This window comes from Pinus tabuliformis, chromosome 1_2 (genome assembly GCF_031772625.1).
Source record: "Pinus tabuliformis cultivar Carrire ecotype Pingquan chromosome 1_2, CPIR1, whole genome shotgun sequence".
NCBI lineage: Eukaryota > Viridiplantae > Streptophyta > Pinopsida > Pinales > Pinaceae > Pinus > Pinus tabuliformis.
In genome coordinates, this window is record NC_142298.1 from 61,792,406 (window position 1) to 61,864,494 (window position 72,089).

Here is a 72,089-nt window from a genome sequence, read left to right on the forward strand (position 1 = left end):
GATATTTATTATCACATGTCAAACAAAGATCTTTTTAGATTGCATATCACATAGAATACCTGGGTTTATATTAGATTAAGTGAGCTAGAGATTTGCATGATAGAATAGGTCATTTAGTTAGTATTATTCTTGTTGCTCTCACAGATGTTATCTTCGTAGGACAATTCTGAACGTAGTTTTGGGCACCTCCTCAAGTAAAACCGATGTTAGATATATGCGATCTAAAGGAGAGGCTGGAAGATAGTAAGTCATCTTTATAACCTCTACTCATCAAATCATTTTTATTTTTAGAGTTAGTTTCTAATTAAGAGGAAGGTTGTTTGAAACATCCTCAAATATTTTGTATAATCTATTTTTGAACTTGAGTTAGATAATATTTATACCCTTCTCATGCATTTGGAGAAGGGTCTAGAATTTTATCAAAAACATTTGCAAAGAATGCACTTTTGTAAGTTTTTGAATGCCTAGATGAAATTATGGAACATGGTCATTTCTTTTGAATATTAGACTACATTCCTTTGTTGATGCACTATTGTATACTTGGAGAATAATTTGATCTGAAGAAAGGAGTTGATCTATGTCATTAGTCAAATGAGCAAAACCTCACACATATGGTACTTTTATCTTGTATGATTAGTTATGTTTTTGTTTAATTAGTGATAACATTTCATTTTCATGAATTGTATATGGAATATGTTCTTTCTGTTATGCATTAATTGCACTACTGTATGATGCCTAGCTGAAAGTGTTTATTTTCATATATAATCATCAGATATATGCGATATAGTTTATACATTTCTTTGACTAACTATTTATTCAAATAATTTATCTTTACATGTTATCATCTCTCTTTAATGCATGAATGATATTTATTATCACATGTCAAACAAATATCTTTTTAGATCGCATATCACATAGAATACCTGGGTTTATATTAGATTAAGTTAGCTAGAGATTTGCATGATAGAATAGGTCATTTAGTTATCATTATTATTATTGCAATCACTTCAAAACCACCCATTCTAATTTTAAAACCCACATTGGGAAATTGGTCCCATTATCCCCAGTTAAAGCCACCACTTCGAATGGAAAAGGAGTTGTCTTTAAGGTCCAGACCAGGTGGTTATCCCCCATCTTGGAGTAGCATATTTCTGAGGCTTCAACATTTTGGTGCTAGAAGGAGGGCATCTGACTATGAATGGCATATAAATCTAATGATAAATTAAAAAATGTTCATAAGAGTCAAAATCCCTCCACAACTTTTACTTCTTCTAGATCTTGTTCAAAATATTCGGATCAGAAATCTCCCAAAGTTCACTCATTAAGTTCACTCATTGATACAGAAATTGGAACAGATATCCATTTCTTCCAAGAAACCCAAGAGATCTGAAGCCTCTGAAGAATGTGTCACTTCCTTATTACGAGAAACTGGCTTATTAACTCGATTACAAAGTGAAAGGCACAGAGTAACTCCTTTTGAGTTTCCAATTCATTCACGACGTAAGAAGGTTGCCACATCAAGATATGAATCAGAGACCAGTGATATCACCTCACCTTTTCCTGCATTTACTTCCCCATTCACTTCTACTCAATCCACCTCTTCTCAAATATCAATTTCTTCAACTAGTACTTCTACTAGTAGGACTATTCCAGTAGTAAGTTCTTCACCATCCATACCTACTTCTAGATTGACCTTCCCATTTTCCCAGTCTCCAACTCAAGTTATGGCCAATCAACCTGCTCAACCTTGGAAAAATATTGGTGCTGTACTGGTTGCTAATCCAAATGTTCTCCTAGAAAACCCAAAAAAATGGTTACCTAAGTATAATCTTGATGATGTCTTCCTTCTAAACAACATCTAACTAAATTTATGTTAGCCATCAATATTAATGGAGTTGCACATGAAGATGTTATAATCATACTGTTTCCTTATACATTCTAGGGATCTACAAGATCTTGGTATTTTTCTCTTCCAGCAAGCTCAATAATAAATTGGGATACTTTTCAAGAAATGTTTCTTTCCAAATTTGGTGATGACAGGACTATAGCATCTTTAATCGATTATCTTTCCAACCTAAAAGTAGGTTCAAATGAAAGGATCAAATACTTCAACTCCATATTTAACAAATTACTGAACAAAATCCCAAGTGCCTCTAAACCTACAATAGATGTATAAACATAATGGTACATGTCCTCCCTTCCTTCTAATATCACAATTTTTGTAGATAGATCCAATAAGGCTACCCTTGTATAAAACATGAAAGAAGCTCTATCTGTAGAAAGAAGAATTATTTCCTTAGAAAAGAGATCATAGATAGAAGAAAGGAAATCAAAGAAAGTAACATTCAAGGATGATTTAAAAAAAATGCCCCAAAGGACCCTTTTGACCTTGAAGGCCTTGAGAAGGTGTTAAAAACCATGTCAAATGAAATGGTCAAAATCAAGAAACAAGTTGCAGAATCATCTGCTCCCAAGAAACCTTTTCTCTCATTTAAAAGAAATCCTTCTTCCACATCTGAGCCACCAAATACTAGTTCAAATGCTGAATCTGATCAAGAACTAGAAGAGGACTCACCAATCGAAGAGGAAGCTGAAAACTAAAAAAGAAGTTGAGTTAAATGGAATGTGGGACTTCATTCTTCCAACTGTTAGTGTCAGTCTTTGCAGCCTTCCTCTAGTGATCAAACATACTCTTACAAAGTGATTTTAAGGTGTCAAAGTCAAATTTTGTCATCTCAGTGAATCTTCAAGAAAAATTTGGTCATTAGGCATTAGGTCTAGGGTTTACTTTTACTCCTTTAAAAATTGTCCAAATGTCAGTCCATGTCACCATTTAGCTGAGTGTACCATCATTCAAAGGGTTTTCATCATCATGCTAGGTTCCAATGGGTCATTTTATACCTTGTTCATGCTTCAGTTGCGCCTAGGTAAGGTCATTTCCCTCTCCTAGGGTTTTGAAGGCAATTTCTCTTCGACGGTCAAATCATCAGCAAAACTTGTATCCTGATGTTCATACACCTTCCCCTATCCTTAATGTACCTTATTAAACACTTCCCATCACTGAGATCCCCCAAATTCCTCATTTTCGCACAAACCCTAGTTTCTTGCTACAACCCGTATTTTCTAGGCTAGGCCTGTAATTTTCCCTTTTGGACCCCTTCCCCTCACTCAATTTCTGAGATTACACTTTCCCATACTTCTTAACATCTCTCCCTACTTCCCAAAATTTCCTCAAGAATTTAGAAGCTCCCTATCCCGTTCATTTCGCTTCATTTCGACAAATCTCTTGTTCGACACATCAGGGTAGGTTTTACTCAAATGATGTTTCTGAGCAAGGAAAAATGAATTTGGAAAAACCGAGAGATGTTTTTGTCCAAAATAGGCCAAGGAAGAAAAAACCCCTTCATTTCTTACACAAGTGTCATGGTTTTACAGGAATGTCAAAAATACAATTGCCTCGGGAGAATTGATGCACTTCTGAAGTGAACTTGGGAAAATCAAGTTTTCTCCTAGCTTGATTAGCCAAATTACTTTCTTGATGATTAAAATGATAACTATACACAAATATATTTCCAATGAGCTATCATGAGATCAATTTGGAGTTGAGGAACACCTTCAAACGTTGATTGCAACAGCACTCTGCCTTGAGGCAGCCTCATTTGGCACATTTTGACCAAGCTTGCGAGATTTAATCTTTGATAGAGAAAATAAACTCCAAATTAAAAAAATCTAGTTGGGTTGGAAAGTAGACTCAAATACCTTTCCAGAGAGCTATCCTACGTCCAATTTGGACATAGGGAAGGCCTCCAAAAGTCTCCTGCAAAAAGCACTAAAAAACAGGGTTTGGTGGCGCGACGCATTGGGTTTGTGTGCGGCGCACATGGCGTGCGCAGCGCATTGGGAATTTTTTCACAGTGTAAAAATACACTGGCGTGGCACACATGGCATGCACGGTGCGTTGGGCTAGTGCACGGTGCATAGAGCCAACAGCCAGTTTTATCTTTTGTCTTCGCACTGATTTGCCTCGAGTAAGTCCGATTGACCCTGCAATTGCTCTTGAATATTGTTTGGTGTGGTTTTGGAATTTGACTTGGAGAATTTGAATGTTGAAATTCAAATCCTACTTCTTATGAAAATGGCCTTGAAGTTAAGTTTTGAAATGTGATTTTGGTGCCAAAATCATTTATCCCCTGTTTCCCTATAATCATACTATCATTTCCAACCCCTATTCCCTTATGATCCCAAACTACCCATATCCCTATTTCCCATTTTCCCTATCTTTAAACCTACTATTCCCTAATCATTCTCCCTCTCCCATATCATTTGTAGCAAATTCCCAAACCCCACATCCCTAAACATAGTCAAGTGTTGGTTATTTCACTTTAATCTCACTTGACAGCCCACTTTCCTACTGTCCCATATTCCTCACAATCCCTCATTTCCCTTTGGTAGAGGAAACAAAGCACCTATTTCTCATTTTCAAAACATACACCTGTTATACATATTGCAGCACCATGGAGGCGGCGGACATAGACACATCATATGAACGAGATAGTTATTCCGCCACTGAACTGCATGCACCAGGAGGTTACTAAGGAGGTGCAAAATGCAAGATAGAATCTGAATCTTGGCCGAAGCCTCTTTGGCTGAGCATGGTACTTGATTGGGGACCTACAGCCCAAATTGGCACGTGCTTATAATTGGGAGATCTTCTAGAGGAAAACCTTAAATTTTTGGATTTATTATCAAAAGTTATGTATGCTCATGGATTACCTAAGGATTTCATCAAGTTCTGGGTTGCCTAAACGGTCAAAAACACCCTAAAAATGACCTTTCTGACACCTTTTGCACCCACAGGAAGAAGTCTTGGGAGATTGAAGTTTTGCAGGGGAAAATGACATCCAAATTCAGAAATTCCACTTGGGCTGGAAAGTGGACAGGCAGGGTTTTCCAACGAGCTATCTTGGGCTCAATTTTGGACTTCATGAAGTGCCTCAAAATCAGCTCCAAAGTTGTGCTACGCATACAGATTTTGGCGTGGCGCATAGAGAATTTTGGCCTGTTTTTCACTCAGTAGCTCAGAAATTCACCCAGTTTTGACTAGTTTTACTTTTTTATGTAATTATTGATCTATCTTGATGTAACTTGATGAATATGATGTAATTTTGGCACATATTTACTTGTTCTAGAAGATTCATTCACTAAAAAGTGAAAATTAAATGAATGAATCAGTTTCCTCGCATATAGGGGTAAGTTGTTTGACTACCTAGATTCAGTTCCTTGTTTAGAATTGGTTCAAACAGCTCCTAGAATGATGATTTCAACCCCTAGAGGCATGGGAAGGAGTTAGGCATGCCTATATATTGTGATATTTCAATCATTAGCATGGTTAGATACTTGGGATTGCTGGGCACTCTATTGTACATTTCATTTCTACAATTTTGGCAAAGGAAAGACCAGGGTTTTGCAGAATTTGTTGGGATCCATGTGGCTCTATGTTTTGATGGTGTGTTTCTCTATGTATTTGTAAGTTCATTGATGTTTATGTGTATCATTTTCCCTTCTCCTGTATTCTACAATTAAACAAATGAGTGATTAAGGTAGAATTCATTAAACTAGTATGCTCTGCCTTGATATTTTGTTTAATTCTTCATGTTATCATCTGTTTGAGGAGGAATCTTGAGACATTCTTGGCCTCCTTAGCCTCTCATCGGTCTGATCCATTTATTCATTCAATCCAAAGCATCAAAATGATTGCCTTCCCTGCCCCAATCAGAACTCTGTAAAAACTAGGCCTCATCCCCAGACCCAAAATTTGCCTGTCCCTTTTTTCCAACAAGAACTCCCAAAACTCAAATCAAAACTTTGCACTTCATACCTAGCCCAATATCAGTTGTTAAATCAGTCATATCAAGCCCCATCGATTATCCTTTGCTGAGATTGACCCAGAGAGAGCCCTCTGCTGTCCTCGTAGAGCTAGCTACGAGGCTGAGTATCGTTTGATGTGGACCTAGAACCTTGTCTTTTCAGCCTGAGGCAAATCTAGGCTTTAACACCAACTGAAGAGGAAGCACAATCTATACCAGTAACTACAAGAAGTAAAAAATCTCTTGATACGTCTACAATAATTCAGAAATAGAAAGATGCTACACCTGTAAAGGAGAAGACAGTAAATAAGAAATCTAAGACTACTCAAACTGATTCTATTCCAATAGATCCTCCAACTGCTTCCAAAACGCTAGTAATCTTAGATACAGTAGAATATAACATAGTCAAAGATATGAAAAAGACGAGAGCAAATATTTCATTCAATGAACTAACTAAACTCAAACAACAACATAAAATATTACTTATAGAGTTAAAAGTAGTTCCTGTAACTCCTTTACCATCAGCTATAGTCACTCAAGTTTCTTATGATATGGGAAACCCTCCTTCATCTTCAAAAAAATTAAATCCCACAAATCTAGTTCTGATAGGTGATAGATCTATTTCTCATACACCTCCATTTCTTTTTATGATATTTTCAACAGAAACATCCATAATTTCCTTGTTGATCCAGGAGCCTCTTCAAACATCACGCCAAGGACTGTGTGCACCAAATTGAATATTACACTTTAAAAATTTGTTGTACACATAGTCCAACTGGGCAGAACAGTGTAAAGGTACTTGGAGAAATGATATCAGTTTCAATCAGGCTTTCCTCCAACCCAAATGTTTCATAGATAATCGATAATCTAGTGGTTGATATCCCTAAATTATATGATCTAATTCTAAGTATGGATTGGTCTGAAAAGCTACACGGATACCTTGCAACTGATTGGTCTCACATGTGGTTTCCAGACAATGGTACACCTAACCAAATCAGAGTAGACCATGAGAAATTCATGAAGTACACAGTCACTAATCTCGAGGGAAGTAATGAGTAGTATTTTTCACCAATAATATCATGGGAAACTACTCAGCCGAATCATTCTTGGGATCCTTCAATGCGCAAAGATCTCCCTTCCCAAATAATGTTTTAGTATCTCTGTTTTGGATGAAAGAAACCTAGGGCTTTGGGTTAGAACCCCAACTGAGCATAAGCAAAATACAACAAGAAATACTCAAACAGCTCAGGTAAGATGCTTATATTATCAAACTAAATAAGAGTGACTATACTCACATTTCCTTCGTTCGAGTAGGTCCCACAGGGTTGAGACCCTATGCAACTCCAGATGTTCTTCAAACCTAAAAATCATTCAATTCGAACATACATAGTAGTATATAAGTAAAGACTATTAACGAAATTAACTTTATATCATATAATCAAATGATTGATCATACATCAAAATGACATTCATATATGAATTAAAACATAATTTGATTCATAGACATAGTTAATTTTGGAAACAAGACACCATTTCTTTTATTGCAGTAAGCTATAAATAACATGGAGAGAATTCACTTGAGTCTTTCTCTAGCTCCGAGTGGAACCATCCTCCAGATTCGTCCTATCCCAGCCTTCAACAATCTTCTTCCATCACCAACACCATGATATCTCAAGCAAAAGGAAGGATATCTATAATCAAGGAAACAAGGGTTTCCTGAAGCTTGGGGAAGTGCATGAGGCACAGGGATTCATTAGACTGAGTCAGGCATAATCTGAGTATAATAACTCTATCTCTTCTCCTCCTCCTTAACGTCTTCCCATAAAGGTCTATTTATACCTCTCCCAATTAGTTTTTTAGTTGGGAAACAGTTGGGCCACGGGCAATAGGAGGTAATCAATAGGTAAAACTCGTGAACTCCAGCCAAAATTAAGGAATTTAAATTTTTTAAGTGTTTTAATACATATATGCGGGTTGGGTATTGACTAACCCGCGTGTACACGCTTTTAGCTCAGGGAAAAGTAGTGTACAGGGAATAAAACACTGTTTTATATATATTTGGAACAAGTCTGGAAGGAGGGGTTTCCCTAGGCCATAAACAAAGCATCATATATACCAAGAGTGGTAAATGGTGCTATAACAATCTCAGATAGAAAATTTTTCACAAACTGATGCTTCTAAGTGTATAGATGTAGTTGATAAACTTGTAGATAATAGATGGATGGATCACATCAAGGCACGTGTCGACAAAAGGGTGGAAAATGTGTAGAATGATGGAGCGGTCTTCGTAGGTGGTAAGCAGTATCTTACACCCCCTCAAAGCGATAAACTGTATTCTATAATTTCATGCGATTAGCCTAAGTCGATGACACGTAGCACACCATGGAAAGGGAAAAACATTTTTCTCGCGTGCTCTCGACCTAATATCGATTGTGCAAGAATCTCTACGAGATTACATGATAGTCATTCAATTGGATGGGTCACATCGACGGTGGAGATTTTCTGGGCTAGTTGGCAAGTGGATGATTCCATAGTCATTGGATCGGATGAGATAAATCAACAGTGGAGATTTAATGCACTGGAGAAAGAATCGATATACGTGAAAAGGTTTGTGGAATGGCAGAAAGGTAAGGTTTTAAGTATGGGTTATGAAATATTTCTATTATATGGGAATTATAATAGAAATAAGCAAGATTTATGTTTTATGGTAAAGTTTGATAGCTTCCTCTTAGATATTCATTTAAAACACTTAAACTTTGGTTTAAGAGGGTTTCACCATTAATATTGGTGTTCATCTTGGGACATGACAGAGACATAGTGTGACATGCAATTTTATTTGCATACTGTGGGTATGTGTGGCTTAGGTAGCATCATTCGATATTAAAGCAGAACAAGAAAATTCTGTGTGTAAGAATTCTTTAAACAGAGTAATGTTTTGAAGGTGTGTATGTAGGCAAGAGGAGATCAGATTTTAAATCTGACAAACAGTAGACACACATAGATAAAGTGTAGCAGAAGCTGCAAATGCAAAGGAAACAAAGAACAATCCATTCAAAGTGCAGGTGAATGGTAGAACAAGATCATGCAAAGGTCTTGAAGGTAGCGACATAATAAGGTGAGAATATTGCAGCAATCTAGGGCAAGGAGTGCTCAATTGGTTCCGGAGGAGAGAACCAGAGAGATGTCAAAAGACTGAGCTCAGAGGAGAGAATCTTAGTGAGGTATCATGTAGCAAGGGAGAATTGTTATTGCAGAGGTTTTGTTGCAGCTCACGGAAAGATCATAAAGGCAATTCCAAAGAGGATGTGGGTAGAATTGCTAAGGGATGAAGAAAGCTGGTAAGAATTTCTGAGTGAAAGAAGAGGTGGCCAGAACCTAGTATTTCATTTGTGATTGAAATACAAGAGGACAATTGTGTTCTTAAAAGGTGCAGATGAGATGAAGCCTAGAATGAGCAGAGAGAACTGCTCAAAGAGGTTCGAGAGAATAAAGAACCAAGTACTTGCCAAAAGACCAAGTACAAAGGAGAGCTTGGTGAGGTACATGGCAGTAGGGAGGACTTGCTGTTGTAGAGGCTTTAATGCAGCTCATAGTAAGTGAGTGAGGAGCTCATGACGATAGAGAAGGAGATGACTATTGATAGTCATAACAAAGATAACAAAGGTTTTGAGGAAGACCACAACAGAAGAGAAGTGAAGAAGGAGGAAGGCAAATGGCAAGACAATGAGTCAAGAGGAGCTTGACAAGGAGATTGCGGAGTTAAAAGAACAACTCAGTGTATTAAGGATTCTACTAGAGGAAAACCAAAGACAAGGTTGGGCCTTGAGGAAAAAGGCAGTGAAGTGGTCTAAGTTACAGAGAAGGCTACAACAAAGGAAAGTGAAGTGGTTGGCGGAAGAACTCAGAGAAGCTGAGTTGAGAATGGAAGTTTCCATTTGTGAAGCAGAACAGGGTGAAGTTCTGGGTGAAGATGAAGATTGGAGATCTATGGAAGATCTTATGAATTATTGTGAGAATTCAAGACAACAAGGAGATATGATGACTGAAGCATCAAGTGAGACCACAAGGTCTTATGTTTTTAAAACTGATAATTTGTGTATGATTGCAGGTATTACAGGAGAAAAGAAACTTTGTGAAGATGTCTTCAGGATGGATGAAGATCTTGAAGTAAAAGGTGACAAAGAAAATTTCTCAGAAGAGGAAGAATTTGACTGGTTATAGTAGAAAGAGTCTATGGATGAGTTACTTAGTGAGAGAAGACAATCATTTAAAGCTGTCATAGAGATGGAAGATCAGGATCTTATTCTGATGAAGAATGAAGGAATATTGTCTCAGAGAGGTAATCTAATGAATTTGATTAATGTTATTGATGAAGAACAAATGCAAGAGAATATTAATGCAGATGATGGGGCAAGGATAGCTCTTGAAGAAGGTTTACAGAGAGACAGCAAGGCAAAGTGTATTGAAGAAGAAGGGGAGGTAGATTTGTCTCAAGACAAAGAAAAGACAATCACAAAATTGAAGAAAGAAGAAGACTATGCAAAAGATTTAGCAAAGGGAGAAAGGACATCTGATGATTTGTCAATAACAAAGGAAGGTATGGAAAATTGTGTAAAATTTCCAAATTCTACTCCAATTGAAATTATTGAGTTATATAGAAAATTAGACTTTCAAAGAAGAAAGTTGGAAAAGCAGAGGATGTATACTCAAGATAAATTGCTGAAAAAGGAAGACAAAGAAATTGTCATGAATGACAATCATAAGGAAAAGAGAATGGTAATGAAAGTTCAGCAAATTGACATTACAGAAGGAGGAGTTCATTATTGTGAACCAGAGCAGGGAGATATCACTGAAACATATGATATGGAGGAGATTTTAAATCAACATATTGATGTGTTAACAAAGGAATTGGAGGAAAATGCAGAGCAACGTACTGAGATGTTTCCAGAAATGGAAAAGGTAATGTGGCCTTATATTTTTAATTCTAATAATTATTTTATGATTACAGGATTTGATGAAAATGAGATAGACATGTTTCAAGTTGAAGAGTCAATTTTATAACTGAAGAAGACTGGAAGTTGCCAGGACAAACATACTGATGAGGAAGATGAAAAGCATGAAGATACCATGCTTGAAGAAGTTAAACTGATTATCAGAATCAGTAAAGGAAGTGAAGGATAATTATTGAGGGTTGTTAAGGAAGAGAATGGAAAATATGTTGGAATTAATGAACAACATAGTGATGTATTTGAGAGGAATAAAGTACAAGGGAAATTGGAAGACAATTTATTTTTTGAAAGTAAATTTACAAATATTGAACAGAGGTTGTTTGGAAAGTCACAAGAGGGTAAGGATGAAAGGGAGGTAGTAGGAATCCAACAACTTCAAAGAGAAGACAATAAAAAGCAATTTGAACATGAGTGGACAGAGTACAACAACAAAGGGCAAAGCAATTATCAGTCAAAAGATAAATTGGACATAGAGATTGAAAGAATAATAAGATTGATGATGAAGGTGCCTCAGAAGAAAGCAGTAGTAAGAAGGCCAAGCAACAGCAAGAGAAAGACAATAGCAGACTGTGAAAGCATAGTTAGTGGGGCAAAGCAACATAAGGTGTGGAAACCTGCAGAACAACAACAAAAAACAGTAGCAACCAAAGACAAATTACAGAACAAAGTATGGGATCTAGGAGGACAAAGGTCGGAAGCACATGATCAAGAGATCATGATTATTTTGACCTTGGGAGTCTGATGCAGGAGCATCCAGCTCAGCAATTTCATTATATTGTAGTTAACTTAGGGGGTCTTATGTTTTCAAGGAAGTTGGATTCCTATGTATCAAATTAATGTAATTATTAATGTTTTGAGTGATTGGAATAGGAATTATTTAGATACTGTGAGGATATTTGTAAATTCTTTGGAATGTAGGGGAACATGAGTGATGATGAGTGATTAATGAGGATTGAGAGATTTCGAAATCAATTGTAAATCTTAGATTAGAAATTGGCTTCATTGTTTGTGGAACTAGAGAGGATTCTTAGGGATTAGTGGAGTCAAAAGTGCACTTAGAGGATATTCAGTATTTAGTTCAGCAGATTACGGATGTGAACCAGAATTGGTTAATAGAACCTTTTGTATAAATGTAAGCCTAAAAGGTATATAGAGAGTCAATCAGTTAGTTAGAGTGAGAATTAGAGTTCAGAGATTAGATAGGGTTTGACTGTAAGCCTACAGGGAGGAAAGGAAAGGCCACTGATATAGAAGATCAAGCCAAGAAGGAATTCATTGTATAAATGTTTATTTATTAATAGGGAAGTGCGATTTCTGAGTTTGTGTAGTGTGTATTGACTAATTGAATTATAAACTATGTGGATTAGAGTAATTCTACATAAAATAAGTGTGCATGGAATTCAAAAAGAACCAGAGAGAGAGGACAGTGCTCAAAGGAGTATTGCAATGATCAGACAGTGTTGGAGTCTAATTGAATAACTAAATCAAAGTTTAGGAGTGGTAGCGTTTAAATCATACATACTACAAAATTCAATAAGGAGTCAAGCAAAAAGCAATCAAAGATCGAAATCAGTGAAAGGAAGAAGAAATGAAACAACAGTGCATAGGAACCGTTGGATCAGTCGGATCAACGAACATGATTAATGGAAGATGAGCGGCAAAGATCTTACCATAGGAGGTTAATTTAATAGATGGATGGATCACATTGAGACACATGTCGACAGAAGGGTGGGAAATGTGTAGAATGATGGAGTGGTCTTTGTAGGTGGTACGCAGTATCTCGCATGCCCTCAAAGCGGTAAAGGGTATTCTATAATTTCACGTGATTTACCTAAGTGGGTGACATGTAGCGCACGATGGAAAAGGAGAACTATTTTTCTCGCGAGCTCTCGGCCTGATATCCGTCGTGCAAGAATCTACGCAAGATTGCGCGATAGCCGTTTGATTGGATGGGTCACATCGATGGTGGAGATTGTCTGGGCTAGTTGGCAAGCGGACAATGCGATAGTCGTTGGATCAGACGAGACAAATCAACGGTGGAGATTTAATGCACTAGAGAAAGCATCGATATACGTGCAAAGGTTTGTGGAATGGCGGAAAGGTAAGGTTTTAAGTATGGGTTATGAAATATTTCTATTATATGGGAATTATAATAAAAATAAGCGGGATTAATGTTTTATGTTAAATCAAAATAGCTTCCGCTTAGATATTCAATTAAAAGACTTAAACTTTGGTTTAATAGGGTTTCACCATTGATATTGGTGTTCATCTTGGGACATGACAAAGACATAGTGTGACATGCAATTTTATTTGCATACTGTGGGTATGTGCGGCTTAGGCAGCATCACTTAGCCTACTCTAGCCCTATGCTAGACTAGCATATTCTATTCTAGCCTAGCCTAGCCTACTTTAGCCTACTCTACTCTACTCTACTCTAGCCTAGCCTACTCTACTCTACTCTAGTCTACTCTACTCTAGCCTACTTTAGCTATACTCTACTCTAGCCTACTCTAGTTGTACTCTAATCTAGCCTCTCCTACTCTAACATAGCATAGCCTACTCTAGCCTATCCTAGCCTACTCTCGCCTAACCTACTATGGCCTAGCTTACTCTACTCTACCTTAGCCTACTCTACTCTAGCCTAGCCTACTCTAGCCTATTGTAGCCTTAATCTAGCCTAGCCTAGCCTAGCCTACTCTAGCCTAGCCTAGTGTACTCTAGTCAACTCTACTCTACTTTATTGTAGCCTAGCCTAATCTACTCTAGCTTAGCCTACTCTAGGATACTCTCTAGTCTACTCTAGCCAAATATACTCTACTCTATTCTAGCCTAGCTTAGCCTAATCTACACTAGCTTAGCCTACTCTAAGATACTCTAGCATATCCTAGCCTAGTCTACTCTAGCGTAGCCTAGCCTACTCTAGCCTTAATCTAGCCTTGCATAGCCTAGCCTACTCTAGCCTAGCCTAGTCTACTCTAGCAAAATCTAGTCTACTCTACTTTACTCTACTCTATTCTAGCCTAGCCTAATATACTCTAGCTTAACGTACTGTAGGATACTCTAGCCTAGCCTAGTCTACTCTGGCGTAGCCTTTCCTAGCCTACTCTACTCTAACCTAGCCTAGCTTACTCTACTCTAGCCTAGCCTAGCTTACTCTACTCTAGTCTAGCCTACTCTAGCCTAGCCTAGCCTACTGTACCCTAGCTTAGCTAAGCTTACTTAAGCCTGACGTACTGTAGCCTAGCCTATTCTAGTGTAACCCACTCTAGCCTAGCCTAGCTTAGGCTACCTTAGCCCACCCTAACCTAGCCTAGCCTAGCATACCCTAACATGTCCTACTCTAGGATAGGCTACTCTAACCTAGCTTACTCTACTCTACTCTAGCCTAACCTATCATATTCTATCCTAGCCTACTCTAACCTACTCCACTCCAACCTAGCATACTCTACTCTACTCTACCCTACTCTAGCCTAGCCTAACCTAGCCTACTCTACCCTAGCCTAGCCTACTCTAGCTTAGCTTAGCTGAGCTTACTCAATCCTAACATACTATAGCCTAGCCTATTCTAGTGTAACCTAGTCTAGTCTAGCCTATCTTAGCTTATTTTAGCCCACCCTAGCCTATCCTACTCTAGCCTAGCATACCCTAACCTGTCCTACTCTAGGATAGGCTACTCTAGCCTAGCCTACTCTACTCTACTCTAGCCTACCCTAGCCTATCCTATCCTATCCTAGCCTAGCCTACTCTAACCTACTCTACTCTAACCTAGCCTACTCTACTTTACTCTAGCCTACTCTAGCCTAGCCTAACCTAGCCTACTCTAGCCTACTCTAGCCTAGCCTAACCAAGCCTACTCTAGCCTAGCCTAGCTTACTCTACTCTAGCCTAGCCTTTCCTACTCTACCCTACCCTACCCTAGTCTACTCTACTCTAGCCTAGCCTAGCCTACTCTATCCTATTCTAGCCTAGCTTAGCTTGCCCTACCCTATTCTACCCTACCCTACTCTAGCTTAGCATGCTCTAAAATACTCTACTCTACTCTACTCTAGCCTAACCTACTCTAGCCTCGCCTACTCTATCCTTACTCTATACTAGCCTACCCTGCCCTACCCTATCCTACCCTACCCTACTCTAGCTTAGCATGCTCTAAAATACTCTACTCTACTCTACTCTACTCTAGCCTAACCTACTCTAGCCTCACCTACTCTATCCTTACTCTATACTAGCCTACCCTACTCTAGCCTAGCCTCCCTTATCCTTACTCTACTCTAGCCTACCCTACTCAAGGCTAGCCTAGCCTACTCCAGCCTAGCGTAGCCTACTCTAGCCTAGCCTATTCTATCCTTACTCTAGCCTAGCCTACTCTATCCTTACTCTCCTCTAGCCTAACATACTCTAGCCTGGCCTACTCTAGCCTTACTCTACTTTACCCTACCCTACTCTATCCTATCCTACTCTATCCTTACTGTACTCTAGCATACCCTACTCTAGCCTACCTAGCCTAACCTAGCCTACTCTACTCTAACCTACCCTAGCTTATTCTACTCTAGCCTAGCCTAGCCTACTCTAGGCTAGCCTAGCCTACTCTACCCTAGCTTAGCTTAGCTTAGCCTACTCTAACCTTCTATCCTACTCTAGCCTAATATACACTAGCGTAGCCTAGCCCACTCTAGCATAGCCTAGCATATCCTAGCCCACTCTACTCTAGCCTAGCCTAGCATATCCTAGCCTACTCTACTCTAGCCTAGCCTAGCCTACTTTATCCTATCCTAGCCTATCCTATCCTATCCTTTCCTAGCCTACTCTACTCTAACCTAACCTACTCTACTCTAGCCTAGCCTTTCTTACTCCAGCCTACCCTACTCTACCCTACTCTAGCTTAGCCTAGCCTAGCCTACTCTATCCTACTCTAGCCTAGCCTAGCCTACTCTACTCTAGCCTAGCATACTATAACATACTCTACTCTACTCTACTCCAGCTTAACCTACTCTAGCCTAGCATACTCTATCCTTACTCTACTCTAGCCTACCCTACTCTAGCCTAGCCTCTTCTACTCTACTCTAACCTTTCCTAGGCTAGCTTACTTTACTCTAGCCTCGCCTAGCCTACTCTACCCTAGCCTAGCCTACTCTACCCTAGCTTAGCCTACTCTAACCTACTATCCTATTCTAACCTAATCTACTCTAGCCTAGCCTAGCCTACTCTAGCCTATCCTAGCCTAGCCTACACTAAACTGGCCTGGCCTACTCTACCCTAGCATAGCCTGGGCTATCCTTGCTTAATCTAACGTAGGCCTTGCTTACTCTACTCTAACCTATCCTAGCCTAACTTATTCTAGTCTAACCTAGGCTAGCCTACCCTACCCTAACTTAGCTTAGCCTACTCTAACCTACTATCCTACTCTAGCCTAATCTACTCTAGCCTAACCTAGCCTCCTTTACCCTAGCCTAGCTTAGCCTACTCTAGACTAGCCTAACCTACTCTACCATAGCCTACTCTAGCATAGCCTAGCCAAGCCTACTCTATCCTAACCTAATCTAACCTAGTCTACTCTAGGCTAGCCTAGCCTACTCTAGCTTAACCAAGTCCACTTTACTCTAGCCTAGCCTACTCTAGCTTAACCTAGCCCACTCTACTCTAGCCTAGCCTACTCTACTCTAGCCTATTTTGTTCTACTATAGCCTATCTTATTCTAGTCTAGTCTAGCCTAGCCTAGTCTAGCCTAACCTAGTCTATCCTAGCCTACTCTACCCTAGTCTACTCTAGCCTAGCCTAGCCTACTCTACTCTATCCTACCCTAGCCTAGCCTACTCTACTCTATTCTACTTTAGCCTTGCCTATTCTAGTGTAACCTACTCTACCATAGGCTAGCCTACTATAGTGTGCTAAATTTATAAGAGTTTATCTATATACATATTGTAGTTAAGACAATTAATCAGTGTTAAAAAACATTTACTTACAATTTTATTTTATAGTGTGTATTTGAATATAAAAGCATTATCATTTTATATTATATAATTCAATAATTTTTTCATTATACATCATCTTATTTTAATTTCCTATATAAGTTTATAGAATTTTGTGTATATAGATGTTGTAGTTGATATTTACATTAGAATTTAATTTTATAATGTAGATTTACATATAAAACTAGTATAACTTTATATTAGATAAATTTAAACATTTTTTTTATATTACTTAAGTTAAACAAATACACCATATTACATCACTAAAATAATATAATATAGAATTTAATAATATATTAATTATCTTAATTTTAAAATCATTTTAAAAATAAATTAAACTAAATAATATTAATAAAAAAATCATTTAAAAATTAAAATATATAATATTAACCAAAAAAAATTAAACCTAACAAAATTATTTAATATATATTTATATAAACCAAAATTTAGCATACAAATTTATAAGACATTAATGAACAACACATCTAGAAGATGTAAAAGCTTAACAATCGTTTAATATAAAACCTAAACCACATTGTTTCCTAAACTAAGGATTCCATAAATTAGATTTAATTATAAGAGGGCAGCCGTGAAAAACACAAGTTACACTAACGAATTTTTATCACTCACACCAAACTACATCGCAGAGAAGCTCATTTAAATAAATCTAAACTACAAAAGAATTACACGGAAACCAGAGAAAGTGTATAAACTTAAATGCACATGAAACTACAACAATTAATGAAGAAACTACGATGCTTAAAGAAGAGCCGCATGTATGGAAGGAAGGAAGTATGTGATCAATAGTGATTAGATGAGTAGGAATTACATGAGTAGGACCTACATTAATGAACAGAGAAACTAAGTAATGAACGGAGAAACTAAGCAAAGAAATTTACAGTAATGAACAGAGAAACTAAGTAATAAACGGAGAAACTAAGCAAAGAATGGATAACTATCCGATGGATTGATAATTAATAGAAAATACTTTAAAAAAATTAACAAAAAAAAAGTCACAGGAAGGCTGGAGAAATTAACAGAAAAAAGAGGGAAAGGAAAAGAAATTAACCAAAGAAGATTCGAAAGAAAGAAAATTAACAGAAAGAAAATTGAAAAGAAAACTAAAATGAAAAAACTAGAGTTTGCTTTGCAAGCAAAGATCAGAGGAAATGTACCTGAACATTAAATAAAGCATAACAACAACAAAACAAAAAAATCTAACTTACCCATTCAATTAATATTAATAAAAAAATTAAACAATACAAAAAACTATTTAAAATAAATTATATATATTAATAATTATAATTATAAAATAGTTAAAACAAAAAACTATTTAAAATAAATTATATATATTAATAATTATAATTATAAAATAGTTAAAACAAAAGCTAGTATATAAATTTATAAGATATTAATAAACAACATATTTAGAAGCTGTGAAAGCGCAACTCAAAGTCCTTAAAGCCATTTAATATAAAACCACATCGTTTGAGAAAATTATAGAAGGGCAGCAGTGAAAAATGGATTTCCGGGGCCAAGGTTACGGCAACTGATTTTTATAACTCATATCAAACTGCACCGAATTTAATAAAACTAAACTACGCTACGCCACAAAATAATTTAATTAAAGCTACGCCACAAAATAGTTGAATTGGTGGAGAAACAAAACATTGAACACATTGGAAGGTTTAAACTTACGTGCAATCGAAAATACAACAATTTCAATTAATGGGAAACTACAATCATTTAATAAGCGCGACATGCGTGGATGGAATCATCTGAATAGAATGGAATAGTTATTGGATGAGCAGGAACTACAATTATGAGAGGAGAAACTAAGCGATGAAGGGATGAAGGGAACGAGGGGATTATTTAATAACCAATAGAAAATACTTTTAGAAAAGAAAATCAATTATTGGCTGGACGGATAACTAATAGAAAATAATCTCAGAATATTAAAAGAAAATTAAGAGAAAGAAAAATCAGAGAAGTCTTGGATTCCGTGATTACAGGGCTGAAAAAACTGAAAAAATTAACATAAAAAACTGAAATCGAAGGACTAGGGTTTCAGAGATTAGAGGAAATGTACCTGTAATTCAAGCCCTGCGAATTATTGAGGAAGAGCAGTGAGTAAACCATAGCCGGCTCTTCAATTAGCCATCATAAAAATACAACAGAAAATAATTGAGCCGATCCCTTCACTAATTTTCGAGGAAATAAAATAAATTCTCTGCGCAAGATTTGATATACGCAGATACAAGAAATTAAACGAAACTAAACAACAAAGGAATTACATGAAACTAGTACACGAGTGGATGGAATGATGACGTGGGTAAAGAAAGCAACAGAAAATACACTCAAAACTTAAAAGAATATACCCTGTTCCTTGTGTAGTTTGAGTTGAGGAAATCCCGATTTCGGCGCACAAGAAATTAACAAAAACAAAATGGAAATGAATGGGATGGCTGAATTTGCCAGTAGATATTAGAGGAATTGAGGAGGAGCTTAACAGACTCTTCAATGGGAGGTTCCTATCCATCGCAACAATACAACATAAAATAATCGAACCGATCCCTTCAATAATTTTCAGGGAAATAAAAGGAATTCCCTACAGGTGTTTTGATATACATAAATACATTGCAATGGATGAAATGAATTAAAAAAACTATTGCGTCTATCAAAGTAGAGAGAAACAGAGCAGAAATGTACCTGAAATTAAAAGACGCAGAGAAGATGGCCGCCTTTCCTTTGAAGCTAGGGAGTTGTTTGCGCAGTAGTGGATGATCCAATTGCCTCCTTATACAACATGACTGAGTTTGCACATACTCCCTTATATGACAGACATGGAACAGGCACACGCGCAAGCACACAGATTGAGATGCCCAGGCACATATACCAGACCCACAAGACATGCATAAACATACCAGATCAGACAACACATAGACACATCTGACGAGAGCAGAGGTTCATGACAAGGAAGAAGTAAATGGGAAATTTCTGCAACCTTCGATACATATATGTAGCGTTTCTCTCAACGGATATATTGGCCTCCTTTTTTGAATAACGGTTTCAGCGACAAATCTTTGTCTCTTCCACCAATCGGAGAGAATTTAAAATTGGTCTACCCCACCGTCCTTTAAAAAAGCAGGCATAAAACGTTCATGTTTTTCTTTCCTTTAATTTCTATTCTTGATTTCCGTTTTTCAGTTTGTTTTAATCATTGCATTTTATGATATTTGATTTAACCGTTACTTTTTTAAATTTATAATAGTTTTCATATTAGCTAGGCAAAATCTAATGATGGACCAACGGAACCTAAAATTTTTATAGAAATTAGAAATGGAATTGCCATACTGATACTGATACCGGTTATTAACGGATATATCGACCTCTTTTCTTGAATAACCGTTTCACCAGAAATCTCCTCTTTCTTCCGCAGATGAATGAAAATTTTAAAAATTAATGTTACTATCTATTCACTATGCTTTGTTCATTATTGTTAACTATTTTTTGTTACATGCTTTTGAATAATAAAAACATTATACCACATCCTCGTAAATTTTGCAACAACATATAGGGTTTCTTTTAACTCATATATTGGCTTGGAGTTGTCTATAATGCGACTTTTTGGAGATTCCGGTGACGGAATCCGGTGGAAAAAATTGAGATTAAATCATGATTTGTTGCAGTTAAAATGGTTTTTTAACTGCATATTTGGATTCAGCACCCTGAAAAACCCTTGGGACGCTTTGATTGTGCAGAAACTAGCTATCAAACTTGCGATTCCTATAAATTGCTACCGGATTTTCACCGGAAAAACCCGCCGGAAAGACTTTCAAAAAGTCGCATTATAGACAACTGCTATTGGCTTCCTTAATTGAACGACCGTTTCTTTTATTTAATTGAACATCCGTTTCATATATATATATATATATACTCATTCAACGGATATATGGGCCTCCTTTACTGATCAACCATTTCTGAAATTTTAAAATTTGTCTACCCCACCGTCCATAAAAAGAAGGCAAAAAAAAAGTTCTGAGGCTTTACTTTTCTTTTAATTTCAATTCATGCTTTTTGTTTTCCTATTTATTTTAATTCCTACATTTTACTAAGATGTCTCTATTAACTCTCATTTACTATTACTTTTTCAAATTTAGAACAATAAACACAATATGTATGACAATACTTTAAAACATCAGAGAGTGACTTCACTAAAGGACAAATACCAATTCCCTAATATGTTGCTGACCATTCTTTCTTTGTTGAATTAAAGAACTCACTCAATGAATCCATTGATTGGGATTTGAGGGCATGACGTATAGAGTTGAAACTGTTTTATGAAAGTACGATAAAGTGGATGATAGTGTAAGCATAATTATGCATAGTGAAAATCATTTATCTTTCTCTTTTTTATCATAGACCTTGCAACTAAATTAGCATCAATGAACCAAGTTTGTTACATGATTAATAATCTAATATAAAGGGACTCTATTTTTAAATCTCACAATGTGATGCCAAATAATAATCTTGGCATCATAAATGTACTACTCATCTAAAGTAAGGCTATAGTATATATGAATAGATAGAATAGACCATTTTATGGGTATCTTTGAAAATGGATATTGTATGAGGAATCATTTAAATGTGATGATTTTCTTAAGTGCTATAGAAAAAATTCCATGCAATTTTCTTTCATATGGATATGAATCAAGAAGAGGTAAAGGATTCATGGAATTTAAGTACTGATCATTTCGAATTTTCATTTAATGAGCATAACAAGGTTGTGAAGGAACCCTTGAAACCTAAGGGCATAATAAATATACCATAAATTTCTCAATCAAGGGATGTAATAATTTTTTGAACTACCGATCCTAAATATTAATATGAAGTTGTATCCATGGAAGAAACACCTCAATCTATAAGGAAAGTCAAGTGTATAAAAATCAAGGAAATATTATTCATGCCTCCGGAAATAAATCAACCATGTGCATAATATGAGTATTGATGGAAGTCATCTAGAATGTTTTTCTTCAAATCCATGAAGAATACATTAGATAATTTTATAGTATAGAGGAGTTAGTACACAAGGAAGATTTAAAGATTTTAATGATATATAAGTTGATAGTGAAGAGAAAAAATATAAGGAAGGGTATGTCATTTATTTCTGTAGTGTTGTTATGTGATTTGATGTTGCATATAATATAAAATATTATAGTGATATGGGTATTGAGAAAGTATACTATTACTTATTAACTACTTTCAACAATGAATAATGTTTCTTAATGTTATAGGATGATTTATTATATTTAGAAAGCTATTTACTTATTATAAAATCAAAAAGAAATTTTGTCCTTCTGTCTTGAGAAGGTGTATATCCAAAAGGAGTCAAGTGACGTGTCTCTCTCACTAATGATAATAGGTTTGCATCAATAGTAATCAATATTGATTTCTTGGTTAAATATCTTAATTTATAAATAATGCACATTCTCTCTTATTATCAAGATTTAATTCCAGTTTTAAGATTTGTATAACCATGGGAATAGGTTTAACCAATTGAATTATGCACAAAATATTTTTTCATAATGTTAGATCATAATATTTTGTATTGTATTCATATTTATGGATAAATAAGATATATGATTATTGATTCTATTTCTGTTCACAACCAATATTAATATTAATTTTGTCTTGTCAATGTGGAGAAACTGCCCACCCAACCAAGAAGCTCCATAATTGATTACATTTTCAATTTGAATTCCCTTAATATAGTATTCATTATACAATTTAGGTTAGCTATCTAGTTATTATAGCAATAAGCTCCATTCAATTTCCAAATGAAAAGCAATCCTATCTTTTAAAATAGTTATGTTTCTTTCATTGTTAGGTTATGCATAAACATGTAATAGAGCTAGAATATCTTACATTATTCATGGCTTGAATTCTTGGTAAAACCAATAACTTATGGTTTTGGCATACATATGATTTGATTTTGAGTAAAAAATTGAATCCTACTTGCATGAATTGAAATTACAAGATTTTTCCCATTAGTGCAACAAGTTGAAGATTATGGTTCTCTCAACAATCCCACAAAGGAATTTTGTCCCCAAGCCAAAATTGTTGTTAGAACATGATATGGCGCAGCCATTAAAGAGAATCACTTTGAATTCTTCTCATTCAAAAACATGTATGTAAAATTGGAAAGTTCGTTGAAACCTTGGCATCATTATGTGTTTATTGAATTGGAAAGTCTTATGAGCCTTGTTTGAAGTTTACTTGTGTTATAGATGAGAGCTACAATCTTCTTCTTAACATAAAAATATCATGTGATCTTACATCTGACAAATATTACAATGATAAATGGTCCACATGTACAATGTCATTAGTAATCTCATAGTTAAATTAAGAGAAAGGGCACAATGCAAAATACATTGAATATAGAAAGAAAATTTATGTCCAATGGTGAAAAACTTATCCATTTATATTCTTATAAAATAAACTACCTTCTTTTACACTCTTAGCATCAAACAAATTAAATGATGGTGAAATCATTGTGCAGTTGAGAAACATAGAGAGAGAAGAAAGAGTGCACATAAAAAGAAGGTATTCAATAAAACTCCTATGATGTAAGTCCTATCATCTCCATTCACTTGTTTTAATAGCATTTATTCACGTTTTTGAAATATATTCTCATTAAGAAAAGTCAAAAATACCCCATCATAATCCCAGGTGTTGGATCAAGGATTGATCTAAATCACAAAGCTTTCCAATGGGACATATTTTCTTTTTAGGTAGGTGGGACTACACATGCATTTTTAACTAATGTCCTTAACATCAAGGAGTGCCTTAAAAGTACACCCAATCGATATTTATTCAAAATCTGTATGGGAGGGGGGAGAAAATATAATCATAAAAGAAAGTATGTAATTTCATTTTGAAAACTTTGTATGTTAATGTGGTGTACATGTGGAACAATCACAAAGCCTTATTTAATAGAGGGACTAATATCCTCCCATGATGTATATTGTTTCCAATCACTCTAGATCAATGATGTAGTATCATCTCACTTATAACTCTCTCATGTCATGGAAAATGCTCGTAATTAATTACATGAAACTTATCAACCACAATTAACAAGTTGGTTAGGAACTTTGCATGTGCACTCAAGTACTACGATGGAAACATGTCAACCATAACAATAACTTTAACACCATTTTGGTGTGCACAAACTATATGGTTATTCAATATCAACTGTGTGGTTTTTTTCTTTAACACCTTCATGAAACATGATATAAAAAGCATGGACAATGGCATTTTGACTCCTTGCTTCAATTGGTGGAAAATTAAAATAAGAAGGAATGAGGAATTGGGAATAGAATAAATGGTATTCATAGTGGTTGGCCCTTCACTTTTTCAATTTGTTTTCCTATCCTACAAAAACCTTTGATACATTTTTCTCTAAAACTTAACTCTCATATAGAAAATTTATGTTTTTAATTGTTTATTAAGGTTACTTTCATATTGCTTTTTTGTTTGCACATTATTTTCTTATATTATTAAAATGGAGGATTTGAATTGCATAGGGAGGTTGGGATCCCAAAAAACAATGCAGTATTAGGGATAACACTGATTAATCAAATAAGTGATTAGGATTTTAGTTAGATTTTCCCTCCAAGCATAAATAGGAGCATAGGATGATAGACTAGAAAATTTATATTATTTTCAATGTTATTATTTATCTAGTACCACCAACAACTCATGTTGAAGTAGAATAAATCCTACTACCCTATCATTATGATAGGTTTTCAATAAGATAATAAGAAAATTTGTTGCATTCTTAGTGTTTCTTATCTAAGAAAGGGTTCCAATAGCATCCTTGAGTATGTCCCACTCAACAAGAGATCCGAGAACACATTTATGCATGTCTTTTTTATATTTCAATTCTATTTTATTGTTGATTATATAATTTTGTGGTAAGATTATTGATTCCTATAGTAGACTAAGATAACTAGTTAATCCATGTTATTTATAAAAAATTTATATTTTTCTTCATGTCTTTGAATAAATATTCTGTGATTTATACTTCATGCATTTAGTTGCTATGATTTAGTTTACAATCCTTAGTACTTGAATCATGTTTGATAATAAATATAATATTTCTAAGAGCTATAATGATTGACTATCTAATATCATCCCATAGTATCCTAGTCGCAACAATGCATTAACCTATTTATTTATTCCTTCACAAATGAATTGATATCTTTATCCACCGTTGTACATTGTGAAGGGAGTTACAATGAATATCATGAGATTGATGGTATGAACCTTAGAGGACTGACTTGTTAAAATGTCCAATATTCCACCTATGCAATCATTTAGAATTCTATTTAATTTAAAATTAAGTTATTTGTAGTTGCATATATAGTGCATCACACCTCATAAGTTTCTACAAAACATAGGTTGATATTTAAAGTGATGTAAGATTCAATATCCATTGTTGCATTAATATTCATTTGAAGATCTATTAAAAAACAAAATATCATTTCATAATTAGTTTGCATGGATCAACCTAGAGACAAATATGGTATATCTTTACCAAAAACATCATTTTATGGGGTAGCTTAAGTACATAAAAGTGATCAAGTATAATAGAAACATGACTATGAAGAAACAATCCAAAATATTCTTGAATAAGTTTCAAGTGGACCTGAAAGTGGAGCTAGAAATTTTATCAATCCTTTATTTAATCTTTTGAATCTTCTTGATAATAGAAGAAGTTAAGCATATTGAATGATCACAATATCAAATCAACATGGAAAAGCAAGAAGAATAAGAATTTGAAATATTCTAGTTCCCCATTTCGAAAATCAATAAAGAATGGAGGATGAAGAATATCAATCCTACTATTCTTCATTTCCATAGCCTTACTATATAGTACCCTAACATCTTTCTCTTCAAATTTGATGTTATCTATAGGACATATGTCCATGATTTAGAAGCTAGAAGACTCAAAACTTCCCCTTCTACCTTAAAACATTTATATTTTAGGTGGTTCATGAGTTTGGAAGGAAATAACATTACTAGTTTGGAGCAAGTGATGTTGGATTTTAAGCACAACAAGAAGATATAGTTGTGTAAAAAATAACTACATTAGAAATTACAAGAAAAGTATGGAATAGATAATTAAATAGAAGTCAAATAGACTAAGGGATGAGAATAATAATTTTAATTATTTATCAAGATACTAAATAATTTCTTGAATTGGTTACAACTGAATAACACTAGTAGAAAATCAACTCTCCTTCTACATGTACAACTAGTAGAAAGCAAACTCTACCTTAATTATAATCAACTAGCCCAAAAATGGAGTTATATGGCCTAACATTAAGTCAGGGTCAATAGTTAGGATCAATAAGAGTTGGATAATGATAGGATGAGTGGTAAGTAAGTGAGAATTTCAGTAATAACTCACAATTACAACTCTTATCGTAAGAACTTAAGAAAGACTCCAAGGATAGGACTAAAAGTCAAAGGATAAGGTTTCCTAGGATAAAGTGTTTTGAGGATAATTTTTTGGATAAGGATTTTCCCCATGAATAGGAAGGAAATGTTCACTTTTGGATAAATATTCCAGGGATAATTAAATACGCATTAATGGATAAAATATATCCATGTTATCACCTAGTCACTCCCATATATCATCCTAAATGGCATCCCTTGCTAAAAATAAACATATTATAAATAGTAAATGTAGAACCTAATAGGACCACATAAAGGGTAAGAAATGTAGGGTGGGTAAGGTAGGTAATTTTCATCTACACCAACAACTACGGGGCTTTGGATTGACGGTGAATGGGTTCATTGTTAAGGCACTCCTTGCGATAGGTCACCGGTTCAAATCCTCGTGGGTGTTTAGGTAGTATTATATAGAAAAAAAAAATCATCTACACCAACACCCCTGTGAACCACAAATATTATGTGCCCAATAAATGAGTCTCAATAATTTATAACAATGTTAGGTACTTAAGTACAAAACAAGTATATTAGACTTAACAATCTATAGCCATCTTTGGTTCTCATGCAAGAAAAAACTTATGCAAAAAACTACTTTTTAAAAGGTGAGGTAAAGTGAGGGAAATAATGGCAATAAAACTTCCTTCCCCAAAAAAATAGAAGAAGCATACTATGTCTACCATGTGGTTGCTATGAAGAAGGATGGTGCTTCTGATAAAAAATAACATCATGAATATTTCGTTGAATATATATTTTACCATCATTTTAGAAGCTCCAAGATGATATTTGAGTCATATACTCTCTTATAAAGTAGTGAGTGCTCATTTAGTACAAACAAATTGAGATATAATTCTCTATATCTTGGCAATGTCACCCACTAGCTTGCTAGTTACTTGTAAAGTATGATGCACCCTCCATGGGTTTTGTTCTAAATCTTCAATAGGTTACTCATGGAATTTTAAATAATATTCTAAAATATGATCATAAAACATATTTGAAGAATGTGTAAAACAATGTCAAAGATATTTGTTAGAGAGAGGTGAAAATCGCGCAACTAATTCCTAATGAAGTGGATGCAAGGGACCTTCCTCAAATTTGTAATCTAAGCTTTCTTTATTTCCTTCATTTGCATGGGTTGGAAGAGAAACATAATCTAATTTATAAATGAAATGAGAGAAGTTATACAAATAAAAATAATGATCCATGTGAGTAATTGCAACTCTAGAACCATCTACTATCTCAAAAATTATCATTGATTCCAGCGAACTCAACTCACTCACCTTTAACTAAGTGTGTAATTTGGTAGATAGAGAGGAGATTCACAAAGAGATAATATCATGTAACACATTCTTAAATATTCTATAATCAATGTTCTCTTAACCTTCTTTGAATACTAGCATAGGAGTTTAGTCTCCCAACAACATAGGAGGTCTACAAGAAGGTATAAAGGAAGAAAAATAATGAACATATGATTATAAACACCTAAGTCTAAGATCCATATATCAAATAATGAAGTGATAGTCAAAACATCATGCTTATCTTGATATTTTGTTGTCTTGTCTTTAATCATCTTCTTGACACTATTCAATATGCAATCTAAAAGTTGTGTTATTGAAGTACTTGATCCATAAGATCATGAAATTTGACGTATAGGAACTCTTTGGATGAAAAACCCTTTTATAATTGTTTCACTTTTTCCTCTCCTTCTTAGATCTTCCTCCCTTAGTGATCAAAATCTCCTTAGTGGATTCAATGCTTTCTCCATCTATGTGATCAATATCCCTTTATTTATACTTGTTATTCTTGGAATCATCATGCATTATAAGTACATGGGCCTTGAGTATATTGATATCCCCCATGTTAATAATATTATCTTGCTCGTGAATCATTGAATCTATGAAGTCATATTTATAATGCATATCCTAGGTTTTTCCCATATAAAGTCTAGTAGCATGCATAGAACAAACAAACATGGAATACATAGGCCTTGAATTTGAAATATAGAGAGGATATGGTTATTATATTTTCTATCAATGCCAAATGCCTTAACTTGTTGAATTATAATATTAAACCTAGAGAAGTATTATATGTTTTTGAAGTTTCTTGGGCTCAAATATGTGAACACATTTTCCAATTGATGTGCTTTCAATGGATTGGTATTTCCAAATAACCCCTCCAACCTAGTCAATTCTTCATTGGGAGTTGTACAAGCATCAATATGAAAGAGAAAATCAATAGAAATGGACAGCCATAAGATCACATAATCCATATCCATTTTGTTAACGTACCTTTCCTTGACTAGAGATAAATTGATATTTCATTTAGTATGCATAATGACTCAATAAATTTCATTACTTCATATTAGAAGAAAGGTCCCAAGCTTCCCCTCAAATTGTTGAATGGAGTATGAATCACACTGATAATGAGTTGATCCATACAGTTTGTGTTGTTCAATCCTATAGGAAATCCAATAATGTGAGTATATTTTTCACAAAATCCTTAGGTTATTGAATACCATGTTGGATTTTAAGAAGAAAAAGATCTAGTTGTGTAAAAAACAACTACATTAACAATAGCATGAAAAAGAGTAAATAGAGAATAAAATAACACTCAAATAGACTAAGATACTAAAATACTAATTTGACTTTCCTCTCAAGGGACTAAATAATTGCTTGACTTGAGTATAATTAAATAGAAAAATCCTAGAGAGAAGTAATGTGCAGTAGGTATGCTTCCTTGTGCATGCAAAACTAATAGAAAAAGAACTCTTAGATCCAATTAACTAGCCCAAAAATGGATTTTTATCGTCTAAAATAGAGATAGGGTCAATAATAAGGTTGGATAAGGATAGGATGAGCCATAAAGAAGTGATAATTATAGTAATAACTCACACATGCAACTCTTAACTAGAGAACTCATTAAATACTCCAAGAATAGGACTAAATGTCAAAGGATAATGATTCCTATGATAAAGGCATAACAATATAAGATTTTGGATAAGGAATCTCCCTAGAAATAGGAAGCAATTATGAACTTGTGAATAACTAGGCTATGCATGAGAAAGCTTGTAGTAATGGATAATATATATTCATGTCAATAACTAGCCAATTCCTAATCACTACCACATGTCATCATACATGGAAAATCCTACTAAAAATAGGCATACCTATAACTTGTAACTTCTAAAAATAGTAAGAGGTAATGAGCATGTACACCAACAAGTGAAGCAAACCTTCACAAAGGAATTCATGGATTGTTAAAATTCTAGAGACACTAGAGATCACATCTTTAGAATCATACAAAGGGAGAGTGAATCCCTAGAATATTATGAAGAAATATATCAACTTAGTTAGATTAGGGCATAGAGTTGCATGATAGATCAGGATATACCCAAAACTTGTGCTTCTTAGAGGTGTGAGTGAAGAGTTAATTAAGGCTTTGAACTTCCTTTCCAATGGAGAAATTTTCTAGTTAGATTATGATGACATAAACAAAGTGTTCAAAAAATACTCTTTGTCTATAAGTTTAAAGAACAAGGGTAATAGAAATTATTCCCCACAATATTCAAAATCTATCACTACAAATATCGCAAAAAATGAAATACAAAGGTTGTTAGAATAATTGAAAAAAATGTTTTACATTTATTGGATATGTAGATGAACACCATGAAGATAAATATGAAGTAAGAGGATGTTATTATAGTCTTGTTTATTTTCTTCCTCAAATGAAGAAAGAAACATGCCAATAAGGAGTTTCCAAATATCATAGTGGATTTCTATGGAATTTTTGAATATCATAATCTAATGAGAAAATTACCTTCATTACATAGGCTGAAGGAAGCATACCAAGGCACATAACATAGCATGAAGTGGCTATGATTCATTAATAAAAGGTGTAAAGGACCAACAATACATTCCTAACAAGATATTTGAAAAATATAAAATGAGGTAGTTAGGCCTCTTAGTAAGATCTCCATTATTATGAAAGGCTAGAGAAAGAGAAGACATACACAAAATAAAAGAATTATATTTTAGGAGAATTGAAAATTATGTTAGAATATACCACCCCTTCAATCCATTAAATATGCACTATTATACAATAAATAAATTAGGGAAATATGCATTAAGAAACCTAAGAGAAAGAAAAAACACCCCTTGTAGTTAATGTTATGGGGAAGCTTGCTAACCTAGTTTTACGAAAAGTCTTCACCCCCATGCATTTTGATCTAGGGAGTCCCATAGTTTATGTGCATGTTAGAAATTTTTTGATATAGACTAGTTTAGTGGACTTGTGAGCTACAATTACTGTAATTAACAAGGATACCTAGCTAATATTGAACTTAAGAGAATAGTTACGACATACAAATACTATCCTTCAACTTGAAAATAGATAAATTGTTACTCTAGAAGGAATTTTATAGGACATCATTATACCAATTAATTCTTGGGAGTAACCAAGACACTTCATTATTTTAAAAACTGAATGTAGACTCAATGGGTATCCACTTATCCTAGGTAAACCCTGGATGGTAACAACCAATGCATTGATAAACTATAGTTCAACATATATGACCTACTAATCCCCATATAAACCCCATGTTAACCCTAAAGCCCCCTATTAATTAAGATATATTGGGTAATTACATTTCTATTTCTATATTATTATGTAGGCTAGTACCTTTAATGGTCCCATTTTATTGTAATTATATCCATTGTCTCCTATATACGTACGAAGGAGACCTAGTAATAGTATCATCAAATATTGCCTTGTACATTGTATTCATTGTAAAAGGAGGTTACCCCCTTGAAGTGTACTACAATTATTGGTTTCTTATTAATTTTAAGATATAAGGTTCATAACATTTGGTATTAGAGCACAAGAACCTAGGGTTTTGTCACTTCAAATAGGTCATCATTGAATTTTTACTATAACTTATTTTCTCAGACATTTTAGATGGTGAAAATTTCAGGATATTGAGAGGAAATATCGATGAAAATATAGTTAAAATTAAATATTTTAGTTCTCTATATTAGATGGGATATACTCTACGGAATTTAGGCATTGCGATTAGTTTTGGAATTTGTTTGAAATGAGTCATCTTGGTATTTTCACTATAATTTTTTTCTAGGATGTTTGAAATAGTGAAACTTGACGAAAATTGAGAAGACATGTCAAGCTACATTAGGTAAAAATTTCAAAAATTATTTTTAAATAATTGGACATGTGGTAAACTATAATTTTTCTCTTAGGAAGAGGCCAAAAATCATTAGCTTTTGGGAAAGTTACAATAACTTTCACTTGGCACATAAAATTATGGTTTGACCTATGGAATTGTAGAGAAAACATATTTGTGTATTGTTGGGTGTGTGTTATATTCTTGCCACAACTTGTCACACACATTGGGTGCAGTAGGGGCATAGTAGCCCCCTTGCATGGGGTCTGGGGAAGCAGCCTGAGATTTTTTTTTTGTACCCTATATTAGGTGGGCGGACCTACCTATGGTTTTGTGCATGGGTTTCGCACATGTTTTTGAGCATGATGGTTTTTTTCCCATGGTATTTTGTAGATCCAGTCAAGGTAACTATAGTTATGTTCTAATCTAGGGTTACTGGATTGGGGTTTATGAATTCTTCATCATGTATATATATGTATTGTAACACTGGAAGTAATATAATGAAAAATCAATCTCGTAGTCCCAATGTTGGGATTCTTGGGAAATCTATGTGTATATTTATTTTATGTTCTCGCCATTGTATAATTTCTATTTTAAGAATTCGTTTGCAGGTAATTTTTGTATAGACTTAAATCATACATCCTTTATCACAGTTGTTTTGGCTTCAACGGATGCTTTTGCTACTAAGGGGTTTTTCTTGAGCCTGAGGTAGACCCTCTTTAGTGGGAGATCTACATGAGTGATTTTCATGGGGAAAGAAGATGACTCAAAAGATAGAGATCGATAATTTTAATGGCTAGAGTTTTGGGTTGTGGAAGCTCAAGATAAAGGATCTGATGGTGAATAGAGATCAGTGGATCATATTAAATCTAGGTACTAAACCAACAACAATGTTAGCAGAAGACTGGGCAAATTTGGATCAGAAGGAAAAGAAAACAATATGATTGTGTATTTCAGATTCAGTATTGTTGAATGTATCAAGGGAAGATACAACGAAGAATTTGTGGGTCAAGTTAGGGGCTTTGTACCAATATAAGCCTTTGGTGAACAAATAGTTCATGTAGAAAAAAATGTATAACCTGACGATGAAGGATGGAGACTCAGTGACAGAGCATCTAAATGCCTTTTGTACTATGGTAAGCCCATTGTTATTTTCTGATATAAAAATTTCATACCAAGATAAGTGCATGAGTTTGTTGTGTTCTCTACTAGAGTTGTGGGATAGTCTGTTGTTGCAATAGGTAGCAAAACAACTACCTTGAAGTTTGATGGAATAGTCTCATCCTTGCCATTAGAGGAGATGAGATGGAAAAATATGCAGAGCCATAATGGCGATGCCTTGTCTATACGAGGATGGTCCTACAACAGAAATAAAAATAAGTCCTCAAGTGGGAGATCTAAAGCTAGAGGGAGATCTAAATCTCCAGGAAAACCTGTTAGGGTGTTCTTGAAATGCATAAACGCAGGGCACTACAAAAAGGATTGTAGATATACAACTACTTATAAAGGAAAGAGATATGATGATGCTCCTTCTACAAAGGTGAAAACCACCTTAGATGAAGGTGGAGATGTGTACTTGGCTTTTTCCTGAAGTACAAATGTGGATCATGAGGCATGGTTGATTGACTTAGGTGCATCGCTTCACTTCACTCCCAATAGGGAGTGGTTCTGCGAGTATTAGAAATATGATGGTGGTGATGTCTTCTTAGGGGATGATAGGAATGCAAAAATCATTTGATGTAGAAAAGTCAAGCTAAAGTTGTAAGGTGGAAGGTTTAGAACACTTCCTGATGTTCTTCATATTCCTACATTTGCCATAAATATCATTTCTATAAGAAAGATGGATGAAGCAAGTGTAAAAATAGTGTTCAAGAAAGATATGTGAAAGATGAAGCACTAGTATTGATGCAGGGAGTTCAGATTGAAACTTTGTACAAGATTCTAGGTAGCACTGTTATTAATGGGTGCAACAACTATGTGGTTCTTAAAAAAGGAGTAGAAAATATAGCAGCCTCTGGAGAAAACAACATGTTATGGCATCAAAATCTTGGACAAATTGGAGAGAAGGGCCTTCAAATATTGTGTGGTAATGGTATGGTAGAAGGTATGTCTAATTCCTCTCTGGGTTTCAATTTTTTTGAACATTGTATCTATGGGAATCATAATCGGGTGAGTTTCCCCTCTGGTGCTAAGGGCAAAAGGGATATTAGAACTTGTGCATAGTGATGTGTTTGGAACTATGTTGTCTCCATCATTGGGTGAGTATGTGTACTGTCTCATTTATAGATGACTTCTCGAGGAATGTATGGATATATTTCCTCATGAACAAATTTGAAATCTTTGACATGTTTAAAGAATTTAAGGCTTTGGTGGGAAATCAGACAAATAAGAAGATCAAGGTGTTCAGGACAAATGATGGTAGATAGTTTTGCTAGAAGGAATTTGAAGAGTTCTGTAAGAAGTGTGGTATATCACAGTATAAAAATATTCCCTACACACCTCAACAAAATGGAGTTGTAGAATGAATGAACAAGACATTGATGGAAAAGGCAAGAAGCATACTTAGTGGTGCCGGGTTAGGACATGAATTTTGGGTAGAAGCGATGGAGACTGCATGCTACCTAGTTAGTAGATCACCTTCATCAACGTTGGAGGATAATAATCCACATGAGCTATGGAATGGTAAGAAACCCTCTCTTTCACATCTGAGGGTATTTGGCTGTGATGCATATGTACATGCTCTAAAGGAGAAAAGAACCAAATTGGATAGTAAATATGAAAAGTGCATCTTTATTTGTTATAAGTATGATTTAGAAGGTTATAAGATTTGGAACCCAGAAATAAGGATGGTTGTGTACAAATGATATGTGTTGTTTAAAAAGGTAAAAGATGTTATTAAACATGAATTCCTACCAAATGAACATGAGAAGATAGAGTTTGAGCAAAAGGAGGAAGAATCAAACTCTACATCAGAAGAGGAATCAAAAGATGAAGAGCCACAAACTCTAGCTTTGAGAAGATTAGTTCAAGAGAGAAGGCAACCAAAAAGGTATAGTCCATTTTCTTTCTATTCAAATTTGTCTTTATCTATTACTGATGATGATCCCACAACTATCATGGATATAGTAGATTCAGAGGATTGAAAACATTGGAAAGAGGCCATGGTTCATGAAATGGAACCTTTGGACAAAAATGAGGCTTGGGATCTAGTGGAGTTGACAGCTAGAAGGAAACCCATTGGAAGCAAATGAGTTTTTAAGAAGATGAATGCAGAAGGCAAGGTGGAGAAATTAAAAGCTTGGTTGGTAGTAAAAGGTTATTCCCGAGTGCTAGGAATTGATTTTGGTGATATTTGTTCTCCTGTTGCCATGTTATCTTCTATTAGATTACTTTTATCTATTGCTTCTGCTTTTGATTTTTAGGTAGAATATATGGATGTGAAGACAAAAATTCTTCATGGGGATGTGGAAGAATAGATCTACATGAAGAAACATGAAGGCTTTGTACTGAAGGGTAGGAAAAAACTGGCATGCAAGTTAAAAAACTCCTTGTATGGGTTAAAAAGTCACCAAGGATGTGGTATGGGACATTTGATACATATGTAAAGGGACTTGGCTTCACCAGAAGAAAAGTGGATCAACATGTGTATTTTAAATTAATTGGTGATAGTGCTATTTATTTGGTCTTGTATGTGGATGATACATTTTTGATTAGGAATGATAAATAAATTATCCAGGATTTGAAGACCTAATTCCCTCCAAATTTGAAATGAAGGATCTTGGTTCTGAAAACTATATTTTGGGCATGGAAATTAAATGATATTGGGAAAATAGGAAGCTTTGTTTAAAACAAAGGAAGTATGACAAGACAATACTATAGAGGTTTAATATGCAAGATAGTAAACTGGTGAAGGTTCCTATTCTTGTAGGTGTAAATTTATCTGTTGAATAGTGTCCCAAGATATAATAAGAGGAAGAGGACATGTCCCATGTTCCATATGCAAGTGAAGTTGGTAGCCTGATGTATGCAAAGGTTTGTACTAGACCAAACATGGCACATGGAGTGGGAGTATTGGGCAAGGTTATGTCAAAACCAGGGAAGGAGTATTGGACAACAATGAAGCGGGTTTTATGGTATTTGCATGAACTAGTGATTATGGATTGTGCTATCAAGGAACACCATGATTGTATAGAGTTTTGAACATCCATGGCTTTGTTGATATAGTCTGGGCTAGAGATGTGAATCAGAGAAGATCTACAAGTGGGCATGTGTTTAACCTATTTGGAGGAGTAGCCAGTTGTATGAGGAAGAGACAGTCTGTAGTGGCACTTTCAACTACAAAGGGAGAATACATGGAAACCACTCATGCAAGCAAGGAAGTCATTTGGTTGCAGATATTGTGTTCCAGTATGGGGTTAGTACAACAAGCTATAACAGTAGATCATGATAGCCAAAGTGAAATTTCCTTGGCAAAGAACCTTTCTTATCATTCAAGACAAATCACATTGATGTCCAATATCACTTTGTGAGGGATATGGTTGAGGACAAAAGGGTGTTACTGGTATAAGTGGGCACTCTGAAGAATGTTGCAGATGCATTTAGAAAGTTTATGAGAAATCAGAATTTTTCCTAGTGTAGAGAAACAACGTGTGTTGTAGGGTTGGACCAATGACTAAGCTCTCCTATGATCCCCTTTGTGGAAAAGAAAATAACGAGTGGGAGAATGTTGTGTGTGTGTTATATTCTTTCCATGACTAGTCTCACAGATGAAGGGGTCATAGGGTGGGAGTTAGCCTCCCATTTTCGTTGTGACAGACACCCTGGTAATTTTTTTTGGACCCTATATTAGGTGGGAAAATGTACCTATGGTTTTGTGCATGGATTTTGCACATGGTTTTAGGCATGGTGGTTTTCTTCCCATGGTATTTTGTAGATCAAGTCAAGGGAACTATGATTATGTTCTAATCCAAGTTTAATAGATTGGGGTTTATGAATGCTTGAACATGTAATATATGTATTGTAACATTGAAACGAATATAATGAAAAGCCAATCTGGTAGTCCTGGTTTTATGATCCAAGGGAAATATCCATGTATATTTGTTTTATGTTCTTGCCATTGCATATTTTCTATTTTTAAGAATTCATTTGCAGGTAATTTATGTACAAGGTTAAAACGTACATGTATTATAGACCAAAATTTTAGTTTCATAAGGTTCAAATCTTAGATATATATAAGGAAAAGGACCAATGACTTAAATATTCTCCAAATTAAGATTTTAAAGGTACATAAATTATAGGTAACATAACATTTGATTAGAAGAACCAATCTTATTTGGTGACTAAAAGTTGCAATACAAAGGATTACTATCATTATTCCTCCAGAGAAAGCTACTACACCAATTAAACCTCATGAGGGCTCATACATGACGCATGAAGAAAAATAAGATATATATTATCAAGTAACCATGTCGGAAGATCAATTGTCACAAATGCAAGGATTAATAAAGAGTAAAGAACAAACATGGGGAAAATAAAGGAACAAATACAAAATATTTCAAGGAATAAATACAAAAATCCATGAATTGAAATAAGGAAGAAAAAAATTAAAATATTACAAAATCTCTTCAAAAGGGAAACAAAGATCCAAGGAAATCATGAAGATAATGAGAAGCAAAGTAATTGAGACTCAATCACATACTAGGAGTATTCTGTTACAATTAAAGAGAATAAATATTGAATCGTAGAACCATAATCGTGATTTTTCATTCCAATATCCTCATCATCAAGACTTCACTTCAATACCAAGGAACTACTACATTCTGAAAGTTGATATGAGGAAGTTTGATGGTAGCTATCCTATAACATGGATATTACAAATGAAGGAATAATTCAATCTACACCAAGTGGAAACATTACAAAAGGTAAATATTGTAGCTATATTTTTGGAAAAAGATCAACATGTATGATATTAATGGATTTGTGAAAGAAAAAAATATTCTATGATATCTTGGTCCACTTTTACAAAGGAATTGATATCACATTATGGGGATATGATGAGAAATACAATCTTTATTAGATTGGTAAATCTTTGACAAAAATGTTTAGTTACAAAGAAAATTCAACAATTCCAAAAGTTGAGTCTTAGAGTATAAAATATTTCAGGGGATAATTTGTTAGACCTATTTATGGAAACTTTAGAGGAAATAATCCAACATGAGGTGAATCTCTTCAAATCTAAATCTCTTCGAAATTCCTTCAATCTAGCAAGGAATGCTGAAAAGAAAAATATGGAAACTAGAAAATTAGTCATTAATAACTATAAAGAAAAGCATGTTCTCTATCTTAAACAAACAAGGTTGAACCTTAGAAAATGGATGAAAGAAGAGAAAAGGGACTATGTATGAATTGTGATAGCAAGTATAGTAAGGGGCATACATGCACTAAGAATAAATTTTTCTACATATAATGTGAGGATGAAGAAGTAGAACCATCAAAATATCTAGAGCTAGAAGAGGTTGATCTAGCAATACCTTGTCATGAATTAGCTGGCATTAATAATTCAAAAGCTGTTCTAGGTGGATATTGATCGTAAATCACCTACTCCGCTTGGATACCCAACAATATCTCCTTTAATTTTCTAATTTATAGCACAAATTAATAGTTTTGAGAGTTTTTTGGGTCTTGAACATTCAGACCATTTTGAGGCCCCACATGATGTTTTTTTCAAAAATAGGAAAACGTTAGTTTTTGACAAGGGTTTTTAGTTTAAATTTATGGTCCTTGGATAGATATTTCTAATGAGGTATCTTAAGTTCCAAACAAATATTTCATGCCCAAGTTACGACCCTAAGAAATTGATGTTCCAAATAACCCCAACAGGGCCCACAAACGTTTGGTGCTTCATCTTCTAGGGTTAGGTTTTTGGATGTTTAGGGTCTTCAATTTTTTCTTGATGATAAAAATCCATGTGAGCCTCATTGTAACATAGTTTAGAAGGAATGTATTTGTCACATTTCTTCTCAAGGTTAATATACCATCGCTCGAGCTAGTTGTTTCACTTAAGTACATAAATAATTTTCAGCAATTTTTATTTATGAATTGAAGTTATGTTTCAGTGTGTCTCTATGTTTTCATTTGAATATATATTTAATTTCATTCCTTTATAAATAGTGATCATAAACCCTCAATATATAAGGGTATATATATAAAAAAAGGTAATAGTATTTATTAATTCAGTTGGTACCCACAACTTTATCAATTACAAATTAAAAAAACTTATTAATTGCTTTATATATCCAACACCAAAGTTTTGTGTAATGATTGCATATGGATGTAATATAGATTATTTAGGGAAGTTCCATAATATTTAGTTGAATCTGGGGGAGTATCTATTGGATAAGGCTATGATTTCAATCCAAATGGGTGGTGTTGATGTTGTATTAAGTGTCTAATGGTTATAATCATTAGGAATAATGGCCCTTAATTTTGAAGATATTTCCATCATATTTTACTTATAAGGAAATGAAATTGAGCTTGGAGGTATCCACGGGAAACCTATTAAACTGATAAGTTCTAATTGCATGAAAATATTGCTAAAATGGGGACACCAAAGTGTAATTGCACAATTTTTTTCATTATATGTTTAAACATCTATATCCCCTAATACGACAGATCTCTAAAAAATTATCAAAAATCATTGAAAGGTATTTGGAGATATTTCTAAGAGTCTTCCACCTACTTGATATCATGACCATGCTATTGATTTCAAACATGGAAGTGAAGCACCTAACTTTAGGCCTTACATGTATACATATGCATAGAAACCTGAGATTGAGTTTTTTCTTTTCAAGAAATGTTAAAGGATGACATCATTCAACGTAGTCAAAGTGATTTATCTTTACCAATGGTGATGGTTATCAAAAAGGATGGTTCATGGTATATGTGTCTACATTACAGACAACTCAACAAAATGACAATCAAAGATTTGTTTCCTGTTCTAGTCATTGATAATTCATTTTTTGTTTGTTAGGTAATGTGAGTCTTGAGATGATTGGGAGGAATAACCTATCACTTGAGTAAACATGAACCAAGAGAATCTAAGCCATCAAAATCACCTAGGGATTTCACTTGGTCTAGACCACACCAACCCTTAACATGGCTCCATTTTTTCCCATGGGGTTTTGAACTAGTGACCTTTTCACCATAGAGTGCCTTAACAGAACACCCTATCACCATCTATTCTATTTGACATGGGTAGTCATTGATGAATTATTTAATGAATTACATGGATCAATTTTATTTACTAATTTCTTATCTCTATTTTGGATATCATCAAATCAAAATGAGGTAAGAAGACATTCCTAAAACAACCTTTTGAACACATGAAGGTCATTATGAGATTTTGGTTATGCCATTTGGACTTACAAATGCACCTTCAACATTCGAAATCTTGATGAATTCTATTTTAAATCCCACCCTTAGAAAATTTTTGTTAGTATTTTTTAATCACAAACTAGTCTTCAACAAATCCTAGGAAGATCTTGTAGAACATTTTGACAAGGTATTAACACTATTGAGAAAGCAAAAACTATATGTAAATCCTTCCAAGTATGAAATTGGGATTCAAGAAATGGAATATTTGGCTCACATTATATCCCATGAACATGTCCAAATGGATCATAATAAAATAAAATCTAAGAGAGAATGGCCAATCCAAAAAGCTTGAAGAAATTCAAAGGATTCTCAAGATTAACATGATATTACTATAATTTTGTGAAGAATTATGGTCAAATAAAAACATATCTAACAAAATTATTGAATAAGAAAGCATTTTCTCAGACTAAAGAAACAACCAAATATTTTGAAAATTTTAAATAGGCTATATGTATAACTCTTGTCCTTACAATGCCTAACTTAACAAAAACCATCGTTGTTGAGTTTGATGCTTCATACCATGGCATTGGTGTATTTTAGGTGCAAGAAGGAAGGCCCCTTTCCTTTGAAAGTAATGAACTTAAAGGAAATAATTTTACTTAGATTGATCTATGAAAAGGAAATGTTGGCTATCCTATAAGAAGTTAAGCAATGGAATCCATGCCTAAGATTAATACACTTCAAAGTGAAATAAAATCATAACAGATTGAAGTAATTCTTGTTACAAGAACTATATTCATAAGAGAAACAAAATGGTTACAAATATTTTGGGTTATGACTTTGAAATCATTTACAAAAATGGAAAAAAAATTATTGTGGCAAATGAACTCTCAAGGAAAGAGGTATACACAAAGAGTTTACTCTCTGCCAATCTAACTGGGTGGAAGAAGCAATGATAGAATGGAAGCAGTGAGAAGGTAGGAAAGAACATTCAACAACTCTAGGAGGAGCGATGTAGTAAAAAAATTTTTATGGAAGAATGATTTATTGTGGTATCAAGATCACTTATACTTATTTAATAATTTTCAACTTAGACAGAAGGATGACATTCAAGTTTCTTGGAAACATACCATATGGTCAAGAAAGATATCGTTGGGATGATATTAAAGAATATGTACAAAACTTTGTAGTTAAATGTGTGGTATGCCAACAAAATAAGGGAGATACAATCAAGAACCAAGGCTCCTTCAACTATTAGCCATACCAAGCCAAAATTTTTAAGATGTTACAATGGATTCTATTATAGGTTTGCCAAAATTAGAAGGAAATAGGGTCATTGTAGTAGTGATAGATCGAATGAAAAAGTATGCCTATTTTTTAGTTTTTCTCATCCTTTTAAAAAAGTACAATGGTAGAAGCATTCACAGGAATAATCCAAAAGATACATGGAATACCAAGGATTATTGTAAGTGATAGAGATCCAAATTTCATTAGAAAATTTTGGACTGAACTATTTTCTTGTTTGGTTACTCAATTGGCTCACAACTCATCTTATCATCCTTAATTTGATGGGAAAAATAATATTGTGAATAAAAACTTTGAAGGATATCTACGTTTCTTTACATCTGATAAACATACACAATTAAAGAATGGTGGTACAATACATCATTCCATACTTCATAGAAAATTGCAATATTTATGGAAATTTATCGATATCCTCCATCCATCACATCACCCTATAAGGGGACTATAAAGACTCAAGTAGTAGAGTACAACATATGGCATGTTAGGTCCCTATAATACTAGTGTATTCCCTTTATTTTTATTGTTAGTGTAGCCCCCTATTTTTACTTTTGTGCCCATGTATCCCCCATGTTGTTATTGTTGTGCCCCATAGAAACCCGCTATTTTTATTTTTGTGCCCTTAGATTATTATTGTTATGTAGGATATGATTATATTATGACCCCTTAGACTCCTATATATACCAAGGAGGTCTTATCATTTGTAGAATCCAATAATTATTCGTTTATGTAATGTAAAGTAGGTTCCCCCTCAAAGAAGCTAATTTTGAAGTCATTGGTCTATCTTTTCTTTTGTTTTTTGAGTTGGTTTCTTAACACTTGGTATTAGAGCTTTGAATTCTAAGGTTTCGCTTCCTCAAATAGGTCATCTTGGAATTTTCACTGTAAAAAAAATTTCTACGAGGCTTCATAAGTTGAAATATCAACCACATGGAGTATAGATATTAGTAAAACTTTGAGCACAAGCTTCAGATCTTGGTTCGCTATATTTTCATAGATATGATCCGAGAAAGTTATGGTTTTTGAAGGCTCTAGAATTCCATCTCAAATAACTGACCTAGGGAAAATCGTCATAGCTTTATCTCTAAGCATCGGATCTAAATTTAGTAAAAAATGACTAAGAGTGCATAAAATTTAGTTTTTCAGGTATCATTTTCAGGGAAAAATATTGAAACAGTGACACATGGCACTCCATACAAGTTTGCTATATTGAACTAGTCTCTAATCAAACCATCGTGGGAGTTTGGGTATAACTCTTTCTTGAAGAATTGAATCTCAATATTATTGGTGGGGCTAGAAAGATGAATATTATGGTTACCACAGGATGAACGTTTAGACCTTGGAGATATGAAATTACAGAGATATAATAATTTTAATATCGAGCTCCTAAAAAACAAGAAAAAGGTGTGTCTTTTCTTAAAAATTTGCATAGCTTTTGTTTGAAAAATTAGTTTGAAGTAGTTCAAAGAGCATAGTGAATTATACATATTATTTTTTTATTACAAAATTCCTGGAAGAAAAAAATTGACACACCTAGTAAGAAACCAAAAATATCTACTATAATGTATGAAGAAGACGAAGAAATGCAACATGATATAGCAAAATTACGTGACCAAGTGAAACCCATTTTTTTCTCACAAAGAGTAACCAAAAATGAAATGGAAGCTAATATGGATGTTTTGAAGAATGGTTTAAAAGCATACATGGAAGGTTTGAAGGATGGAGTAAAAGTAGACATGGAAGCTAAAATGGATGGTTTGAAAGCAGACATGGAAGGTTTGAAGGAAGGTTTGACAAACTTGCTACAAGAAATGCTTCCTAATGGTGAAAAGGTAATCCACGAAACTCGTGATGAGAAAAAAAGGAATGTTAATCATGATTTTAGAGAATCAAATTTTGATTTAAGACTAACCACATTCCAAAGATCAATATGAGGAAGTTTGATGGCAAGGATCTGGCAACATGGATACTAAAAATGGAGCAATATTTTAATTTTCATGATGTGCAACACACACAAAATGTACACATTTCATATTTATATTTAAAACCCAATAAATTTGTATGTTATCGATGACTTTGTTCTCATAAAACACTTGTAACTTGGTCAATTTTTACAGAGGAAATAATAGCACATTATGAGGATACAAAGACAAACACCTTATTTATCTAATTGATAAATCTCAAACAAAAGGGTTCAATGGTTGAGCACATTGAGTACTTCCTGAAATTGAATATCATGGTAGCTAATATTCTAGAGGAGCATAGGATTGATGTATTCATGGGGACTTTGAAAGATATTATCCAACATGAGGTTTTCCTTTGGGAACCTGATTTATTGGAGAAGGTATGCAGGGTGGCAAGAAAAGTTGAAAGAAACATTATGGCAATAAGGAAGACTACCACTCACAACTATAAATATGGAATTATTTTTGCTCCTATACTGCCACGACCTACAAGGTTGACGCCGCAACAATTGGAGGAAAAAAAAAGAAAAAGGGATTTGTTACAGTTGTGATAGAAAATACACTAAAGGTCATAAGTGTGTTGAGAAGAAATTATTCTACATATATTGTGATGAGGAAGAAGAAAAGGGATAAGAAACATCAAAAGAAGAGGATATACACCAAGAACCAACTCTAGAGAAAGAGGAAACAAATCTGACCATATCTTGTAGTTACCATTTTCTAATGTTTCATATATCATCTTAAATCTAAGGTTACCACGAGGTATTCTCGAAACAAGTTTTTCCAAGGGAACAATATCATTTAAGGAAGTCATTAAAATAAAAGATGAGACACAAAAAAATTACGGTCAAATTCTTAATTTTGGAGGCCCCTATATCGTGGAACAGATGAATCACATGCTGGAAATGACAATCGAACTTTAAGAGGCCAAAACTAGTGGATTTATTTCAGTGGTACTTTTATATTTGGACACTAAAGTGAAATATTCACTTATGTTCGATGAGATTCTTCATAGTAAAATTTGAAACACTATAGGAGGGGGGCCTCGCCTTAAAGGAGGGCCCATAGTTTTGGGGCAGTATGGGACGTTTTAAATGATCCCATGTATCTGACAAAATTAGTTAGAAATTGTAACTTCTACTCCAAATGAAGGATGCTCACAGAAAGTAGAAAATAAAAAAGGAAGGAAAGGGTAGCTAAGTGACTTCTTCATTTAGTCCCAACTTGTAATTTTTTATTGTTTTTATTTTTGATAGTTGGTGGTATGAACACCAATTTTCGGTCTGATATGACCAAATTCCTTTGGAAATATGCAAAATGTAATTTTGTTTTATAAATAAAATTATGACTTTTATTTCCTCAGAAAAAAAAAAAAAAAAATTATAAGAAAAATAATACTTTTTTTAATTATTTATTAAAAAAATGATATTATGACCAAATTCCTGTGGGAATAGGCACAATATAATTTTGTTTTATAAATAAAATTATGACTTTTTATTATTTATAATAAAAAATGATATTTTGATAAAGAAATCTAATAAAGCAATTAACATCTAAAATATTATAATAAACTAAATATTACCATATTATAGTAAAAAAAAAAAATTTATAATAAATTATAATTTACTAAAAAAATCATAAATTTATAAAAATTGAGCAAATAAAATATTTATCAATTTCCATATTCCAAATTGATTAAATATATTAAAATAAGAAAAAACAACCATTAGTGAATGTCATTCGCAAAGAGGCATGAGGAATATCATATAATTACATTAACTGCTATCTAGTTACATCTTTTGTTGAGGATGATGTTCATAAAGAATAAAAAATAATGTCAATATTTTCATATTATTAATTGTAGTTTTAATATAGTATATAAAATGTAAAATTAAAAAAATGAAGCAGAAGGTATAAATTATTCTTAATATATATATTTTTAAATATAGTATTACTTTTACTTAATCTAAATTTTAATTTTAAATAGTACTATCAAAGGTTTGAATCAATTATTTAGAGAAATACATATTTTATATTAATTCTATTCCATAATTTAAAGAACTGCCTATTTTATATTAATTATATTTAATAATTTTAACCAAAAATTAATTTTCTTAGAAAAATGGACTAATGTTTATGGAACAAAGCCGCAATTTTAGTGGGTGCATTTATTCTATCACACTTTGGATGTAATACCAATGAATTGGTACCTGGAAACAGAGCTCTGCCACGACACCAAAGAATGGGACATTTTGAGATAGGGATTCAACTAGATTGGAGCACCCAGCTGTGCCATGCGCTGGAGTTGGTTCCTTGATTGTAAACATTAGAATAGTCTACAACTAAGAGTACACTGCCTTAGAATATTTGTTGGCTTAGTGGGTCCTGACCCATGTTCAAAGTTAGTTTTTCCAAACAAATCCCTACACTATTGGCCCTTTCAGCATCAATCCATAGAGCACGCACAAAAGTCTCACCCGAAGGAGTATGAGGGGATTCTGTAACCAAGTTTCACACCTAGAAATGAGCAAGATGTCATTTTATGCCCTAAATCTGCTTTCACACAGATTGATAAGCCTTTAAGGTTTATCAATGTAACTCCCTTTAATGAGTTTCTATACCTCCGCGAATGGTTACGATTGTCCTTTGCGGACCCTTAATAGGTGGAGAAAATACTTACGTGCATCAAAGATGACTTATAGCCCAGTAATTCCTCTGATCGGCTTAGGTATTCAATAACTTCAACATACAACAAGATATTCTTTGCGTAAATAGTTAATGGTAATTGTGTTCATGTATTAATATAAATCAGGTAAAGTCGCACATCAATACATCATTATTTCATAAACCCATTATAATATAAGGCGCATTCATATAACAGAAGTAAAGAGATAACACAAGTATTTTTGTAACAATCTTCTCTATTGATAATCAGTTCAATCTTACAGACTCAAGACTTCTCAGCGCACTTAGCTATAGGGGTCCGCGCATTAAGTTCAGAACTCTACTCTAAGCTTTTGCGCACATAGCAGCAGAACCTTCCTTCTACTCTAAGACTTCTTCACTCTTACTCTACTGAACCATTACATTTGTCTTCATCACCAATACTTGCCTTAGACATCTTAAGACACACCTATTTATACAATCCCATGGTCCGCGGACCATCAGTAGATCTTCAAAAGCCAACTCAACTTACATAGAAGAAGGGTAAAACCCTTTATGATGCTTTAAATATCTACGAGCTCTGCAACCACAACTTGTGGAGACTTTACATTTTATACAAGTGAACTTGGGATTTTTCCACAAAACTTGGGCTTTTGCCCCAAAATTGACCCTAGGAGACCCCATCCCAACAGGCCCCAAATACAAAGATCACGAATCGCCCTCAATTCACTCTGTTGGTGTGAAGATATTAATGTGAAGACCTCCCAAATATACTTGTTCCAATGCCACTTCAGTGATGCTCTACAGCGCTACCTATTTGATCTACTCCACTAGCTGCTCTGTTGTCAGTCTTGCACTATCCTCCTTGATTTTCTGCTGCATGTTTTGGAAGCTCGCCAACTTCTCTTGAACATTGGCAAAGATAATGTAGGCCTCGTCTAGCCAAGCCCCCAATCTGGCCTTGAGGAGCGCCTCTTTATTCTGCACTTCTTCCACCTGTAGAGACATCTACCTCACCTCGTACAGCTTAGCAAGGCGTTGTACTGCAGAGACAATGTGCTTCGTTTCCCTTACTTCATCGCACTATTGTTGGAGTTCACGAGCTGCTATATTCAAGGCTTGTAGGGTGGGATCTTCCTAAGGAGTTGTGACTACCTCCATTTCTTTCTCAAAGAGCGCGGTGCAGTCTACCACCATGGCATCCACTGTCGCAACTCCATCCTTCATAGCGGCTTCGCGCTGTTCCCTGTTCTCTGGCAGAGTTGAAGGCTATGACTTCAATTCGAACTTTGTGATCTTCAAGTTCAGCTTAAACTTAACTCTATCCATTTATGTCTTTGCCTCGTGCACACCTGCAACCAACTTCCTGATCTTCACTTCCAAGGGCGTTTCCTCTCATATATGCAGTTCGGGGACTTTTCTGTAGGCTTCTACTACTGCGACTTCAAGTTGGGCATTCTATACCTGAAGTTTCTTCTGTACCTCCAGTGTTGCTAATTTCTCAATGAACATTTGTTCTTTGTTGACTCTGTACTCACTGATAAGGCTCATTGCACGCTGCTCCTAGGCTTTAACCTCTCGTATCCCACATGCTTGCAGTGTCTGAAGAAACTTGCTCACGAGTGTGGCCAGACTAAGGCCAATGTTCTTCAGAGAGCTGACAATAGCCTTGTTAGTGGCTACCTCCGCGCTTAGATATACATCTAGCAATACGACTGCTCAGAGATCCAGTGACCAAACCATCTCTACTACTTGAGTGGTCCCCGGTGCCAAACTTGTTGATGCAACACTGCTCTGTCCTTCACCAGCCTGGATTCTAGTCGTCTGAATCTGTAGCTCGCACAAATCCTTCTAGATGGTGCTTATTGCCTACTGTTGTTGCTACTAAAGTTGTTGTAGCAATTTTGTGATGGTATCCCGCACCTTATCACCTATTTCTTCTAGTTCACCGTCAGTTAAAGTAATTGGGTCTAACTATGACTTTGTCACCTTTAACTTCTCCTGTGGTCCTTCCTTCCCTTGTTCTCTATATCTCTTGATACGAAAGGGAGTTCTCTCCTACTCCTCTTGACCACTGCCACCCTACCTAGACTATTCCTCCTCCTTTGTTTGGGGTGAAGGAGACTTTGCACTAAGCTCGGATCCGTGCTCTTCCCGTTCAACCTCCTTCTTCGTGGTACGCTCCGCTTCCACCCGGGCCTTCTCCTTGGCCTATTTCTTCCTCTTATCTACCAACAACTGAACCTTATATTTGGATGCATCCTTCATTTTTTTCTCCATAGACTTGTTGGTTCCTACAGACAGATCGAAGGGAGAATTCCAATCTATTGGCCAGTGCTTAATGACCTCCTCAATAGCATCATCTGTAGTGAGGTAGATTTAGTCGAACCACTTCTACTCCGGATCCTTCCGTGCCCGGATGTATACACGTTGGAAGTCAGCTTTGAAATCCATGTATCCTGAAAGTTGTTCAAACATGGTTGGTGACAACCGCAGCTTCTGGTTGATGGCCATGCGAATTCCCACCTCCATCAGCACCCAAAAGACTTTGGTCTCTGTGACCCACGCTGCATCTTTTGAGGCCCATAGAGATGCAAATTTTGTAGCCTCTAGCAAATCTTTCTCTACGAGAGGAAATTGTCTGTCCTCCGGAAAATCTTAGGAAACCAGCACAATCAAGAACAACAACCCCGAATAGTGGAATGTTTTACTCTCGTCCTGTGCCTCTCTAAAGTTCATGAGGAACTCACTGCACATGTAGTGCACCTAGTTGAACTGCATGCCCTCCGTGCATTGTGTATCCAAAGAAACCACTGGTTTCGTAACCTCGTCCGCACAGAATTTTATCATAACCTTGCAAGCCAAAATCTACGTGGAAAACTTTACCGTGGGGTCAGTGATCGAGGTAATAGAGTACCCACGTGGCTTCTTCACAAGTTTGAACTTGTCCTTCATATTCTCAACGAGGTCACACTCACTCTTCTTTCCACTAAACTCCTTGGCTGGATTTAACCCTGAGTGTGGTAATAGTGTGATCCGATGGATCAGCATATCGGTGATGGGGATCGATGCGTTCAGCCACAAGCACCCGTTATGCACTAGGCACAGTAACTACTTAATGAGGATCAAGTTTTTGTTGGAGCAGTGGTAGTGGGGCACCCACAACAGGTTCAACAACCCCGACTAGTTCACTTCATGAATCCACTCCACAAGATCCAGTGCGATGACACCAAACTCTTTATAGAAGACCCTCTTCATGTAGGTATTTGTAGCAAGGTGGGGTAACCACTCATGGTCTACCAAATCCCAATATTCTAGCTTCAAATGAGGGATTTGCGCCAAGTGCGTACCTTCAAAGGCTAGGTTCTCTGGTCACAAGGGTGTGTTGAGGAGGAATTTCCCTACATCTAGGTCCTTATGGACCTTCATGTTTCCCTTGCGCAGAGGTATATACTTTGGAAACTTAGATATAGGGCCCACCCCCTTGGTGTTTATATCTTTCGCACCATCCTTAGCCTCTAGATCCACCAATTTCCCATTCTCTTTCACGCTCAACTTTTATTTTCTCTGGGCTTGTGTAGTGGCATGCTTCCTCTATGACTTGCACAATGACACCGACTTCTTTTTCTTATATTTATTTGGTTTGGGGACCTCTCTTACCGGCATAGGCTTCGGCCTAGGCAACCTCAGTGCCATGGGGATTGCAGTTGGAACCTCCATGCTCATGACCTACGAAGCGACTCCCTGAGAGGCAATAGTTCCTCTAGTACTAGCGGTTTCGATGGGACCTGGTCGTAACATGATGTCAGTGATGAATTTTTTTATCTAACTAAGGAAACTTGTCGAATGCAGGGCTTGTGATTAGAGCTTCAAAATACTCGTGATTCATGTGCACCAGACAACACAACAAAAAAATTATAAGGGTGCAAACTATTTTTTGCTAGATGGTCATGCGTAATTTAGAGGCAAATTCAAATTCAAATTCGTCCATCCTCCCAAAAATCCATCCATAATGCTAGATTGGTAGCAGATTTCCAAAGATTTCACTCTTAAATTCAGCCTTAAATGCCTTAAATACCACCCCCCACTCCTCTTAACCGTATCCTCACTATCAAATCTTGAATAGTGATGGTAATAGTCACTTTCTGGGTGCATTGTGTGGTTTCTCCCCCTATAGCGCAACTCTCTTCATGCTTCATCTCGTACCGTGACACCATCTTGTTTCATGTAGATACACTGTCACACAGCTCTACAAACTAGGCAGTGTAGTTTATAGTCTCACGCCTCCTTGTAGCTGCTTGGAGTGCTAAGACTGTGCTACCACCCTGTAGTCATTGGGCCAGATCCCCAATGTATGGCTTCAATCGTCTTCCATTTACCCTTCCTGGAAATGGATCTCCATTCAACTTCATGAGCTAAACTACTCTACCATCTGTAATCTCTTTGATAACATATGGCCCCAGCTAGTGCATCTAAAATTTTCCTGGAAACCTATAAAACTTACTGTCATAGAATAAAACTAAAGCGTTTACCTTGAAGGTATGCAGTTTGATGTGCCAATCATGCCAATCTTTTTCACATTCCTTCTGAACCTGTTGATGGAATCCAGCCAAAAGACTATCTTCCTCGAGCTTTGTTAGCTATGCGAGCCTCTCTTCTAAAGCTCTGCGGTCCACCATTCCTATGAAATCCACTATGCATAAACTAGGGACAATGTAATCCATAGGAATTACAGCTTCTACGCCATAGACCAACCTAAAGGGTGTTTGACCATTAAGATTCTTAGAGGTAGTTCTACAAGCCCATAACACTACTCGTACGTGCACATCCCAATCATTGCTCTGTGCATTCTCCAATATGTTATTAAATGCCTCAATTGTCCCATTGGCCTAAGGATGATATGGCATACTCTTCTGATGATAAACTCAAAACTCCTTTGTCAGCGAGCTGATCATTTCATTGAGAAAATCCATACTGCGATCACTCATCAAAATCTTTGGGAAACCAAACCTAGTCAACACATATTCAAACAAGAATTTCACTATTGTTACCCCTCTACAATCCTTCACAGGTTGTGCCTTCACCTACGAGGTCAAATATTTGGTAGTGGTGATGATATACCACACACCTATCTTCTTGCCTGGAGGCTGAATTGGCCCTACAAAATCAATTGCACACTTCTCAAATGGTTGTAATGACACTTGTGGATTCAGAGGCAGCTCATCCCTTCGCGATGCCCTGCCCATTCTCTAACATACATCGCATGCCCTACAATATGATTTGGAATCCTTATGCAGTGTCGGCCACCACAACCCAATGCATAAAATCTTCTGCGTTGTCACTTTTCCTACATAATGGCCTCCCGTAGCTCCTCCATGAGCTTCAATGAGGATACTATTTCATTCAAAATCAGGCACATAATGTCGTAGTATTTCATCTGACCCCATCTTGTACAAATGCCTTGCAATAAATGAAAAGTTTGTCGCACACACTACCAATTCTTTCTTTTGTTGACTCGTGTATCCCTCTAGTGCCATCCCTGTAGTCAAGAAGTGGATAATGTATGCCCGCTACAAACAACATGAAGAGTTGTGCGTGAGGCAACCCCTCCTCCAAATCAGTGGGCTCCTATCCTGTTTCAATGCACGATAGATGATCTGGCCTTGAATTCAACCTTCCTAGTTTCACAATCACCTCGAAATCATACTCCTGAAACAACAAAAGCCATCTGCATATTCCCCCCCCCAACATAGGCTTATTGACTAAATATTTCAATGTAGAATGGTCTATGTACATCCTAAAATTTCCACCTAGCAAGTAATGTCATAGCTTGTAGAGTTCGTACACCATAGCCAATCCTTTATGCTCTGTTGTCGAATACTTATTTTCAGCCTTGGACAACTTCCTACTCACAAATGCTGTAGGGTCATCTAGTTCTCCTTCACCACCCTGTGTCAGCACTTGTCCTAATGCAATACATGATGCATCCACATGCACTTGAAATTCCTTCTTCCAATCTGGGAAGACTAAGATCAGCGTGATGACCATTTTTTCCTTTAATAAATCTAAGATCCACTAACATTCTTCACTCCAACAAAATGTAGCGTCCTTTTTCAGTACCTTTTCCATATGCACAGTAATCCGAGCATAACTTTTCATGAACTTCTGGTAGTATCCAGTATGACTTGGTGTTGTGCGCAGCTATTTAACACTCCTTGGTGCCTCCAAATTGATTTTAGCAGGGTCTACCATTAATCCTTTCTTGTATACCACATGACCCAACAAAATTTCAAAGGGGACGCAAAATAAGCATTTTTTCATGTTTAGCGCGATTTGATACGTTCGGCATGTATCCAACATCACGAGTAAGCCGACATGATGGTGCTTTCCCAGTCCAAACATTGTCCAATCGTCAAAATATACCTCCAAAAATTTGTGAATGAACTCTTTGAATGTAGCGATGACTATGCATGAGAAGATTTCCAGTGTATTTTTAAGTCCAAACGACATAACCTTATAGTGAAAACATCCCCACTCAGTCACAAAGGTAGTCTTACTCCTATCTTCTAGTGTGATATTTATCTGATGGTATCTAGAGAACCGATCAGTGAATAAATATTCCTCCTACCTGCCAACATTATCCAATACCTGATCTGTGAACAAAGTTGGAAAAGGATCATGAATGCAAGCATCTTTGAGCTTCTGAGATCTACACAAATCCTTATTTCATCCTTTTTCTTCTTTTCCTAAACGACCATTGGACTCACCCAATCTGATTCCTCCACTGGTTCAATAATACCCACTACAAGCATCTTATCCAACTCTAGGCAGACCTTCTCCTTGTATTTTGGATTAAGGTGATATGGCCTCTACTTAACAAGCTTGTCATCCAGTTTCAAAGTTATTTTCATCACTCCCAAATTGCCTATGATGCCTTTCAAGTCCGAAAATTTTCTAGGAAACAAATCCTGATATTCGTGGACGAACTTAGCGACCTTGTCCACCATAGCATTGTCCCAGTACTCCCCTATCTTCACAAACTTCAGTTCCACCTTTGTACCAATGTTTACCTATCTAGCTTTTAGTGGCATAGTGATATTTCGATTCTCTATCTACAGTCCCTCTACTTCACGATGGATTTATACCTCTGGGATATTAATGTTCCTTGGATCCTCCTCTTCATCTTCAATAGTCACATTATAGCACTCTAGTTCATGGTGCAGCTAGGTTCTCCAATCTGTTTGAATCAAGTCCAAAGGATCTTGTGGTATTCTAAAGATTGCTGCCTTAACCTTCTACAACACCTCGTCAATGCATTCGAATCCATCCTCAAAGATGAATGTCAGCAAGAATCCCTATCTCAAAATGTCCAATTCTTTAGTGTCGAGGCAGAGCTTTGTTTCCAGGTACCAATTCATTGGTATTACATCCAAAGTGTGATAGAATAAATGCGCCCACTAAGGTTGTGACTTTGTTCCATAAACGTTAGTCCATTTTTCTAAATGATCGTGTGGATCATTCCTTCCATCATATTTATGTGTTAACCGAACCTTTGGGCAACCAAACCACAATCTCATCATTTTTTTGTACTCGCACCACCCATGAAAATTGTCTTTATGCGTACCCCACCATCTTGTAGGCGTAGCCCGCAACACCAAATCTAGTGCTTAGAAGTGATGCTTCTCAGGCACTTCCCTTTCAAATGCATCCAAAAATTTATCTACATCAGTTAGACGATCATAATAAGCCAAACTTCTTATTACCTCCAATGATACATAGCACAACGATTTAGTCATCATATTACAGCACAGCGTGGATATTTCATGTAATCTAGTCTACAAATATTCCAATTCCTCATATGAATCTGATGTACAAGAACTTTTACAGTCCCATGTAATGCGTCCATCAGTGGTCGGATTAACCCAATCTTGATCTTGCACTATTATTTTGTAGATCTGGTCTAAATCAATGTCGCTTTCCTCATAATCCCAGACTGGTTCAATATAGCACAACCCTTCTGCAGGGTCCAAAGGTACTACAACGCGGAGCGATTTCCTCTCAAATGACATTGTCTGCTTCTTTAGATTGATTGCCCCATTCATGCAATATCCCAATCAATTCCAAGGATCACGGGGTATGTATTATTGTCATCAACAATCTCTATCACCATGAAATCGGCCACTGCGCTTGCACCTTCTATGCCTATTTTTACTCCATGCAATCTTCTCATAGCAATAATATTCTATTGGTTTTCCATTCTTAATTGAATCGGAGACCACTGCAATATAGGTCTCCTCATTCCTTCCCATGTATGTTTAAGCAAAACATTCACATCTGACCCCAGATCTACAATGACTTGGTCTATTTCATACTCTCCTATTTGTGCAGTGAGCCTGATCTCACGCCTTGTTCTCATCTTGGGTTTGCCTATATTTCTCACTGTGTGGTGCCCTTAAAGAGCAATTTCCTTACTAGCACACCTGTTTATCAGTTCTTGTAACCCTTTCACATCCCTTTTGTCATGCAGCAACTCCATACAGGCCTCCAAAAAGGTGGTGAGCATAGAGGAGTCAACTTCTTCCAATAAATTATCCTGACTCCCTAAGGTTGAGGCCTTAGTGAAGCTTTTCTTCACTTCCATGAATGTTTCCCTTATGTGCTCCAGATCAAATCCCACCTACTTTTCTGAAGCCTCGTGAACCCACTTACTTTCTTCCGGTTGCTTCCATTTATCATCATTGCTGATCATCCCACTTCGCAGCACAATATTTACATTGCGATCTTCTTCGCAGGGCTTAGCCCTCATCATCTATAGACTCTGGGTAGGTTGTTGAGGCTACACCTACTTCTACTACATCTTAGCTATCAGCATAGGGCATTCCTCTATCAAGTGGTCAAACTGAGTACAATACAGACATGATGGTCATGTCTGGGTTGTGCACTCCCACACGTAGTGTCCTCACACTCCGCAATTATATGAAATGACTTTCCCTCGACATCTACGAGGTTCTCCTCCTCTATGAGGTCCTCCTCCTCCTCGACCTCATCTGCGACCCTGATATCCTCCCCACGGTCCACTAGCACCTTGATTTAGAGGTAGAGCTTCTATTTGCATCCGATACGTGGGTGTTCATTCCATCATCAATTAATTGCTATGGCAGTTACGCTCATTGTGGCCTATTGATTTATAGAAATTGTAGAATAATTGCTGCGGTGTCTACAAAAAAATTTGTAGTAAGTGGAAATTGTCTGTTACATGTCTTCCTGCTACTTGATAGATAGCGCACCATAATGCGGGCCCTATACTTGGTCCAACCTGATCTTCCTACCTCAGGGGCATTGGCTCTCCTCCTTCCATATAATTTGTGAAAACAGGGAAGTGATCCTCATCATGCCCCTAGTTCTTACACTTGAGTCACCAAACTTCTTCGCGCACCCCTCGCCGAGCCGCTTTCTCATTTTTCAAGATTTCAAATTCTAAGTAGAGATTCCACAACCCTACATGAATCTATTGAACTCCTAATGTCGCATCCTAGATAGGTGTCTCATGTAACCTCATTGCTATTTCTAGCTCTTCCACTTGAGTCCCTATATTTTGCTGTGACAAAGCAATTCTTAAGTGGGGCAGGAACGTAGCTATAAAACAATCCCAGTGTTGACTGTCTATGAGATTCATATTGGCTTTGTAGATTCTATACTTCAATCTCTGATCCAATTCCTAAGGTGTTTCACCAATCCTCATCGCAATTTCCATGAATACCACTACTGATTGTGTTTCAGACTTAGGCCTATGGAACTCCTTATTCAGAGCAGTCTGAGTGTCCGCTAATGATGCCACCCAATTATCAGTGCAATACTTAATGTACCATGTTAGTGCATGATCTTGTAAGGTAGTAACCAATTGTACTTTCTTCATATGATCATTTTTAATATTCTATGATGTTCGCACGACCTTTGCAACAAACCAACACTGGTTCAGGTCATCATTTCCCAAGCCCTTGAAAATGGGAAACTTCGTCGTATTCAACATATTGAACAGTGGTGGGGATGGTGGTGGTGAGGGCGAAGGTGTATGCTGTGGAGGTGGAGGTGGAGGTGGTCTAGATGGATGAGGTATTCGTGGGAACCCTTGCCTTATCAACTAGACTTCACTCTGCGGTGAAGCCTATACTACTCCTTCATCGTCACTCAAAGGAGGCTCAATCAGCGGGCTATATTTAGGGCTTGTCATCCCTCTAACCCTGAAGAACTTTCCACTTCGTGTATCTCCAAACATCAAGGTAATGGCATAACCCGGTTTTCACACAAGAGAATTTTAATCCAAGGATTTAGATATCATAAATACTTACCTCACGATCCCTTGAAGAAGTGTCTCTCTACTTCGTTGCAGTTGACCGATGTATTGAACATGAATTCTATCACAAAGCCTCCTATGACTCGATCAAGCCATTGATCGAAAACGCGTGCGATTTTATCTTGAGAAGCTTCCAATCTCTACACTAGCTCCAGGGTCTACACTATCAGACTGTCAAGTCTCCACCTTCCTTGGCCATCTGCCAATTTAGCGATACACTCATATTTTCGATTGGGAAGGCACAGAAGAATATTTCATGTATCTCTATGTATAGGTAACTGTCCAACCACTATTCTTTCATCATGCATGAATTTTTGTTTTCTTGTGCCACGAATTCATGGATATTTCTATCCAACCACTTCCCAATTTCTTCCTTTGTTGGATTCTAGTGATACGACATCACACATCTCTTTATCTAGATCCCGGTCCTCACAATGGAACCACTTGTTGGCTTAGTGGGTCCTGAACCAATTTTAGAGTTACTTTTTCCAAAAAAATCCCTACACTACTGGCCCTTTTGACATCAATCTATGGAGCATGCACTGAAGTCTCACCCAAAGCAGAATGGGGGATGCTAGAACCATGTTTCGGCACCTAGAGATGAGTGAGATGTTGTTTTATGCCCTAAATCTACTTTTGCATAGATCGATAAGACTTTAAGGATTATCGATGTAACTCCCTTTAATCAGTTTCCATACCTCTGCGAATGGTTACGATTGTCCTTTGCGGAGCCCCAATTTTTGGTACAATTTGGGCTCATTTGGCCTACTTGCTTTGCTCAAACCATTCATTTTTTATTGCTTATGCATTCATTTCTTGGTTTATTCTTGTTGTTTGTAGGAAGAAGGGTAGGCATTCTATCTACGTGACTAATACATGATGATTTTAGGTTTTTGGCATTAAAAGGGAGCAAAGACCACGAGAAAGGAGACAAGGAGACAATGAGGTGGCACTGCTGGTTTTTAGGAGAGGATGTCCACAATCTTGGGGACCTTCCTCGTAATTCCCACCATAGCTCCGAGCTCCAACCAATCTCCCCACCGAGCTTAGAGGCAGCCAACTGTTCTACAGGAACAGCAGTTATAACTGTTCTACAGGATCAACAGTTTAACCTTTAGTTGGATAGCCGAGCTCCACAAATCAAGGAAACCTGTTGGATTATCATTTTGCATAAATACTGAGCCCGTAGCCTTGGATCGAAGCTTTTTGAACTTTTGCATTACTCTTGTAATTCGGAAGTACGAGCTACAACTCGGTGTTTGTTCCTTTTGTAAGCCAGTTTTGGCATGACATCTGATTTTTGGTTATGAATAAAGGCAGGCAGATTTTGATCTCATTCTGAGTTTCTAAGGGAGCTATAGCTCTCAGGTTAGGGCCCAACCTGAGAGCAATAGATCTCCTCAGTGTTGTAATTTTATTTGCATTTCATTCCAGCACTTCGTTTCATTACTTTGATATGCAATTCGAATTTACAGTCTGCTAATTTAGTCTTTTTCATGAGATTGAATAGGATTAGTTTATGGTAAATTTGCTTCCAGTTGCTTAGGTTAGAAGAGGATAGACATAATTCATTGGAGCTCCAGAAAAAGGTTGTTAGAGCTCACTGCCATCTCTGCTTAGGGATTGGGGTGCAGTCCATATCAACCACCAAAAAGAAACGCAGTTCTTCTCACTTCCATGCAAGCTGCAACATAGTCATTTTCGTTGAAGATCCATCCATGCACTTTTGATATTGAACCATACTTCTACATTCCACTTCCATGCACGAGTTTCTTTTCTCGGTTTTCCATTGTTGTTCATAGGTTTAATGGCACAGTTATCATAGGTTAATGAATTCTCATTTTTGGTGCAAGACATAAGTCATTTGTTTCATTTACACTGCTCCATATCATTCCACTTCCTTCTTCTTCTTCTTAACCTCTCCTCAAGCCACCTACTCGGCCTCTGTCCAGCTCGTTTACCCTCCAATTCATCCACTGCCACGTAGCTTCATCTTTTTGACCTTTTGTTAATCCCATCCTTCCAGCCATCAACCCACTGCATCTACTCTTTCTCCATCTGACTTCTCTGCTCTTGAGCCATCACCAGTTCCATCTCCATATCACCTATCCTCCCACACCACTCCAACACTTCACCATCTCCCAAAACTTCCACGGTCAAACATCCTGTAGAATTGCACAGACTTCCTATAGAATCCCTGAGTTTCCTGTAGGATCCCCTGCAGACTTCCTGTAGAAGACTGCAAACTCGATTGCTGAGCATCCGAACGTAGTAGACTTCTGTGGACTGATGCTAGAGACCCTCAGGGACCTCCCCTAGCCATCCTAACCTTGCCCATGCTTTCCTTCCATTCAAACCGCTCCTGCACAACCAAACCCTAATCAAAAGCATCATCACAATAAATCCAACCACTTAAGAATAAAATACAAAAACATGTCTTTTCAGATGCAAGTAGCTTAGATTCATGCATTTCAACTCACTAGAAGTAATGGCATCATTGGTAGAAGTTTCATTCACATTTTTGCATTGTAAGGGTCAAGCTAGTCAAATTAGGGTTTACTAGGGTTTCCATGCTTTGTTGGCTTTCAGTTTCCTTTTTGCAAAGTAGGTTAGGTTTCTTCGAGATAGCTTTCGTCCATCACTCATAAAGCTTCTTCTGAGAACATATAGAAGTTGGCTTGAGCCCTAGCGGACTTGTGCCAGCTGACCAATTGACAGCTGCGACAAAAGCTAGTACTTGTGCATACAGCACCGTCGCTTCCAAGTTTGTACTAACTACCGGGTTGATAAAATTAGAGATAGGAAGCTCCACGAGTTGTAGCATTATTGCTACAATACTGGAGCCACCACCATCTTTTTGGCGCCGTTGCCGGGGAAGCGTCAGAGTATTAGTAATTGTTGCTTTTCTTATACTTTCTTATTCTTGCCTTCTGCTAAGTAGTTTATTTCATTTCCATTCTGCAAAAGTAGCATAGACATTTCCTTCTTTCATAGATTAGCATTTCCTGCTTTCATAGATTAGAATTTCCTTTCTGCAAGCGTAGACTAGCATTTCCATTCTTGCAATTTCATTTGAGCAAAATAGATTAGTTCTTTCCTGCTTTCAGTTTAATTTTGCATCTTTCATAGTTAGTTGTAGATCAATCTGTTTTGGTTTTGCAGGTACCAAAAGAAAAAAAGAAAAAACAATCAAAAGAAAAAGAAAGTCTTTTCCATTTCATGCCTCGTAGGAACCGAGATAGATCAGGCAAATTCCTACCAAACACCCCCACCACGTCATTGAGTCACCCTTCTCTCTTCTTTGGTGACAGTGACCCAGAAGAACCTATAGGTGAACATCCTGAGATATCCAAAGATCCTATAGTAGAAGAAGAGTTAGAGACCACTCCATCTGAAGCTATGGCTGACAATAGAAGAGAAGATGAGAGAATAGAAGGTGCCTTCCCCATCCGAGAGACCAATGGAGAAATGAAAATGAAGAACATTAGCCCCTCCGCCTTACCTCACTTCCATGGGCTGACTACTGAAGATCTGGATACCTTCCTATTTGAGTTTGCTGTCCTTTGCAGAACCTATGACTACACTGAAGATGAGCAAAAGCTGAAACTTTTCCCTTCCACTCTTAAGGATGCAGCATTACGCTGGTTCATGGGCTTACCTGGGAATAGTATCACCACTTGGGCTCAGATGCAGCAAGCTTTCAATACCAAGTACCGGGATTACTGTAGGTCCAAGGAAACAAAGGGGGAAATCTTTCGGATGACCATGGGAAATGATGAGTCCTTAGAGGATTATGAGGAGAGGTTCCAACTAAGCTATAAGCGGGCCAGGTGCACACTTGACCCTGAATCCCTCAAGTTGGTCCTGCTCCGAGGAGTCCCTGAAGACCTCTTAGATACCCTTCACATGTTAGCTGGGGGGGACATTTACCAACTGCCTTATGAGGACATCAAGACTGTGTTTAGAAACCACTCCAGGGCAGCTCAGAAACGAGGTAGAGGAAACCACCCCTCAACTAGTGTCCCTTTCTCCAAACATGAGATTGCAAATCAATTAGAAGATCTTAAGAGTGAGGTAAGACAGACCATTGCCATGCAGCTTGACACATTCAGGATTCAGCAAAAGAAAGAAGAAGCTGAGAGAGCCTTGGCTGTCTTCTGCCCTAGGTGCACAAGGAGACACCCTAAGAACGAGTGTCCATTGCATTCGGTTGAAGTGTGTTTCGTTTGTGAGGAGGACCATCCCACAAATCAGTGTCCAACCTTACCTGGGTTTAAAGCCATGTACCAAGGGACAGAAGCTCCCACTGAACCTCTCTATTACCTCAACCAAAGGAGGCCACAAGGATCTAGACCTTATCAGCAGGGGATGCAAGGGGCATCTCAAGCTTATTACAGCCCCAACCAATCGACTCCTATGCCTCCCTGGGGTCCCGCTGCTCATCCTTCATGGTCCATGCCTCCTCCATGGTCTTATCCACCTCAGTACCCCACTCAACCTACTTCTCATTCATATCACTCACATGCCCAGCCACAGCCTCAATGGAATGCACCTCAGTCGGGGTGGAGGCCCCAATACAACACTCCTCCTGCCATCTTGCCTCCACCACCAGTTCAACCTCAGCCATTACCTCCTGCTCCTCCAAGGCAACCTCAAATTCCTGCTCAACCGAATCCGAACCCCAACAATAGACAGGCCCAGCAGGTATACACTGGGGAAACCTCATGCCCTACCTATGCTGTGGAGATCCAGGAGATCAATCTTCGATCTGGAAAGACTCTACCAGATCGCCAACCTCCTCCCCCAGAGGATGAGGAAGATAAACAGGAAAGTGAACTGAAGGTTATTCCACCCTTTCCTGAGAGACTAACAACCACCACACAACCCAACCCAGAGGAGGAAGAGCTTCTGGGTGAGCTCAAGCAGTTGTGTGTAAAAATACCACTTCTCCAAGCCATCAAGGATGTGCCAATATACAACAAACTGGTTAAGGAGAAGTGTTTCAAACACCCACTCAGACGGAAGAAAGATGCTTCAACTATCAATGTCATAGGACAACTGTCTGACCTTATGTTAGGACAAGTCATCTGCCCAAAGTACCTAGATCCTGGAAGTCATGTCGTAGATGTTCACATCAATGGCACCATTATACCTCACACCTTGATTGATCTGGGGGCTGCCATTAATGTGATGACCAGGGATACCATGCTTAAACTTAATCTTCAGGGTTCCTTGAGGAAGACCTCGACAGTACTGCAATTAGCAGATCGCTCCACCGTGACTCCCGAAGGGATTGTGGAGGATGTCTTAGTCTCTATTGACTCTTGGGAATACCCTGCAGACTTCCTGGTTCTACAACAAAAGGCCAAGCTTACTGGATATCCTCTCATTTTGGGAAGGCCTTGGTTAGCTACTGCAGATGCTTACATAAGTTGTCGTGCAAGAAACATGACCATCAAAAATGGTCCCATGTCCAAGCAGTTAGTCCTATACCCTCCTGCCCAACCCTCCTTAGAGCATGACTTACCACTCTGGTTGGAAGAAGGAGAAGAAGACGAGGTGTACTCATCACCTCTGTGCACCTTAGATACCACTAGAAGAGACCCCCCAACCGAGGATGACTTGATCGAGACCTTGATCTAGAATCCACCTTCCAGTGCACTACCCTTAGAGAAATTGGTGGAGGATGTCCAAGCCATCACCTTAGTGGATCTTTGTACAACCAACCCTGTTACTCCCAGAATCAAGAATGTGGAGTTCCGCCCTGAGAAAGCATTGAAGATCAGCTCCTCCCTATCTCCTTCCCAGGAAAAAGAGCTGTGTAGTCTGTTGGCCAACCACCTAGATGCTTTTGCTTGGAGCTATAAGGAAATGAAAGGAGTCCATCCTTCGGTCTTTACCCATCATATATACATCAAAGAGGATTGTAAACCGGTTAGGCAACCTCAGAGGAGAATGAATCTAGCCCTTAAGGACATTGTCAAGGAAGAATTGCAAAAACTGTTGGATGCCGGGTTGATCTACCCCATCTCAGATAGTGAATGGGTGTCCCCTCTAGTGTTGGTTCCCAAGAAAAATGGGAAATGGAGAATCTGTGTGGACTACCGAGAACTGAACAAAGCTACCAAGAAGGACCATTTCCCTCTACCTTTCATAGATCAAGTGTTGGATGGACTGGCAGGAAAGAAGTTCTTCTCTTTCCTAGATGGGTTTAGCGGGTACAACCAAATCCAAATCAGCCCGGAAGACCAAGATAAGACCACCTTCACTTGTCCTTGGGGTACCTTTGCCTATCGAGTCCTTCCCTTTGGGCTATGCAATGCTCCTGCTACCTTCCAGAGAGCTGTCTTGAGCATCTTCTCGGAGCTGGTCCATGATGCAGTAGAAATCTATATGGATGACTTTACTCCTTATGGGGCCAACTTCCAGGAAGCATTGTCCAACCTGGGAAAAGCCCTAACCAAATGCACCGAGATGAACTTGTCCCTTAGTCCTGAAAAATGTGAATTCCTAATGACTGAAGGGACCATGCTAGGCCATACCATTTCTTGCCAAGGGTTGCAGGTGGATCCTAACAAAATTGCTCTCATCAAGAGGGTTCCACCTCCTCAAAAGGTAAGGGATGTCCGGAGTTTCTTGGGATTAGCAGGATACTACCGGAGATTCATTAAAGATTTCAGCAAGCTAGCCTCGCCATTGTTTGGTCTATTGGCAAAAGATGTGGAGTTTAATTGGACTGACGATTATCAGAGGGCTTTAAATGAATTGAAGGACAAGTTGGTGTCAGCCCCAATCCTGAGAGGTCCAAACTGGGCCCTACCTTTCCACATCCACACTGATGCCTCGAACAAAGCCATAGGTGTAGCTTTAGGACAAGTTGAGCAAAAACTTCCATATGCCATTTACTTTGTTAGCAAAAACTTGTCCAAAGCTGAGTTGAATTACACTGTAACCGAGAAAGAATTCTTGGCTGTGGTCCATGCACTGAACAAGTTCCGACATTATATTACTGGTTACCAGACCTTTGTACATACTGACCATGCTGCAATTAGATATTTAATGAATAAACTAGATGTGAATGCTCGTATTATTAGATGGTTACTTTTATTGCAGCAGTTTGATTTGACCATTGTTGACAAACCAGGTAGAGAAAATGTTGTTGCTGACTTTTTATCTAGATTGGATTTGTCTGCAGATGAGGATGGAACAGTGGATGACCAGATGCCCGATGAACATCTATTTGCTATTTCAGTACTCCCTCCATGGTTTGCTGATATAGCAAACTATCATGTTTCAGCACAGTTCCCTCCACACCTATCTTCCAGAGAGAAGAGCAGAATCATCATAAAAAGTGCCTCATTTACTTGGATCGGGGGAAATCTGTTCAAGCTTGGCCCCGATCAGATCTTAAGGTGTTGTGTAAGGGAGGAGGAAGTCTTTGATATCCTCCTCACTTGTCATGATGGGCCTTGTGGAGGACATTTTGCAGCAAAGAGAACTGCCTTCAAAATCCTGCAGGCAGGCTACTATTGGCCCACACTTCATCAAGATGTCAGAAGATATGTCAGTCAGTGTGACCAATGCCAAAGAATGGGGAAACCGACCCAAAGGGATGAGATGCCTCTCCAACCTCAAGTGACTCTTGAGCCATTTGAGAGGTGGGGCATGGACTTTATGGGCCCAATGAACCCCTCTTCGAGGCAAAGGACTTACATCATTGTGTGTACTGACTATTTGACAAAGTGGGCAGAGACCAAAGCAATCAAAGCAGCAACAGAAGAAAAGGTGGCCGAGTTCCTAAGAGAAAACATCTTCTATAAGTTTGGCTATCCAAGAGAGCTGGTCACCGATCAAGGGAGCCAGTTCACCTCCAACCTGGTTGAAGATCTACTAGCTCATCACAAGATCAAGCATAGGACTTCCACCCCTTATCACCCTCAAGCAAACGGGCAGGTGGAAGTCACCAATAGAGCATTAGAAGGGATCTTGACTAAGGTGGTGAGCAGCAGCAGAAAGGACTGGGCAGATCGCCTGGTTGAAGCCACATGGGCTTACAACACCACTTGGAAGACCACCACTGGCTTCACACCGTATGAGCTGGTCTATGGGAAGAAAGCTTTGTTGTCCATTGAGTTTGAGTACAACACTTTGAGGATGGCAGCTCAGCTGGACCTAGATCTCAGCCATGCACAACAAGAAAGGCTATTGCAGCTGAATGGCCTGGATGAGCACCGAATGCAGGCCCTCCTTCACTCAGAAGTGGTTCAACTTCAGAGAAAGGTGTGGCATGACCAACATCTCCATGACAAGCAATTTCAGCCGGGAGATTGGGCTTTGTTGTATGACTCCAGATACAAAGATTTCAAGGGGAAGCTGAGAACCAGATGGCTAGGACCATATGTAGTGGAAAAATGCCATGACAATGGATCTGTCCTCATTCGAACCATTGATGAGGAAGCCATTCCCATGCTTGTCAATGGGCATCGATTGAAGATCTACAGGAGACCTCTCTCAAGACAAGAGTTCATCAAAACTATGGAGAAATCTGTATTGGTCATAGAGAAGGGTTCTGCCTCTGCTTTTGGCATACCCTGAAGGATATAAAAAAAAAAAAAAAAGAAAAAAATAATAAAGATCCTTGGGTGAAAACCTCTCTGAGGCGCCCAAGGCAGGTGGTAGGGGTGAAAACCTCATTGAGGCGCCCCTATTGTCTTTCAAAAAAAAAAAAAAAAGGTTTGAAAAAGATCCTTGAGTGAAAACCTCTCTGAGGCGCTCAGGGCAGATGGCACGGGTGAAAACCTCTTTGAGGTGCCCCTGTTATCTTTCAAAAAAAGAGAAAAGAAAAAAGAAGAAAAAACAATAAGCAAAATATGGTAAAATTGCATGCAGGTTGCAGATGTTCTATGGAGGAGAGGAAGCCCTTCAACTCAAAGCCAAGGGTCCTTATCATGCTGTCAAGAGACCTCACCAGCACCTCCTCCAAGGGTACCCATGTTTTTTCAAGGTATGTGCAATTTTATCATGGTTTGAGTCCTCTACAGGAAGATGCAGTCTTTCTACAGGAAGATGCAGTCTTTCTACAGGAAGACGTGGATTTTCTACAGGAAAGTGCAGACTTTCTACAGGAAGCCCGAACTTTCTACAGGAAGCTCTGTGTTCTACAGGAAACTTCCTGTAGAAGTTTGGGACGGCCCAGAATTCATCTTAAAAGGAGATTTAGCGACTACGGATTGGTTTGGACGCATGCAAGCCTCTGTTGGCACCCTTGCACATTGCTGTTACCTTGCTCCACCATCCTTGTCGACATGCAACCAAGTTCCCTGCACCAACAAAGCAGATCGATGAGTTCTCACGGGAAAAGCCATTTTCGAAGATAAACAAATGCTGAGATCTCATACCACAGGCATCAGAAGCTCCGGGAACGTGATTGAAAGGCCAGATCCTCCGTCGTGCAGCATGCACCCAAGGAGGAAGAACTGTTACGAGACACCTCGCGGGAATCCTGTAACAGTTCAACCTGCTAGAGTGGATACCATTCACAGCACCGCCATCTGCAATGAAACGCGGGCGCATGCAACCCAAGCATCCACTCCATCGTCGGCAGCCTGTAACCACGAGCCTCCGGGTCTGTGTAAGTTCGCATGCAGCAGGTAGATCCACTCACCATCGTCCAAAGACTGGAAAAATCGTGTGCAGCCACGCAGGTAAGTGTCTCGACCCTTCCTTCCATCAAATCGCATGAATTTTACTTTGAATTGTTTGCATGGCGTAAAAGTGAATGGTTGAGCGGCCGTATGGCCAGTCGACTGGCCACGTCGGCTAGTTATGGTGTAATTGGATGTTTGGGTGGCGGCCACGACAAAGAGAATGAGCGGCACGCACGTGAGAACACTCCCGTCGGAAGTAAGAGTTTAACAGGAAAAGGCGGCGGCAGATCTGTGGGAATGGATGCGGCAGCAAGTGAATACGCAGGCGAATGATGGATGACGTCGCCCAACGGTCCGGTGGGGACAGCTCACCCTCCGCGCCACGGATTGCGCCGATTCAAAATCTAATCGGCTAGATCATGCGCATGAATTTATCAACCACCACTTCAAACTCGGGTGGCTATTCTGATCTCCTCTGCACTTTGATACGCCGAGCTGTTGGCTACCAGAACGCCGGTGAAGCACACCTCGAGCACGAGCCAACTACAGTCCTCCCTGAAAATTGCGCACTGCTCCTACAGGAAGATAGTTTCTACAGGAACGCAGTCTCTACAGGAACACAGTCTTCTACAGGGAAGCGGGTGCCTCACGAAAAAAGGTGGCCAATTAAAGAGGTAACCCTGAACTCTTCATGCAACTGGTTAGTAAGAGTGGCAAGACCATCGTCCACAGTCTGGTCATAAAGATATTGGTGAAATTGTTGATTGTTGTGCCTATGTTGTCGTCCTACAGGATGTCAGTATAAGTAGGCTGTGTTGAATTTTGTGGATTATGTGCATGCTCTGTCTTAATAGACCAAATCTCTTTTGCATTTTCCACCGTTAATTAAAACAACCGTGTTCATCATGCCGGGTGGGTTTATAAGACGGGAACCCACTGATTCAACCAAATTAAGGGAAAACCCGGCAGTGGTAGAGCTCTTCACCAGAGCACAATGGATGTCTTTTTGTGATAAGCTGCAGGGTTATGATGATGAAGTGGCCGAAGAATTCTTGCAGGCTCTGAAGCCTAAATCGCAGACACTGGCCACAGTGAACTTCAGAGGTCTAAGCCTCAAGCTCACCCCGCAACATATCAGCCGGATCACAGAACTTCCTATGGGTTTTCCGTGGGATAAGGAAGAAAGAAAGCTGAGCCAGCAGGCAAAGAAAGAATTCTTTCCACCTGAGGAAGAATTCTCGGAGGACAAAAATGGGGTGCGAAGAACGAGCCTGTTGCCACCATGGAATAAAGTCAGTTTGCAAATCATGAAGTATATCACCTGTGAAGGCCGTTTTAGCATCGTGTATGCATATCACTTTCGGCTGCTCACTGAATTGAGGCACCGAATTGATCTTCCTGTAGAACAAAAACTGAGCATCCCTTATTACCTAATACAGTCTCTAATGGAGTGTGCCACAAAGCTGAAAGAGGGCATACCAGATCAGATAGCCCACCATGGGTTGATCAAGCTTCTTGTGGAGGATGCGCTGCACTCATATAAGGTTCCCCTCTCATGGAAATCCTTCCGGAATTTGACAAAATATGGGGACATTAAAATGTTGATCGAAGAAACGGGTTCCTCCAGCAGTGAGGAACAAGAAGCAGTGGCCGAGGGACAGAGAGAAGAAGGGCAGGAGACCCCGACCACAGTGCAGAAGAAAGAACAAAGGAAGAAGCATGAGGAAAAGGAGGACAAAGAAAAAGGTGGCACACCTATCTTGTCAGCAAGAGAAAAGAGGATGAAGAGCAGAATGGACAAAGCTGAGGTGGTCCACGTCAGCCCAAGTACCTCAACAGCACCTGCAACCAAAGCAAAAAGCAAAACTCAGGCAGGCAAGCAAGCAGAGGTGGAGACACCTGTGTCTACAGGAAAGCAGAAACAGGCTTCTACAGGAAGCCCGAAAATCATTGGGAAACAGGCTTCTACAGGAAGCCCAAAAACAGAAACAAAGGCTTCTACAGGAAGCCCAAAAACAGAGACAAAGGCTTCTACAGGAAGCCCAAAAACAGAGACAAAGGCTTCTACAGGAAGCCCGAAATTGGAAAAAGGGGCTTCTACAGGAAGCCCGAAAGTCATCGAGAAACAGGCTCCTACAGGAAGCCTGAAGACAGAGAAAGGACCTTCTACGGGAAGCCCGAAGATTACCAAAGCAGGGGCTTCTACAGGAAGCCCGGGAGTGGCTAAAGCCGGGTCTTCTACAGGAAGCCCAAAATCGGGAAAGAAAGAATCTTCTACAGGAGGCCCGGAAGTGGGCAAAGCAGGGTCTTATACAGGAAGCCCGAAATCTGAAAAGGAGGGGCCCTCTACAAGGAGCTCTGAGAGGGCAAAACGCAAGAAAGAGAAGGCTGGTATTCTCGAAAAGGAGGCAGCAGCGGCACTGGCCGCCCTCAGTACACCTCCAAAACCGAAGGAGAAGAGAGAGAGGGAGACCCCTCTACCATCTGAAGCCAGGAGAAGCAAGAGGATAACCACGGGCAAGCCACAGCCTCCACCCAGCAGCCAAACCATTTTGGGGGATGTCCCTACTTCACCCAGTGCAAGAACCCCCTCTAAAACATCAGCCACCCCCGAGAAGGGAAGCCCAAAAATAACTTCCTGGACACGAAAAATAGGCCAATCGCCTTCCGAAGCCTGGCTCAAAGAAATGGAAAAGGGGGAAGAAGCACCACCTTCGTCACCACCAGGGGCAGAAAAGGCAGGGCCGCCAAAAACAGGAAAGGAAAAGCATGCTCCGGGCTCTAGTTCTCGGCCAAAGACGAGGAGCCAGAGCAAAGTTGCTCAAGGATGAGCAAATAGTTTAGCTGGGGGTGATGATGAGCCCCAATTTTTGGTACAATTTGGGCTCATTTGGCCTACTTGCTTTGCTCAAACCATTCATTTTTTATTGCTTATGCATTCATTTCTTGTTTTATTGGTGTTTTTTGTAGGAAGAAGGGTAGGCAATCTATCTACGTGACTAATACATGATGATTTCAGGTTTTTGGCATTAAAAGGGAGCAAAGACCACGAGAAAGGAGACAAGGAGACAATGAGGTGGCACTGCTGGTTTTTAGGAGAGGATGTCCACAGTCTTGGGGACCTTCCTCGTAATTCCCACCATAGCTCCGAGCTCCAACCAATCTCCCCACCGAGCTTAGAGGCAGCCAACTGTTCTACAGGAACAGCAGTTATAACTGTTCTACAGGATCAGCAGTTTAACCTTCAGTTGGACAGCCGAGCTCCACAAATCAAGGAAACCTGTTGGATTATCATTTTGCATAAATACTGAGGCCGTAGCCTTGGATAGAAGCTTTTTGAACTTTTGCATTACTCTTGTAATTTGGAAGTACGAGCTACAGCTCGGTGTTTGTTCCTTTTGTAAGCCAGTTTTGGCATGACATCTGATTTTTGGTTATGAATAAAGGCAGGCAGATTTTGATCTCATTCTGAGTTTCTAAGGGAGCTATAGCTCTCAGGTTAGGGCCCAACCTGAGAGCAATAGATCTCCTCGGTGTTGTAATGTTATTTGCATTTCGTTCCAGCACTTCGTTTCTTTACTTTGATATGCAATTCGAATTTACAGTCTGCTAATTTAGTCTTTTTCATGAGATTGAATAGGATTAGTTTATGGTAAATTTGCTTCCAGTTGCTTAGGTTAGAAGAGGATAGACATAATTCATTGGAGCTCCAGAAAAAGGTTGTTAGAGCTCACTGCCATCTCTGCTTAGGGATTGGGGTGCAGTCCATATCAACCACCAAAAAGAAACGCAGTTCTTCTCACTTCCATGCAAGCTGCAACATAGTCATTTTCGTTGAAGATCCATCCATGCACTTTTGATATTGAACCATACTTCTACATTCCACTTCCATGCACAAGTTTCTTTTCTCAGTTTTCCATTGTTGTTCATAGGTTTAATGGCACAGTTATCATAGGTTAATGAATTCTCGTTTTTGGTGCAAGACATAAGTCATTTGTTTCATTTACACTGCTCCATATCATTCCACTTCCTTCTTCTTCTTCTTAACCTCTCCTCAAGCCACCTACTCGGCCTCTGTCCAGCTCGTTTACCCTCCAATTCATCCACTGCCACGTAGCTTCATCTTTTTGACCTTTTGTTAATCCCATCCTTCCAGCCATCAACCCACTGCATGTACTCTTTCTCCATCTGACTTCTCTGCTCCTGAGCCATCACCAGTTCCATCTCCATCTCACCTATCCTCCCACACCACTCCAACACTTCACCATCTCCCAAAACTTCCACGGTCAAACATCCTGTAGAATTGCACAGACTTCCTGTAGAATCCCTGAGTTTCCTGTAGGATCCCCTGCAGACTTCCTGTAGAAGCCTGCAAACTCGGTTGCTGAGCATCCGAACGTGGTAGACTTCTGTGGACTGATGCTAGAGACCCTCAGGGACCTCCCCTAGCCATCCTGACCTTGCCCATGCTTTCCTTCCATTCAAACCGCTCCTGCACAACCAAACCCTAATCAAAAGCATCATCACAATAAATCCAACCACTTAAGAACAAAATACAAAAACATGTCTTTTCAGATGCAAGTAGCTTAGATTCATGCATTTCAACTCACTAGAAGTAATGGCATCATTGGTAGAAGTTTCATTCACATTTTTGCATTGTAAGGGTCAAGCTAGTCAAATTAGGGTTTACTAGGGTTTCCATGCTTTGTTGGCTTTCAGTTTCCTTTTTGCAAAGTAGGTTAGCTTTCTTCGAGATAGCTTTCGTCCATCACTCATAAAGCTTCTTCTGAGAACATATAGAAGTTGGCTTGAGCCCTAGCGGACTTGTGCCAGCTGACCAAGTGACAGCTGCGACAAAAGCTAGTACTTGTGCATACAGCACCGTCGCTTCCAAGTTTGTACGAACTACCGGGTTGATAAAATTAGAGATAGGAAGCTCCAGGAGTTGTAGCATTATTGCTACAATACTGGAGCCACCACCACCTTGAAAGCCAACTTCTTGTGGTCACTACTATTCTTGAACAATTATGTCAATGCTTTCCACATCACAAGCTTAGTTTCGTTTCCATTGAGATTCAAGACGATATGATCCCGTACTCCCTCCAAGATGATTGTCCTCGCCTTGGATACATCTTTCTTCCACTGAGTAAATTTATAGGCATCATATGCTTGAGGTTTTTCCGCATTTGTCTTGAAGTATTCTAGCAACCCATTGTCATCCAATACTCCCTCCATGTTGTCCTTCCATGAAACAAAATTGGAGGTTCCTTCTAAGGCATAATCTAGCCTTAGTCCATTGAAATCCATCTTCTCAGTCCTGAAGAAATCCTACTACACTGATCTTCAAATTCGAACCTATGAAGCCCAACTTTGAATTTCTTATTCTATTATGAATCCAACTCTGATACCTTGTAGAAATTATACTGTAGATTCAAAACTGCTGATGAAATTTACTAAATCACAAGACTCAAAGCTACTCTACTCCTCTGGGAACATTAATTCTGAATATAGAACACAAATCATAGACATGAAAAAGGAAACATCACACATGAAAAATATTTATCTAAGGGAAAGAAACTCCTCAAAACCCCCTCCTATCTATATTGCATTAATAAGGGAATAGAGATGAATATATATGCTTTCTCAAGCCTAAGCACAACCTGCAAGTGAATAGTCTATGTCTCTACCTGACTAAATAACTTTGGCCAACATTTAGCCAATTTTTAATACCTACAAGCTCTTATTTCATTATGTTGTTCCTTGAGGAATTAGGAACCTACTAATTAGGAAATTCCCTCAATTGGATTGTGAAATTCCTCTAGGTTGTTCCACTAATTGCATGCACCACCTGTACATGTTGGAATAGTATATAATTGATAGTACACTACCTTAGAATCTCCATCTCAACTGGGTAACACAAATTCTCAACATGCATGTGCTAATTTAGGTTTATTGATCAGTTATCTGGATGATCACTGCATGTGGTTGATTTCAGACTTCCACACCTTGACCTTCCACTAGTTCCTCCAACAGTTAGAACTAATTTAAGTCACTATAACTCAATTTAACTAAATTAAATTTCTACAATTGAAATTAACTCAACCTAGGCTCCTCAAATTTAGGAATCACTACACACAACATAACTTCATGCCCCTAACTCGAATTAACTAAGCTAGCTGAGTGAGAGAAATCATGTCACCTCAATTAACTCATCCAAGCTATCTATTGATGTGGGATTTCAAATTTACTCAATTTAA